The sequence below is a fragment of the Symsagittifera roscoffensis genome, chromosome 7 (genome assembly GCF_963678635.1).
Source record: "Symsagittifera roscoffensis chromosome 7, txSymRosc1.1, whole genome shotgun sequence".
Taxonomy (NCBI): Eukaryota; Metazoa; Xenacoelomorpha; order Acoela; family Convolutidae; genus Symsagittifera; species Symsagittifera roscoffensis.
Window position 1 is genome coordinate 25,382,234 of NC_087068.1, and position 72,089 is coordinate 25,454,322.

The window sequence follows — 72,089 nt, forward strand, 5'->3', positions numbered from 1 at the left end:
GACGCCAATGGAGAGTAAATTTAAAGGGGAGCGCGCGACAAAAAAACTCCATTTGGAAAATTCTCTAGTGCTTTCACAGCAACTGGATAATTTTGTTGCTTATTTAGACTTTTTTTCTTGTTTCTTTTGTTTTCCGGTCACTTAACATCATTTTTAGGGAGATGCGCAGCAAGCAACTATCCATTTGACAATTGGTCACCTACTCTCCGTAAAGTGCTTCATTTGAAATACTGATTTAGTGAGAAGCATTAACAACTACTTTTTTCAGCCAGCATAATATGCCGCTTTTCGTGTATTCGTGATTTTTTGTAAAAGATATTTAATATTTTAAAGGTCGGCTGGGTCCCAAAAACGCTTTTTTGCCGAAAGAAATATTTATAAATGCTAAAAATTATCTTTTTCTGATGCGTGTGGCTAAATTTCCTCTTTAAATATTTGTTCTAAATAACAGCGAGTTAGCTAAGACTCAGTTGGCTCAAGGAGCGATAGGATTATTTGTTCGTCAATCGATTTTTGAGGGAAAAAATTACCACATATGGAAGTGGCGCTTATCTTCTAAGTAATTGGGAATAGCTGTCAAATACAGCAGAAGAGCAAAGTCTTTCAGTTAGCGATTAGTGTGACAATTCAGCCCTCAAGTTCAATTTCAACTGTTCCTAATCTGTCTTATCTTGGATCTTGCCTTCAGGTAAATTAGTCTGAGTATCTTCATTTAAACGTTTTACCTTCTTTGAATTACAGGTAAGTAAGTTTTTTTTGACTTGTTACATTTTTTGTTTGCGATGGAAAATATGAAATTGTGATAGTAGACAGAAGACTTCATGAATAAACTAAAACCATTTTTGAAATTTTAGCTTTAAGAAAAACCTTTTTTATATGACATTGAGATCATCAAACAATGATATCAAAAATAATATAAATGAATTAATGAAAAACTGTTTCAAAAAACGTGCATTTGGAAAAAGTGGTTTTTGAGTTAATATGTTTGCGTGCGGCGGTAGTAGGTTGCCTTGAAAGGCTCCTATGCATGGAAGCCGGTATGTCATTTTGCCCTCTCCTATAATTTTATTCTGACCGCTTTTATTAATATACTCTTGGGAATTTTCCTGGATGAGGAAAAGTAAGTAAAAAAGAGCTAAATGAATCATAGTTGAACGCTCTGGTGTATTAAATGTGAAAATACAAATTTATAAATGAATATTTTCAATTGTTCTAAGAATAGTGGCAAGTTACGGTGAGAGAAAGTGGACGTCCAGTGACAGTTTGATTGGATTCCCACTCAAAGGAAAGACTATTGACGCACGAGAAAATGGGACAACGTACGAGCTCCGAGTGAGTAAGTTGCATGCACGGCTTTTAGCACGCGAATCGTGGGTTCGAATCCAACTTTGGTCCCAGTCGGAGTGTTAATGATGTTATCAATTATCATCCCTTCAAGGTAGGAGCGGTTAAATGGGTATGACACCCCTTCTCTAGGATGGCCCTGAGGGTTGCTTCTCATCTCTTTGCTGACAAGACTGTAGTGCTCCTGCTTAATAATGACATGCATTATGTGAGTTTTTTTTCTGGGCTGCTTAAAAAAAAGGGAAGAAGATTTTCTAGCTTTCAGTTATATTGGTAGGTGTTTTAACCGACCAGAATGCGATAAAATTTGAAATATTAAAAAATAGACATGAAGGAAGAAATACTGCCTTATTTAGAAGACATTTAAAACTTTTATTTAGAAGGGGTGATTTTTTGAGTAGCTACCATAGGATGAATTATTAAATAGATCCCATTTCAGGGCTGTTTGCAAAGAACAGCTTTTTCGGTTTGCTATAATGCTTTGCACATTCGTTTGCATTTCTCTTTTTAAAAAAACATAGCACCATGCAATACGCAATTAGACTTTCGCTGCTTAAACGATTCTAAAAACTAGTCTGGTTCTAAAATTCAGCAGAAATCTGAGTATGTTTATCTGGTCGTTGAGTGGTCATCTGAAATGGAAGCTTGTGGGCAAAAAGCGCGTTAGTTTAAATATACCATGCAAATAAAATAATAGTTCAAGCAATTACAAAAAAAACTTTTCGTTTCAGGGTAAACCTTGATTTTTTCTGCTTCTCTTTCATGTGCCTTGTAAGGGAATTTTTCAATTTGAAAAAATCATCCCATACGCTATTTCAAATTCAAACTGATTACCCTTGCGATAAGCAAGGCAAGACTTTGTTCACGACTCATTTCATCTCCTGGACTCCTTAATCTTCTTGCGTGCTCAATTTCTTGAAAATTCAAATAAAACTACTTAATTTAAATAGTAATTAGGTAAAGCCCTTTTTAGGTGGTTCCAATTTTTTTGGGTTCGTGGTTTTCGTCCTAGATTATGTCGGTTCATTTTCCGTTTTTTTTGCAAAGCCATTTTTTATTTGATAGGATTTAGTTTTGGCTTAATTTCTAGCGCATGTGTTTTGTTCCAATTTAAACAGTTTTCAGTCAGTTTCTGATTTTGGGTTATTATAAGTTTTTTCATTTGTTGTTTCGTTTTATTTTTTAATATTTAAAAAGTTTCAGTTTGTATTGTATCGGCTCAGTCAACTTATTTGGCTTTTTTTGAGGGCAAATATATTCGCATGCGATTATGTGTTTCAGATTGGACGGGTCGAAAATTTTTAAAAATTTTATGAAATTTTCTATGACAACACAGTTTTGTTTTCGGCTCAATTAGGGTTCGACCCAAAGTTTATTGCCGCTCGGTAATTGATTTTCAATTCTTTTAAGACTATTTATCAACTTCGTTCTAAGCAACCTTAATTTTTTTGTAGCTGTATCTTTTTCAACTTTTCAATTTATTTTTTCCAAGTAATTTTTTAACTTAATTTTTCAGAAATTTTTGCAAGTATTTTTTCAACGTCATTTTTCAGAATTGTTTTTTGCGCTCCGCCTCTGTGTAAACTATGTGTCTCTTAACCTAATGTTTGGATCCATAAGCTTGTCTCAATTCAATTTGGATTATTTTCGGATTAATTTGGAATGAAGATGGAATAATTCACTTGCCTATTTTACGCGGTAATATAAAATTGGAATTTCTAGTCGAATTACTTATTCCAATTGAGCAATTTTCAAACTCCCATATCTTCATAAAAATAGTTGCAGATGATTATCTTTTTTAGTTTTGAGCTCATGGAGCAGTATATTTCAGACTGTATAAAAAATGTCCGTCAAAAATTGTTAGTTCTAAAACATCGAAATTTGTCTGATGAAAATACTCCGATTTTTTTTGCGCCACCACTTCCAGTTTCTGTTTCTTATCACTGTCAAAAGGATTAATCACTATTATATCTCCTCCTGAAGTTAGCTAAGGAGAAACCGTTTTAACCCCAGGAGTTCCGTCAGAAAATGAAAATTACTTTAGCCTCATCCTGAAATAGTTATGCTCTAAGAGCGTCGATTTTGTGCGCATTTTGAGGCAGGTTCAGAAATTTATTCGTCTTTAAGATATACTTATAAAACAAGTAGTTGTTGCGCCCATTTGATGGGCATGCTATCTAGCCTACCACTCGCGAAGCATTTTTTTTATCGAAATAAACATAAGTAGTTTGAAGTTTTTACCCCATAATAACGTCCCAGAAATCGAACAAAAAACTCATAAGCCCCAAAATCCAGTTGATTTTTATTAAGATCTATAATTTTTTTTAATTCTCGGGTTAGGGGGCTGTTATGGGAAAGATTCGAAATAGCTATGGGCCAATCGAGTGGTATACTGAAATATCTGCCCAAAGATACAGATGGGGAAAAAGAAGGGGATTTATAGCGACATCAGCCTTATAACAGACAGTTTGAACCCAGCCCGATCTCGCTAATTTGTGCCCTCTGCCCACGCAAGATTAAAGGAAGCCATATTAAATTCTCGCACCACGGGTTTCTAATCGACTGCCTAATCCTGCTTCCCTGCGCACCATTGAGCTCTCTCTTCTTTACCTTGCCTTGTTTTCATTTCTTATTTTTCTACCAAAAATACCACCCATACCTCAAAACCACCCGTAGTTAGTTTCTTCAATCTTTAATGAGTTTTTAAAATTTTGCTATAGAAATTGTCATCGCGAACAATTTCAAGTTTCAAGTTTTTTCAATAATATTTTGTCCAATTGCGAGGATTGGACTTTCTTTCTCTTCAAATTTTTGAGTGTTTCTCTGTTTGCTAGTCTTGAAGTTTACCGCTCAAACGTACACGCTCATTCAGAGTAAAATAGATTAGAAAGTTATCATGCAATAAAGTAAATTGAATATCTTTGGATTCAAGGAAGTTTATCTTCGACTTTTTTGTTGAGAAAAATTACTAGTTTTGTGAATAGACTGGTTCAATTGCCTTCTGTTTTTTGTTTGCTAAAAAGGGCTGTATTGCTAAATATAAACTATATATATTTTTTAAAGAAATGGGAAATAAATCGTGTATAGTCCAATGAAGTGCGTCTTCTTTTTTGCATCGATACACTTGGTTGATTCAAATAAAATAGTATGAGTGTTCAAAGAAAAGTTCTAAAACAATCGACGCAATTTTGTACTTTCCTTCCTTTTGATGTTAAAAACACTCGTTTGCAAAAAAAACTTGGCCAATACTTGGTGAGAATAACTTTTTGTGTTATTTTAATTTCGGTAGTTTCTTCGAAATAAATTTGATCAAATATTTGAATGAGCACTTTTTCTTATTTCTCAAGCGAACTCTTTTGTCTATAAATCAATAAATCAGAGCGATTGATTCAATTTGGGTGGCCAGCTGACTGCGTGGTCTAATTAGATTGTCTCTCAGACACCTTCTCTGCTGGTGCTAAAGTAAGAAGGTAAGAAAAGGTAAGAATTCGACAATTTATGCAGTTGCCCCACAAGTCGCTGTTTGCCACAGGGAGGTTCAATTTAAAAAACCCTAGTCGGGTTTATTTCTGTTCATTGTGTATCGAAATTTTACAATTTCTCAACTTCTGTCCCATTATATTGAAATTTCGTTAAAATTTTTTGAAGCGTTCTAATCAATTTTGAAATAGTTTAGCAAACAACCGTTACTCACTCGAAATTTGGTGTGTGATTTCTATTTCAATAGTTAGGAAGTTATTGGGACTTTCTCTGAATTGATGAAGTACTTTTATTTAATTTGAAAGAAATTATAGAAAAAATACAAAAACAAACAAGGATAGCCGATTACTGTGCAAGAAGCACAGAATGTTCCGATCAGTCTTTAAAAAAATCAAATTAGTGTCGTTTTTTCGGAGTGGTGTGATAAAGGAATCTGAGCGAAAAAGTAGAGCTTAGGCATTTTCGTCAGTCATGGTAAAATATGCTAATTGGAAAACAATTTTTGAAGACAAATAACAAGAAATTAAAATTTTTTTTTTGTTTAATTTTTCAGTACTTTTTTCTCAAATTTTAGAAGTTTTTGATTCCTGAGATGAAACTAAAAACTCCAAAAACTAACTTCTATTGAGTAAAACTAAATTTTCAAGGCTTAAATTAAGCATAAATAAACTAATGTAAGCCTGCTCACTCGCTCGAAGTTAGACGAAAAATCAAAAATTTCAAACCGCTTTTTCTCGACACTGGGGAAATTTCTTTGAAATTTTTTAAATGTTCAAATTACAACTGAAAGGGCTTTTGTATGATGTATCAATCTTTCCAGTCCGATGATTGTTTGTGGTAGCTGATTTAGCGTGGCGAACAAAAAGAAAAAAGAAAACACATACACCCGAATAATAAGTTCCTCCGCATTTTCAATGGTCTGAACATGAAGGATAGCCCGTTGCTATTTAAGTAGCTCAGAATGTTCAAACTAAAGTCTGTAAAAAACACGCCATTTTTTTAAAAATTTTTGTCGTTTTTCTGCGTGGTGTGATAAAAGGATCTGAACAAAAATTTACAACTTAGCAATATTCGACAACCATAGTAAAATAGACAAACTGGACAACAGTTTTTGAAGAAGAATGACTAGAAAAATAAAAACAAATCATAAAAAATATTTTAAAAATTCAAATTTTTTTTCAGTTTTTTTTTCAGAAATTTTTGATCCCTAAATGGCGTTAAAAAACTCCAAAACTAATTTTGTCGAAAATCAAGTTTTGTGAGCCTTCAAATCAAGTTGTGTCTTTCAAATCACGACTGAAATTATTTTAATAAGATATACCACTCAACTCTCTCCGAGGATTAGTTGTGGTAGCTGATTAGCGTGGAAACAAAAGAAAAGAAGTAAAACACAACCAAATACAAAGTTCCTCCCCATTTTCAATGGTGGTAACCACAAAGTAAGCAGGCGCTTAAAAGTTTTTCAGGAGAAGTCTTAAAAGTTTCTAATAACTACAGATGTGCATTCATACATATTGATGCATTTATGAATGCTCTTAGGTATATCTGCATTTTTTGAGTTCGATTGAAATTCAGCTGCTGAAAGTGACGTAAATAGCACTCTGCAAATACGAACGTGGAAATGGCACGAAAAAACGAACAATTTCTAGTTTTGAAAGTGGAATTTAATTTTCAGATTTCTAGCGGAATGAAAATTTTACCAATTGATCCAATTTTCTCTTGTTGGGTTCGTATTATCAAAAAAAGCGCCAATCATACATTGTTATAGAAATTCAAAGAGCTTAAAGGAATGTTTTTTTTTTAAATTTGAAAGTTGAGATTTTTTTCAAGAAAGTCAGTGTTTTTTATGTTTACTTGGGTTCATTACTCTTTCCCAATCTTAGATTGGCTATGTTGATAGTGCCTGAATTATTTTGCAAAAGAAAATATAGACCTTAATAACTAACATACTAACATAACTAAACCCCCCCCCCCCCCCCCACACACACACACACACACACACAGATGCTTAACCGTTGAATTATTTCTTTGTTGGGGTGGCAATTCTTTTAAAATATCATAACAAGATCCGACAACATCTGTGTGCCCTTGCACTTACTTAGCAACTTGAACTTTGATGACTCCCTAACTTTTCGTGCCCTATGGGTAACTGGATATAATCGCTAATGTGGGAGTGAATGAGACGTCTCTGAACCTTTCTTATTTCTTGGCTCATTGAACCACAATTAATGTGCTAAAATGTTTCCCTTGAATTTATTTCAAACTCTTGATTTAATCTACTTTGAAATAGGTCGTGATTCATGATTTGATTCGCCTTCATTGAGGCACAAAAATAGTCCTTTTAACAATTTATTTTAATACCTGTTATATTTAAAAATTTATTTCGCGATTTAGGCAAATTGTGATAACCGATTCCCAATTTACTATCCCTTGTGTTATAATTGCTTCTCGATGGCAGGTTTTTTCTGATATCTAATTATGCTTTTACTCACTGCTTTTTTATACAGTATATCGAATTTTCCTTCAATAAAGTATAATAATTTTTGCAATTATATGCAATACTGAACTTATAATTTCGGTTTCGGCATATCGCTGGTCTTTTAGCGTGATGGGTCTTAAAAGGCTAATAATAATATATTCCAATTTTTCCTGCGTTGAATTCTAATTGCTCTTTTTTTTCTTATCATTATTCATGTGCTGCTAATACCGCATTTTGGGAGTTTTTCAAATTTTTGTGAATTGAAAAAAGTAATTATCATCCAGTTTTGTCTCGTGGTTTTTTACTGAATTTCAGAGCTGTCAAAATAGCTAATATACTTATTTAGTTCTGTTTTTGTGCAACTAAATGAAATTAGGTCAGATTTGATTTCTTATTGATCTTGAAAAGCATCAAATATTGACCCATTTCCGTCGACTATTTCAGTGCGAAAGAAAAGTTAATTAAATTTTAACAGTTTCCTCAAAATGAAGGGAAAAGAGCATCCTCGAAGTAAACAATCGTAGCTTGCGTTTTCAGATGTCATCAAACACAAATCCCCCGGTTTGATATAGGATTGCAGTTTCTCAATTGTGATAAAGTCTTCGCCAAATATGCTTGGTTAGTTGTCTTCTTGCGGATCAATTTGTCTGATAAGGGTTTAGGCTGACCGCTTTAATGTATTTTTTTTCGATTGTTTGATGCCTTTATTTGTGTGATCTAGACTTCTACTGTTAAAATTTTTGGGCTTCTACCGAAATACATGGTTCTTTATACTTTTTTACATAAATTCATTTTAGCCTTGAGGTGCTTTTTATGCGAGACACCGTTTTCGTGGCCAATTTTCCCGTAAGATGTTTTACTTCCTAACATATTTCTCAAAGTGTACTAACTGGGCAAAACTTTGTAAAGTCAAGATATTGAAAACTAGTTTTGTTGTGATGATTAGTCTTAATCAGGGGCGAATCTAGGATTTTCTCGAGGGAGCAATTTTCATAAAATGTTCGAAAATTTTGTCAATCGTCTTGAAAATTTTCTGAGCTCTCATAAATCACTAATTAGACCCTATTTTGACCAAAACTTTTGCACCGCAGGCAAGGTTTTAAAAAAAACAAGCAAATGAAGGCTTTTTTGGTATTTACTTTTTGGAATTTTTTTGACCGAAAAATTGCGTTTTTTGGCGTGCGCTATCCCCTCTTAATTCCTATATATTGGCGCCCAAGGCACCTTTTAAAAAAGTAAGGTCGGTCAGCAAAAATCGGGTATCACAAAATAGTACAAAGAGGGAACACTTTGGGTCGGCGATAGGTGGTCGAACCGCTGAGTGAGGCGTCCGCCAACCCGCCCCCTTCTTCGCTTCCTTCCTAAATCAGCTACTGGTCTAAATTAAGGCAACAGCAACAAAATCCAATTGCAACTTTTCGAAAGTTTTCTCGGGCGTTTATTAGTTCGACTTATGTAATATATCAGGTCTCACAAAATGCTATAAAGACCATATTTTGCTGTAGAGCATCGCAGTTAAAGCTGCTTCTGCCCATAGAAAAAGAACTTGAAAATAACCTTTATCATTGAAATTTACGAAAACAAAATATTCCTACATTACGACGCCAAACTGTGCATTCCGTGCATTGTATGCGGATTCCACAACAGGCCAAAATCAGATTTGTCGCGGAATCCACATCATTGCTAATTTTCTTTGATCTTCTTTGCTGTTATGGATTCCACAAACAAATACTTAAAACACTGTTCCGCTCAAAATTGCTCCAAAATTACACGAATTTGCGGAATCCGCAAATTGTAAGTGGAATCCGCATTTTGTTTGCGGAATCCGTTTATATATATGTATATATGTCGAAGCGTTTAAAATCATATCTTTTAATTGCATGATTTGATTTGGCTAGGTTAGGAATATACTAAACCAATGTTTGAGATTAATGGAATCCCAGTTACTGACCACTATTTGTGATCGATTAAATCCCAAATACTGAACTAATTCGACGATTTGCTATGGGTTGTGTTTCTAATCATTCTCAACCTAATGACTCCAAATAATGAATTTATTGCATATTTATTCCATATTATTCCAGTTTTTGGGATTCCATCAATCCCAAATACTGATCAGTAATTGGGATCGATGGAATCCCAAATGCTGACCTAATTTGGCGATATGCTGTGTGTTTTGCTTCCATACACTCTCAATTCAATGACTACAATTACTGAGTTTATTCGGCGTTATGCTTCGAAAATCAGTATTTGGGATTGAAGCAATCCCAAATACTGACCTAATTTGGTGATATGTTGTGTGTTGTTTTTCTCAGTGACTCCAAATGTTGAAATTATTCGGTGTTGTGTTTCCAAAACACTAAAAGATGACATCCACCGACTTAGGTAACCAATGTTTTGAGACTTGTTCGTGGATTCCGCTGACAATGGTTAAGTCCTTGCTTTTAAATTCCGCCTTGCTAGAGATAAGAATTCCAGCTCTCGCTTTTAATTGTTCATATGCAAGTTCAGTATTGAGCAAAATTCGAAATCCACTTACAGTTTACGAAATATGCTTACATTTGCGGATTCGGCTTACAAAATTTGCGGATTCCATCTACATTTGCGGATTTGACTTACATTTTGTGGAATCCACTTAAATTTTGCAGAATCCAAAACAACTAGCTATATTCACTGGTTGCGGAGTCCGCGGCAAAACAAATGTGCCGACAATTTTACGTTACACTCATATGTACGCGGAAGCCACGGAAGTTTTGTAAGTGGAATCCACTTACATTTTGGAACATGTTGAAAGATTAGTTTCTGGAATCCAGGAACAAACAGACACAAAATTGTACGCCTATCCAGTGCACAGTTTGGCCTCGTAATGTAAAACCAATTCCCATATGACCAAAAAAAATTCAGTATTCAGAGTTCTGAGTATGTTTTTGCAAGCTCTAATAAGCTGATTACACCTGCTAGACTTTTTCCCAGGTAAATAACCTGTCTAACAGAATCACTTGAATCATTTGATAGATTGACTTATATTCAATTTAAATTCTGGGCTGATGCTTTACATTTATAGTCTGGCACTCTGAAGGCTGAGGGTTCGAATCCAGCCCGGAACTGTTTTTTCGATAACTGAAAAATTTTTCTCATGAAAAAAATCACGGGTTATTTTTTGTCTGATTAAACTTGTCGGCCTAATTGCCACAGCGTGGATTTTGCATACTATTAGAATATAGCTCCTTAAAAATTGGAACTTTGTTTTCATATATTGGTTTAATGGTGAGATTCTGCAGATTTGAAAAAAAACCTCATATTTTTATATACGATTTTTGGACTAATTATGAACTTTTTCTACTCATGCTATTTTCATTGAAAGCATCTTTGTTTTTTTAAATGATTGTATTGATCTGATTGCAAAAACTCTGAAAAAAAATTTTCCGCTTTGACGAAAGATTTCTTTGTCCAGTTTGAGTTGATAGAAAAGTTTTTATGAACCAAAAGGGCGCCAGACAACGGCTACTCGCGGCTACTCTTCAAATATTTGATTAAAAAACACTCGGAAGATGTGTTTTTTTTTCAAAAAACTTGAGTATATTTTTTCAAAATCTGAATACTGTTTTTTTACCACTTGTTGTGCGAAGCTTCGATTCTCTCCTGTTTTCATTTCAAGCTTGCAAAATTTCGAATCACATTCAAAATGTTGCTGATAACCCACTATGATAGGAACGATTTTTGATGGAACTAAGCGAAGTTTGGTCAGATTTGATTTCTTACTGATCTTGAAAATCATCAATTATTGACCCATTTCCGTCGACTATTTCAGTGCGAAAGAAGAGTTAATTAAATTTTAACAGTTTCCTCAAAATGATGGGAAAGAGCATCCTCGAAGTAAACAATCGTAGCTTGCGTTTTCAGATGTCATCAAACACAAATCACCCGGTTTGATATAGGATTTCAGTTTCTCAATTGTGATAAAGTCTTCGCTTAATATGCTTGGTTAGTTGTCTTCTTGAGGATCGATTTGTCTAATAAGGGTTTAGGCTGACCGCTTTAATGTATTTTTTTCTTTTTTTTTTCGATTGTTTGATGCCTTTATTTGTGTGATCTAGACTTCTACTATTAAAATTTTTAAGCTTCTACCGAAATACATGCTTTTTTTCTACATAAATTCATTTTAGCCTTGAGGTGCTCTTTATGCGAGACACCGTTTTTGTGGCCAATTTTCCCGTAAGATGTTATTACTTCTTAACGCATTTCTCAAAGTGGACTAACCGGGCAAATTTTTATAAAGTTAAGATGTTGAAAATTAGTTTTGTTGTGATAAGTGGTCTGAATCATGGACGAATCTAGGATTTTCTCGAGGGGAGGATTTTCATAAAATGTTCGAAAATTTTGTCTATCCTCTTGAAAATGTTCCGAGATTTCACAAACCACTAAAAAGACCCTATTTTGAACAAACTTTTTGCACCGCAGGCAAGGTCTAAAAAACAGGCAAATACAGGCGTTTTTGGCACTTTTTGGAAAATTTTCGATCGACAAAGTTGAGTTTTTTGGCGTGCGCTCTCCCCTCTTAATTCCTATATATTGGTGCACAAGGCACCTTTTAAAAAAGTAAGGTCAGTCAGCCAAAAATGGGTATCACAAATTAGTACAAAGAGGGAACACTTTGGTCGGCGGCAGGTGGTCGAACCGCTGAGTGAAGCGTCCGCCAACCCCCCCTTCTTCGCTTCCTTCCTAAATAAGCTACTGGTCTAAATTAAGGCAACCACAACAGAATCCAATTGCAACTTTTCGAAAACTTTCTCGGTCTTTTATTAAGTCGATTTATGTAATATATCAGGTCTCACAAAACGCTATAAGGACCATATTTTGCTATAGAACATAGCAGTCAAAGCTGCTTCTGCGCATTGAAAAAAAAACTTAATAATTGATTTGGCATTGAAACTTACGAAAACAAAATATTCCTCAAACCAATTCCTATATGAACAAAAGAAAGTTTCAGTAGTTAGATTTCAGAGTATGTTTTTGCAAGCTCCAATATGCTGATAACACTTGCTAATGTGGAATTTTTCCCAGGTAAACAACTTGTCTTATAGAATCACTTGAATCGTTTGATAGATTGACTTATATTCAATTTAATTTCTGGTGTTAAGCTTTACGTTTATAGTCTGGCTTTCCGAAAGCTGAGGGTTCGAATCCAGCACGGATCTGTTTTTTCGATAACTGAAAAATTTTTCTCATGAAAAAAATCACGGGTTATCTTTTGTCTGCTTAAACTTGTGGGCCTAATTGCCACAGCGTGGAATTTGCATATGGTTAAAGTATAGCTCATTGAAAGTCGGAATTTTTTTGATATTTGATTTAATGGTGAGATTCTGCAGATTTGAAAAAAACCTCATTTTTTAATATACGATTTTTAAAATTTAAATGAAGTTTTTTCTACTCATGCCTGAATTTAAAACCTGAATACTGCCATTTTTACCGCTTGTGGTGCGAATCTTCGCTTCGCTCCTGTGTTTATTTGATCTTTTGCAAAATTTTGAATCAGATTCAAAATTTTGCTGATAATCCACTTTGATAGGAACGAGTTTAATGTTTTTAAATATCCAGGTTTGCACGAGGCAGAAGCATCCAGCTAGTAAAAAGATATCAAAAGAGACCTAAATGTTTCGATATGTTTACTCTAGCAAGCAGCGTAGTGTATTAAGATGAACCTTCTTTTTTCTAACCTAACTCGCAAATAAGTGTTCATTAAAAGTGTTCACTTGTTTGGTGGCACTTTTGCTATAATCACGATCTGTAGCATTGAAAGACTCATAGCATTTGTTGTCTGCTTAATTTTGGCTACTGTTTGTTGTTTGTTAATCGTCCGTGGCTGAGTGATTAGTGCGTGAGACTCATAATCTCTAGGTCGCTGATCGAATCCGAGACATGGCCGATTTTTTTTCACGAGGCTTATTTCTACTATATAGAGCTGCTTTTTGTAGTGTTCTCGCTAGTGTTTGAGAAGCTTCGCCTTTGTGTAGTCAATTGTATGAGGTTCCTTACAGTTTTTAGCACTACGCTACACAAGCGAATGAGGGAGCTTCGTTTTGTAAGGCACAAGCACTACGAATGAAGACGCAAGCGCTACGAATGGAGGCAGACTCTTTTCTAAGTCGAATTGAGGGTTTTATCCAAGTGATTCACTAATTGGCAGCTATACGGAATGAAACAAGGAATTGAAACCCCAAAATGTTTCGTCTTTTGATTAAAATATAATGAGCTATCGGAAAATCTATTTGTAGTTAAAATATCTCTTAGACTAGAAAGTTTCTCATATGAAAAACAAAAAAGTTCTAACCTATTGTCAGAATTTTCAAACATTTGCAAGCTTCAAGTTAAAAAGTCAGCTTTATTAAAAAATTGAAAGGGTTTTGAATATAAGTTTTTATTTTATTTTGTAATGCAATTATGCAGTAACTTCTTTTATCAGCTATATTCTACAGTTAAATTTTTTTCTACAACGAACAAAAATGGTAACAAAAACTTTAAAAGCTTTTGAAAGTTTGATTTTTTTTTCAGTGGCGAGCTTTATGTTATACGACGAGTTTACGTGTTTCCTATTCGACTCTCATAAAGTTAAGTGCATTTTATCAGCAGGATTTTGGTTTTTTATTGGTGGGTGTTGTTTGGAAGAATTTGCAGGCTTTCAGTTTCAGTTGTAGCAAAAGCTAGATTTTCGCAAACTAAGCGGAAATTTTTTTATAAACGTTCGTTCTTATCCACTTATCTAAAAACATCTGGTTTTTTTGTTTGGTTACAACCAGCTCCTTCAACTATGATTTTACAAGCGAGCTAGCGAGTGTATTCTTGTAGTGTGATCCGTCTTTTCAACCGAGCTGCCTAATTAAAGTGCTCATAATCACGGTCGGTAGTATTAGAAATTTCATAATATCCGTTGTCTGCTTTGTGGCTAGTGTTTTTGATTTGTCAAGTTTCCGTGGCTGTGGTTAGTGTGTGAGTCTCATGAATCCGACAGGTTGCCCAATTGTTATTAATTCGAGGGTTATTTCTACTTTTATATAGCACTTTCTAGAGCTGCTTTTTGCCTTGTTCTTGCTAGTGTATGCGTCTTGATAGTCTATACAACTTGTTTGGAACTGATGTAATTTTGGAAATGTTTTTATGCCATTTGAGGCGTAATCATTTTTTATTTATTCAGGTCGTTTAGTTTTTTCTCAGAATGCTTTAAATTTTGTTCACACTCAGATTTAGCATTCGCGTTGAAAGTTCGCTCGCAAACTAGTTTGCTAAATGAAATGCAAAGCACGCTCTCCAATAACAGGCGTGGAGTTGGCAGAAAAACAAGAGCTTGTAAAAAAATTTTTACCTATCGATCTAGTTTTCTCCAATAATTGAAAATGCTGATTCCAGTGTTGTTCAGAAAAGTTACTTAAAATATTTTTGTGATTTGGGAAAAAATTCAGTTTTTAGATTTTTTAAATTTCGTTAGAAAAAACTATCCGCTTTTCTTGCTGCACAGATCAATTGATCAATTCAGAGAAAAGAGTTGATAGCATCAAACAAGAGCCGAAGATCTGATTTTGAAGTACTCTTGTTCTTAACCAAAAAACTTACTCAAAAACTAAGTAATTTTTCAACTGCGAAAATTGATAACAGAGGTTTCTTTTTGCGGAACTCTTACCGCTACTTGTACAGCTACTTTTTCAATTGATCAGTTTCTTTGCAACGCTGCTAGGAATCTGAAATATGAAAGAAATAATTGCGTAATTGTGTATGCTTAGAATATAATCAAAATTTTGAGCGTCAGTGAATTAAATTGACTCTCTATTACCAGCTTTTTCTTTTATTTTTAGAACATATTTTTTTTCTATGTTGTTCTTCCATAAAAATCTTTATTTTCTTTAACGTAGTGCGAGTAGATTGTGGATTATCTCTTTAAAATTTCTGGACTAGGTTTTTGGTCTTTTCTATCAAATATGCTGCTCTCAGAACTCGAAGCATTTAGCAAACTCTCATGTCACTTGTGCGCTTTAGGCAAATCCAGTTTTCAGCATGCAAGGGTTTTTTAGTTATACGGTTTTTATTGAGCTCGAAATTAATTTTGGTTTCTGACCTCCATATATGAATAACTAAATCCTTTTAGTATACGAGACAGGCAATTTTCGAGAAAATTTTATTCTAAAATTCTCAATTTTTGAAATTACCCGTTGTTGAGTGCTTTCAGGGTACTCTCAGGGGTTTCTCTGGAGTACTCCCAGGGGTTTCTCAGGGGTACTCTCTTAGTTTACGAGACAGGCAATTTTCGAGAAAATTTAATTCTAAAAAAATTCTCAATTTTATGAAATTACTTGTTGTTGAGTGCTTTCAGGGTACTCTCAGGGGTTGCAAATCTTTTCCTAAATCTCTCTTCTCAAATCCTTGTAGTTTTCGAGATATTATGTTTCTTATGATTTTCTCAAAAGTTTTCAAAAAAACATTTTTTTTTAAAATTCCAAAATTTTGAAGATCTCAATCCTGTTGTTGGAAATTGTAAGGATACTCTCAGGGGTTGCGAATCTTGCCTCTGAATTTGACTTCTCAAATCCTTGTAGTTTTCCAGATATGGCGTTTTGTACGATTTTTTCAAAATTCGATATAAAAAGTTTCACAAAATTTTTTATCTCTATAGTGAGGCTATGTCAGGGTACTCTCAGGAATTGCGATATTTGCTTCCAAATATGAATGCTCAAAACCTTGTAGTTTTCCAGATATGACGTTTTCTGTCATTTTTTCAAAAATTTTCAGAAAACTTAAATTTATTTTTTCTTAAAAATTTGAATTTCCAACTCTGTAGTGGAGCTGTCAGAGTATTTTCAGGTTCTCAGTAATTGTGAATCTTGCCTCCAAATATGAGTGCTCTAATCTTGTTGGTTTTCCAGATATGACGTTTTTTGTGTTTTTTTTTTTCAAAAATTTTCCGAAAACTTAAATTAAAACTCTTTTTTTATAATTTGAAATCCCTAACCTGTAGTTGTGGCTGTCAGAGTAATCTCAAGAATTGCGAATTTTGCTTCCAATTAAGAATGTCCAAATGTTTTTTTTCATGAGATACGACGATTTCTGTGATATTCAGAACTTTTCAGAAAACTCAGATTACAATATAATTCACAAAATTGAAATTCCCAACTCTGTAGTTAAGTGCTGCCAAAGTAGTGTCAAGTATTGCGAATATTGCCTTCAAATAAGATTTCTCAAATTTTGGTAGTTTTCAAGATGTGACATTTTATCTGGTTTTCAAAAATAAAATTTTTATCGAAAACTTAATCTTGAAGTTTCTCAAAATTTGAGTTTCCCAACTTTGTAGATCCCAACATTTGTAAGAGTACTCTCAGGAGTTGCAAATCTTGCGTCCAACTGCGACTGCTCAATTGTTTTAGTTTCCGAGATGGGACGTTTCAAAGAGATGAGATTTTTTAAAGAACTTATATAAAACTTCACAGAATTTCATGGCTTTTCAAAACTTGCATTCCAGTATATGCGGTTTTTTATGAGTTGTTACACACCAGTTGTTCTTAAGCTTAATGTGCTCAGTGCGGTCCCTTCATACATTAAAACACATTTGATAATAACCCAAAGTTTCTTTAAAATGCAGTTATTGGAAGAAATAAGAAGGCGCTGGACTATTCGTATTTATCTAGTTATGCAATAGAACATGCTAAATTTATCCAGTCTCGGCCATTGCTTGAAAATGCTAGTTGTTTGTTTATCAGTTTGTTGAAAATAATCAGTTGAAAAAGCTTAAACATGGCGAGACAATGTGCCCACATTTCAGTCAATGATAGATTTCATCTGCGGTTCATTTAAGTCAACATATGATGAAAATTTGAATTAGTTTTTGCGAGCGTTATGTCCGCCTAGTTTCATGTCCGACCCGTATATGCTAGAGGGGGGTTGAGAAATTAGTAGATAAGCAAATTAGACGGAGGTACTTAAAAGAAAGGTACTTACCCATGCTAGAGTAATGCGGCTCAAAAATTATTAATAATTGAACGGAGGCGAGTGAATTTCACCAGCGATAATGTCTCTGGTTACTTCTGGTTAATTTTGTTACTTCTCTCGGCAAAGAAGGTTTGTGTCCCGTGTAAGCGAAGTGCCAATTCCTGTCTGCGTTCAGCTCAAAATGATCAGAAACAGAACAAGACTGCTCGTATCAGGGCGAAGCCCTGAATGTTCCGACTGCCTTTTAATGTTTATGGAGCAGTAATAACCTATAAAAAAATTAAATATAATAAAGTAAAATGAAAATTTGAATTTTTTTATGAAAACCATCCCCCCACAGCTCAAAATGACCAGAAACAGAACAAGACTGCTCGTATCAGGGCGAAGCTCTGAATGGTCCGACTGCCTTTTAATGTTTATGGAGCAGTAATAACCTATAAAAAATTAAGTAATAAAGTAAAATGAAAATTTGAAATTTTTTATGAAAACCATCCCCCCACAGCTCAAAATGACCAGAAACAGAACAAGACTGCTCGTATCAGGGCAAAGCCCTGAATGTTCCAACTGCCTTTTAATGTTTATTGAGCAGTAATAACCTATAAAAAATTAAATGTAATAAAGTAAAATGAAAATTTGAAATTTTTTATGAAAATCATCCCCCACAGCTCAAAATGACCAGAAACAGAACAAGACTGCTCGTATTAGGGCGAAGCCCTGAATGTTCCGACTGCCTTTTAATGTTTATGGAGCAGTAATAACCTATAAAAAATCAAATGTAATAAAGTAAAATGAAAATTTGAAATTTTTTATGAAAATCAATTATGGCAAATAAGATTAAATCTCCGCTTACGCGTTAATAGCGCGAAATATATCGCGCGTTAATTGTCCCAAATTGGCCAAAATGGCAATCTTTAAACCCCCATAACTTTACGAAAAATGATCACAGGTAAAATATTTTTTCAAATTTAAGCTCAGGACAACAAAACCTTTTGAATGATATCAAAAATTCCGTCAATAGTGGCTAGTTGAAAAGTCGAAATTTGTCTGAAGAAAAAAAACCACCACGAGCACAAATATTCCGTTACTTTCGTATCGAAAGTCTGAACAATAAAAGCTCGGGTCGAATTGTGATAAGACCGATTCGACCCAAAAAAAGTTTTGATTCGAAGCATTCCACCAAAACAACCTAAGACTAGTTTGGTTTAATGTAAAGAAAAAACTGCCTTGTGATTTAAAAAGCATTGTGATTTGAGATATAGAGTCTACGTTTTTACAAGTAGATTACTTTTATAAACAATTTATCCCACCGCCGTGTGGCAACTTCATTTTTTTGTTCTATACATACCCATTCATTTTTTTGAATATAAAAGTTCAAATTGTGTATTTATAGCATAGATCTATTTATACTCTTGATATGTGCTCTATCAAAAATTGTAATCGAAGATTCTCAAGTTGACTATTAAAGATGAAATCTTGTCTAATTAGTGCGCTTCATACCTCCGTCAGCGGCAGTATCAAATTAGATACTTTGTCTCGCGGGAGGAGGAATATGTTGGCGTTCCGGATGAAAGAATTTAAGGTCGTTCTTCTATTTTTTGAGATGATGACAATCATTAATTTCAACATATTTTTTTCGTGGAAAATCATTCGAAGATAACGTTTTGAGAGGGAAGCGCGCTCCAAAAAACGCTATTTTTGGTCAAACACTTCTAAAAAGTGCCCATTAACGTCACTTCTGTCCTATTTTTCTCTCCAGAAAACTACCAGAAAAAGGTATTCACAGGGAGTTGGGAAAGCTCGGAAAATAATTTTGATCGGTCTAAAAAAGTAAAAATGTTCCAACTTTTTTTGAAAATCCTCTCATAAGTCGGGGAAAATCCTAGATTGGGAGAATTCCCGGGAAAATCCAAGATCCGCGCCTGGAAGATCTTTATTTGGTCTAATTAGGGAGGAATTTTTTTAAACTTTGTCCCAGTCATTCACCCGTCGCAATGTAATTTTTTGAACTTATCGAAACCACTACATTTGGGTCGACCTGTTTGAGACAAAATAACATTGAGTGAACTGTGCTACATTTTCCCACAGAAAATCTCTTGTCGTCTGAACAAGCTCTAGTAGAAAGGAGAAGCTAAACTTTATGGTTCCAAAGTTTAAAATGGTCACAATTAGTGATATTTTTGTGGCCGCTGTTGAAAGGGAAACTTTTCTTCATAATTAAAACTTATCAAAGCTCAAACGCAGATATAGGATTTTTGCGGAGATATGCTTCTAATTTCCTGGTGGGAAATGTTCAAAAGTTTTTATCAAAACTTTGGGCATTGCACTCAAACAGCAACCTGTATGAACAGCAGTTTGTGCCTTAAGTCGCATCTGGTATTTTGTAACGTCCTATTTTTTGTTGAAAAGTTCACCTTGTTTGTCTCAAATATTGACCTCTCCTGATATTACTTTTACTCTTCTTTCTTCATTTCTTCCTTATCATCTCTTATGCAATTTCCGTTTCTGCTTGAAGTGAAGTTTATTTTGTTAGCGGTCCTACGTCATGTGTGTTATTATCAATTCAATGTAAATTTATTTTCATCAAAGATTTTTCTTTGTTGTTCGACTAAAAGATCTTTTACTAACTGACATTGCTTTTTTTATTGTAGCGGTAAGCGGTCAAAAAGTGCGTATTCTGGTCGTGAAGGGCACGTATTCTTTTTTCAAGTTAATCAGTCTGAGGCTTAACCCAGTGGCCTCAACGCCACATATTTAGAAGCGTATGGTATAATTTTAGAGCTCGTTGTTGAGTTGGTTAAGTCAATCAGTCGCTGACGATTGAAATTTTTTTAAGATAAGCATCCTATTAGGCGAAATCAGATTGCCTAATAGGATTCTTTAAAAATCTTTATTATTTGCCTTTGTCTATCAGTATTTACGCTTGCAATTACTACGCTTGCGATTAGCAAGCGTTATCTAATCGGAATGTACACTTTGTTTCCGGTTAGAAACTAGTTTAACAAAATCACTGAATTAACTGTGCAGCAACTTGAAATTTCAAATTTAATTACTGAGTAAGAAAAATAGTAAACGGTTTAGGGACTGCGCTTTAATCCGGCCAGCGCCAGTTGTTTTCTAAAGCTAAACTATTTAGTATCAAAAAATGATTGGCCTATGGGTTGTCTACTTATGGTTTGGCAGCTTCGTTGCCACATTTTTGTACTTTCTTGTTTTGTGTGATATTTTTATTGAAATTAAAAGTGTTTTTGATTCTTTGATGTAATTTGTAATTTCTGCACTTGCGATAGCGAGTGTCTTGTAATCGGTAGCTTAAATTTTTCCCCGTAAATAACTTGAAAATGATGTTGCTTTATGATCGAACCATCGCAACTTCAAGACCCCATTGCAGCTGATCTAGAGATAATGCAGTTGTCTTTGAAGCCTACTGTCAAGGGTTGAGTCCCGGCCGGGTTTTTTTTGTGTCTTTAATTGAGTTTTTTCCGGGAAAATTGATTTGTCAGATTATAGTTTGTCGGCTTATGTTTTGTCGGCTTAGTTGCCATTCCACAGTTTGTTTGCGCTGTAATCAATTCTCATTGTAATCTCAAGTTGTTGATTAACTCCTGTAGTTTTTAAAATTACTATACCTGAATGGTTTATTTCAGTTTTTCTTCGCCTAGAAATTTTATTCGGCCCAAATGAATTCAGCTCTTGCTTTGTTGGTTTGGCAAATTTATTTAGCATCGAAATTAGGTTAAAAACTTTTAATTCATGTTGTCATTAAATCAAGTCGGCTGGTAGTAAAAAAAAAATAAACATTGAAACTTTTTAAATGCTCAAAAATTTTTATAACAACCATTTACTTTTGTATTTTTGTTTTCAGATCAATTGGCGTCTAACCACGTGTTTTGACTTAGTGGACGCTCAAAAAATGTTGAAGCTTGCATAATGTTAGTTGTATTTCTCCTCTGTTTTTCTATTATTGAGTTTTTCGAATTTGCTAAAAAAAATGTTGAATTTTTGTATGACAACTATTGACTTTGGTATGTTTGTTTTCGGACCAACTGACGTCTTATACGTGTTGTGCCTTAGTGGAAGCTTGAAAAGTACTATAATCTTTCTTTTTGCTTTTGGCTGTGTTTCTCGTTGGTTTTTCTGATTTAGAATTCTTCGTACTTAACAAATTGTTGAATGTTTTTTTTTTTGCCTAATGTTAGTTGTGTTTCTCTGTTTTTCTAATATTGATTTTTTCGAATTTCCTTTGGTATGTTTGTTTTGGGATCAGGTGACGTCTGTTACGTGTTGTGGCTTAGTTGACGCTCGAAAAATACTTTAAATTTGCCTAATGCTAATTGTTGTGTTTTTCGTCTGTTTTTCTGAGATCGAATTTTTCCCATTTTCAAAAAAAATGTTGATTTTTAATGACATTTTTTTTCGGCGTTTTTGTTTCCAGATCGGTTGGCTTCTATTTACGCATTCATGGCTTATTAGGCGCTCGGAATGGCTTACTATCTTGCTTATTGCTATAGGTTGTGTTTCTCGTCTGTTTTTCTGTGATAGAATTTTTCGTAATTCCAGTTTTTCAAGTTTTTTTTTCACTTAGTTATTTCCATTTCACTGACAATGATTTATTAGCTTGCAATGGTGTTATGGCTTAGTGAACGCTCGAAAAGTACTGAAAGCTTGCATATGTTTCTCGTTAGTTTTTCTGAGATTGAATTTGTTGTATTTAAAAAAAGTTAATGATTTTTGACAATTTTCTTTGGCGTTTTTGTTTTCGGATCAATTTGCGTATAACTACGTGTTGTTGGCTTAGTGGACGCTCGGAAAATACTAAAAGGTTGCTTATTGGTAGTGGTTATGTTTCTCGTCTGTTTTTCTGTGATTGAATTTTTCATATTTCCAATATTTTGCTGGCCAAGCAGTAGCTTGCAATTGTACGCTTTCGTATCTCAAATGATGTGTAGCCCCGCTTCGTTTCTATGTCTGGATATGTATCGCCTAAATCGTTGATATTTTTGTTTGCGTTTGAAAATGTGCCTCCCATTTTGCCCGCTTTTGATGAATGAATTTCTCGATAGATTGTGGTATAAACTACAAAAGCAGTTAAATATGGCAGTATTGTAGTTTTTGATCAAACCAATGAAATCTAGTTCTGTATAAGATGTTTGTTTGTGAATTTTTAAGATAAAAGTTTGAGGTGACTTCAGAATTAACAGCGCCGACACAATGGACGAAACTTCGGATTCACATGCAAACAATAATCATTCGAATGTTCCGAACGGCAACTGTAGCTCCTCTTCGTCTTTATGTGAGTCATGCAGTCGTGATTTGGCCGGAGACAGACATGTTCAGGTAAAGTTCATGTACAATAAGTTCTAAATGTATTCAGTTCCCCCCAGGGTCCCCAATTAAGCCACTGTTGTAACGTTTCGACTATTTTACGCGCAGAAAGACAGGCTGAGTTTCTGTGTGGGCTGCTACGAGGAGAGATATGCGAACACGTGCTACAGTTGCAGCCACAAAATCAGAACAGATTCAAAGGTAACTGATGATGGTACTTCATTCTATTTTGCAGCAGTTTTTTATCTGGTTGTTTTTGGTGCGGATAAATTAATGCTTTTTGTCACACTATCTTGTACAAAGATGTATGATACATTGGGTTATTCACTTTTTTATTATTTTTTCTTCGCGAAATTTTTAGAGACGAATTTAAGTTTTCAAATTATGTGCCGAATGAAATTTTCGAATTTCAGGATGTGTCGTTTTCATGATTCGTAAGTAGAAGAAACTAATAAATCTTTCCTTAATTCTGTATGGAATTATTGTAACACTGGTTAGAACATTTTTCATGTCTATCTCTTTAACAAGCATCTTTCTAATGGAATTTTTAATTAACATCAAAATGTGCGCAAATTTTTTATTCATTGGATTTGAGTAACAAACAGGAGTTAACGTTGAGAACTTGGTTTTCTGCTTTTGAAAAAGACTTTCGAAATATCCTTCCAAAGGATCGTGTGAATTTTTACGTTTCATTGGCGTGCTTGAAGCCCTTGGAAAAACACCTTCTTTCAACTTAACTAATACAACTAGCCACTTTTGTATGTTTCCAGGATCTGGCGTACCAAAACAAACACTGGCACGAGCGTTGTTTTCTCTGTGCCCACTGCAGTGTGCCTCTCATAGACAAACTGTTCGGATCCAACGAAGACAAATTGTACTGCGAAGTGTGCTATGAAGAACTATTTGGTCTGAAGTGTGACGCTTGTGCGAAGCCGTTCAAAGCCGGTAATATCAATTGTTTCGACCACTGAAAATGGAAATTAACTTTGCATTCTGCTGTCTTATGTTCGTTGTCGAGGAAAATTGGTTTGAACGTTTTTGGGTTCATTAGACTTCAATCATTGTGACTTTGGGTAGAGTTTCCTGACTTAAATCCTTGATGAAACTATATGCAAATTCTAACTCTTCTATTATACCAGCCTTGTTCTTTTTTATCCAACCTAAGTCGCGCGTTTTCGTTTTCACTTTCTGTGATGATTTTTTTTGTTTCGACTTCCGAAGAAAGTGAGGAATTTATATGCTCGGGGTATTTTTTATACTGACCTATTTGTATAAAACTCTGGTCCCTCGACAGATCAATCTCTTTATCTGCATGGGCCCAACTGGTTGTGCACACCACTATTGTTTTCTACTTAGAGTCTGACTAAACTGCTCGTTTCATATTTTACCCTTGGCGAATTATCCGCACTAGAAAGTTCTCCAAATTGCATCTAGGCAGCTTATTGGTTTTATTAATTCCATACACGACTCAAATTTTGATATTATCTGCTTATATTCATAGCTTTGTCAATATTTAATTTAACAAAAACTATTAGAGACCGTTTGAGACTGTAATATACGGGACACATATCGCTTTGTATTAACATACTGTGTGGGGGAGCGTTTTCTTAAAAAATCAAGTTGTGAAATCAGAGGAACACTCGTTTTGCTTTAGCATTTTCTGCGATATTTTTTGCGTTTGCTTGCAAAGTGAAACCTCACTACTGTGTAATTAATAGATTTTTTTGATTGTTTTTTAACTGTGTAAACTCACATTTGCTCACCGCATCTCGGCCCCCACTATTAGAAAAAAACACAAAGAATAAGATTTTCTAATGAGTTTTTAAGTTTTTGTCTCTTTGTCTTGACACAAGCAACACTTCTGTAATAATATCAATTCAATTTTGTTCCCATGTAGCTCGCTTGTTGCATTTTTGTGTTCATTGTTTTTATCCGTGTTGAGCTCAAATACAATTAAGTAATTTATTGGCATATGTTTCATCCGTTTAAATAAGCGCATTCATTATTACCTGGTAATTATTATTCAAGTATGAACAAAGTCTGTAATTCGTTAGGTTTCGGAGTAAGTATACTTTAGTGGACTGTCTAAGTTTTCGTATGTCACCTAGAATGTTTCTCCAAGATAATTGGCTAGATTTGCCGCTGTGACTAGATCTTTTGCAAGTTTGTTATCTTTTTCGGCTGGTCCTCTGTTCTGTTGACTTTTAATGCTATTTTTTTGATTTCGTTGCTTGTTTCTGCGTTTTACATCATCATTTCTGTGTAATTACACTTGCGAAGCAAATTGTATTAGTACAAAAATTCTTTTTTTCACATTTTTTTTCAGCAAATTGTATTAGTACAAAAATTCTTTTTTTCACATTTTTTTTTGTTTTGTCGCAAATAAAAGTGCTAACTTTGGTGGCACCTTTGAATCGGTAGGCTGCGGTAGCAGTATAATATCATATGTGCTTTGACATTTGAATAGTAAAAAGTTAACACAGCTGATGCATTTTTAATTCATCAAATTTACCGAAAAAAGTTATTTGTTTCAATCAGCAGTACAATGATAAAAAGCTCGATTTCAGAAGTTTTCCAACTCAGTGTACCTTGCAATTTTTTTTTGAAATTCGTTATTTTTGCATAATTTGCCTTTATGCTTTCCAATTTATTATATGCAAAATTGTGTCTTTTTGTATTTGGTGCTACTTTTGGTGCATCGAATTGGCAATTTATTAGCAAACGTAGCTGCGTTATTGGTGGCTAGTTTTGCGGGATTTCAAGCATCCGTGACTGAGTGGTTAATGCGTGAGACTTAAGTTTGCTAGGTCGCAGATTCGAATCCGACACAAAGCCGAGTTTTTCTAATTCGAGGCTTATTTCTAGTTTCTCTTCACTTGTTAGAGCTGTTTTTTGGCCGTGTTCTGGCACGTGTTTGCAAAACCCAGCTTCGCCTCTGTGTGATTTTTGTGAAGGTAGTTGTGATCGAAATACTCTGGCTGGCTTGCGCGCTCATTAAGTGGCCGTTGTTTTTCAATTTTGGTGAAAAAAAAATCGGCAGTTTTAATTGATTCAAAAGATTTGTTTAGTGAAGGTGATTATGAACTAATGTGAATAATAAATGAGCGCTCGTGCTGATCAATTTCCGATTTAATAGATTCGGAGAATTTTTAATTAGTTCATGCAACTTTTGGCATGGAACAGTTACATCATTTAGCTCGGAAAAGTACAATGTAAGGGTAAAGATTGTGAGTTCAAACTCGATTTTAAAGTAGATTATATGCTAGAAATCTTTAAATTAATTTCTGGTATTTTAAATGCAGAGCTCAAATAGTGCGTGTACATAATCAAACTCTAAGGACGCCCATAAACCTAGTGGCTTGCAACGAGCAGTGTCGTAAAATTTTATAATTAGTTAAATTAAGTACCCGGTTCAGAGGTAAAAATGATAAGTAAAAAAGATTCATTAAAATTTTGTTATCTTTGAAATAGATTTTTTTCATTTTTTCAATCCATACTAAAATTTCATTTTAGAGAAATCTTGGCATTTTTTTGGTGAAAAAATTTTTTATTTAAAAAGAAGTTGACATCATGTTTTTGTGATAGTAAAAGACTTACTCAGTAAATTCGTCTGATGTTTCAAAAGCGGAAATAGTTTTTTGCCCTACTTTTTGTAAAGACTGTTGGGTTGGACTCGCAAGATTTCATAACAGTTCCTTTTGGTGACAGGTTGCACTGATGTAAAACAGTTTCCTTGTATATTGCAACATATAAAAGTTGTAAACAGTGTATATTTTGTTTGTATTAAATTAATTTGTGACATAATCCATTATTTTTTTGAAGAATTGTTGTAGAATGAGCTGCTGGAATATCAAGATTCTATTAAGGTTACATTTATTGACCGTCCCTATACAATTTTTCTATAGGAAGTTACTGGTTGAGCCTATGAATTATAGAACAGTAATGACTTGGTTGAGAAAAAGTTTGTTGCGCTGAAGAGTATACCGTTAAATTGTTTCAATCGTTTGCAAATTACGTCAAAATTGCAAGTAATTTGAAATTTTTCATCAATTATTATCTCCATTTATTTGAATTGCTTTGTTTGGTCTATTGTACCAGCCCCCATTGAAATTTCAAATTTTTTTATCAGTCCCAAAATTATCTGAATGAGGACTCTCAATAAGGAAAATTTGATTTTTTTTTCAAATATCAAGTTAAAACTTGCTCAAAAGTGGCAGAATGTCAAAAAATGGGAAATTTAGTTAATTGTTTTTTTTTGTTCTGTAAAGGTGGTAAGAAGTTGGAGTGGAATGGCCAGCAGTGGCATGAGGAGTGTTTCCAGTGCACCAATTGCACCACTGTGATTGGCTGCAGCTCCTTCCTCCCCAAAGACACCAGTCCCTACTGTGTGCCCTGCTTCAACAAACTATTCGCTCCCAAGTGCTCCAACTGCTCTAAGGTAGTAAACTTATTTCCTTACACAATACGCTCATTTTATCTTGTGTTAAGCTTTTCATAAGTTTTTCTTATATGCTTGGGTTTCCTGTATATAGCAAAAAATTGGTTCGAACCTGAGTAACCAAAGTAGTAGTCACAATTTGGATTTTTCGTTATCAACCGTGCTTTTGATTAATTTTTGGATTTTCATTTAAAATTCAAACTGATCCGTTTTGCGAGTTTCTTGGTACTGGCTTACGAGTTTTGCATTTTGGGCAGTCTTGCTCGAAACTTTTGGTTACCTATTATAAAATTTACCGAATTGGACAAAAGTTACTCTTACAGCTTTTAAGTTTTCAACGACGATCCGAACCAATTCCAGGCCAAACACGGCGAATCGGATCGAAAAGTGTTTCATTGCATTCTATTTTTTCTAAAAATTCTTTGAATGCGTAAGTGTGCTACTTGTACATGATTAAAGTTCAGTCTCTTTCACTTTAGGCCATAATGACTGGTGGAATCATTTATAAGAATGAGCCCTACCACAAAGAGTGCTTCCACTGCCACAACTGCAACAAGAAGCTAGACAAGGAGAAGTTCACTTCGAGAGACGACCAGCCATATTGTACTGAGTGCTTTGCTGAGTTGTTCTCCAGAAGGTGTACACATTGTAACAAACCAATCACGGGTTGGTAAAGATAGTTTCAAACCTGGAAAAGTTACAATCGCGTACCTTATAGGGGTTTTTTATTTGGTAGGATTTAAGTGCTATTTATTGATGGCGATGTTATAGAAACGACTAAATGCTTAGCTGATTTGTCTAATGTATCCAACGTCTAAAGTCCTGTATATCAGAAGCAAGATAACACATTCATATGTTAAATTGTGTTGGTTCAATAAAACGAAGCAATCGGTGGAAAATGTAAATAATTCAAAACTTGCTTAGTTTTTTTTCCGGAAATGAATCCAATCCGTCTTAGGTCCAGCAGGCACAAAGTTGATCTCTTTCGGGGGTCGGTTTTGGCACAATGAGTGCTTCAACTGCAGTTGCTCTTCTTGTGGAAACACCAATCTGGTCGGCAAGGGTTTCGTCATGGACCAACAGGACATACTATGTCCAGACTGTGGGAAACTTCCATTTCAAAAACGAAAAACAAACACCAATAATAATAACGAAAACAATGTTGACAACAAAAATAGTAACCTTGGACGAAAGAAAGCAGACAATGGAAATGCGAATACTGGAAACGGTTTACAAGAGATCTCGTCTGTGAACAAAACTCCATAATTATTTCTATGAGTTTGTATAAAAGTTTTTTGGCCATCCTATTTTTGTTACTTGTTTTATGCTTTGAATACTGTATTGGATCAGAATTTACTTAAATTTGATAAAATTTTTGAGTTAGTCACCACTTGTTATCATTGAATTAGTCACCATTAGATACCAGATATGCTTACGTTGTTATTTGAATACAACTTTCATTGGACAAAAATGAGTTTTTGTTGTCGTTTTTTGTATAATAATATTTTAAAAACTTGAATGAAGTAAGTTCTCAGCTAAGTTCCTAAAACCGCTTCCTATCAACAAATATTTATTCTCTAAGTCAGGAACAAGATTTAGAATCAGTTGCTGTTTACTGGAAAATTGATCAGAAGAAAGTAATTAGTAACAGCAAGCTTATGCTTTCGATAAGAATTCCTCCATTTTTTCAAGATAGAATGTCAATCAAGAATTGACGTCTTAACTACCTTTCACACCGTAAAATTTCTCTCACAAAATTTTTTCAGTACAACTTGCTTGGAACTAATGTTGTTTTAGAAGTGTTCTTATGCCATTTGAGGCGTAATCATTTTTCATTTATTTAGGTCGCTAAGTTTTTTCTCAGGAAGTCTTAAACTTTTCTCACTCAGATTTAGCTTCCGCATTTAAAGCTCACTCGCAAACTAGTTTGCGAAATGAAATGCAAAACACGCTCTCCAAAAACGCGTCGAAATGGCCGATAAACTGGAGATTCGAAAGAATAAAGCTTAACCTTTTGATCCAGTTTTCTCCATTAAGTAAAAATACTGATTTCAGTGTTGTTAAAAAAAGGTTTGTTGAAATATTTTTGTGAATTGGAAAAAAAAATAGGAAAATTGGAAAATTTTTGTGAATTGGGATGGAAATATTTTTGAGAATTGGATTTTTGTAAATTAGAAAAATTTACAAAAAAAATTTTTCAATCAAATCTTTTTGTGAATTTAAAATTTGATTTGAAAAAAATATCAGCATATATCGCTTTACAGATCAATTCAGAGTAAAAAGTTGATAGCGTCAAAGAAGAGCCTGAGATATGATAACGAGGTACTTATGTTCCTAACGATAAAACTTACTCAAAAACAATGTTTTTCAACGGTATTTGATTACAGAGGTTACTTTTTACGGAACTCTGAGCACTACTTGTACAGCAACAATGTTTTTGGACCTGATCAATTTTTTTTGCAACGGTGCTAGGAATTTGAAATTTAAGTTCAAAAAATTTGAAAGAAGTAGGTGTATATTGTATACTTTAAAAATAATCACATTTCTGCACGTTTGTGAATTAAATTGACTACAATAACTGCTTTTTTACTTTTAAGAATAACTTTGTTTCTTCGTAGTTTTTCCATGAGCATCATTTATGCCTTTAACGTAAGGCGGGTGGATTTTGGTTGTCTTTTTAAAATTTCCAGACTAGGTTTTTGGTATGTTCTAGCAAATATGTTGCTCTCAGAACTCGAAAGACTTAGCAAACTCTCATGTCACTTGCGCGCTTTCGGCGAAACCAGTTTTCACCAGGCAAGGGTTTTTAATTATACGGTTTTAATTGAGTACGAAATTAATCTTGGTTTCTGAATTTGAAGCATTTTTATTTGTAAATCAATTAAACTTTAAATTTATTAACCAAAACAGGAAAATTAACAAAATATAGTTTGAAATCAAATTCAATGTAGAAACCGCCGGTTTGAGCAAACAATTCCAACGTTTTCAAACTTTACTTTTATTGTATTTTCTGCATATAAAAGCAAAACTTATCAAGATTTGTGCTTTTGTTTTTAAAGTCGCTTTCAAAGTCGCAGAAAATCAGATTGCGATTATCGGACATTGAAATCGGCTGTTCCGTCGGTTCTACACTAGTGGACAAAATAAAGCGCAAATTCATGTTTTTATTCTCTAATTTGCCTGTTTTCAATGTTCATTTTGGACAACATTTACTTCAACAAATTTTTTACATAGACCATGAGCAAATCATCAGCTATAATCTATGAAAACATCAAAATTTGATTTCAAAAACTTACAATTGTAATCAGGGTCTGAAAATGGCAGATTTTTTCATCTGCACTAAGTTTTGCTTCGTTTGTGAATTCTTTTTTGAATAAGCAGAATAAAAAAAATTGTTCATGCGACGTTAAACATTCTCAGCGAGAAAATTCAAATAAACAGTGCGAAACTTTTATTGAACTCGACTGTTTCTTACTTACTCACGCTGATTAAAAACTTAGCGTTTATGAAGAAATCTGCCATTTTCAGACCCAGAATACATTGGTAAGTCTTTGAAATCAAATATTGATACTTTCATAGGGGGGTTTCTGATGATTTGCTGATGGTCTTTGTAAAAATTTTGCTGAAAAACGAAGTAAATGTTGTCCAGAACGGACATTGAAATTAGGCATTTAAGAGAGTGAAAAGGTGATTTTGTGCTTAGTTTTCCGCTAGTGTATTAAAGAATTACTTCGTAACTTGAATTATGCAATGAAGAAAGTTGTAAATCATAGAAACTGTTCTTAAGCCTAATGTGCTCAGTGCGGTCCCTTGATAGATTAAAAACAGTTAGTTTTTGCTTTCTTGAACTAAGTTTTCAGACTCAGATGGAGCCTTTTTATTTTGTCGAGATAGTACACAGCTCTCGGGTAAGGTCACGACTTTGAATTCTAGTCGTATACTCGCGAACTCATAACCGAGTGATAAAATAAACAAGAAAGTGCTAATCGTGCAGATCCATTCTGAACTCGTTGTTACGTAATACAAAGTTTCGTTGTCGTAAGGTCTATAGGTTTCGTTATAAGGCGGGTATTGATGTCCAGTGAATTCAGAGCAACCTGCAGCAACAAAAAATACACCTAGACAAATTACCCCAATTGTGATTCGAATGCCCAACATCCATTTAAAACCAAAAACTTCATTCTTTATCAACGCATAAGTCAAGTATGATTGAAGTATAATGTACAAAGAAGAAAAAATGAATGTAATAAAAGCGCCTGTGAAGTGAAGCGCAGTTGCACTTGACTCTGAAAAATTGGCGACAATTCCAAGTCCAAAACTGGCAATAACGCCAAGTACTGTAGACGCAATGTTAATATTTCTAACTTTTTTTCTCTTGTGAGTAAGATGGTGTTTTATTTCCAAGAACCGAATTAAAATTGTGATGACAAATATAAATGAAACGGTGCTGAAAAAGAAGGCGAACCAGCAGCTGGCGGGCGGGACGTCTCCGGCGTCGCTAATGAATGCCAAGTCGGTATACAACAGGTAATCTCGAACATAAGAAATAGTGTAAGCCACAAACAAGGCCATACCTGCCAGATAAAATACCAAAAATGGAAGCCACGCAAGGCCCAAACTGGCCATACATTCTGTTGTCATTTTCCAAAATGTTCTCAAATTGGTTTGAGATAATTTAAAAATGCCACTCGTAAACTCCAATAGTGTAGCTTCTCAAGTATCTGAATAGAACTGCATTTGTAGCTAAGAGAAGTTTCAGTGTAATCAACATAAGTTAAGAACTAGTTTTCTCCCATGGAAATATGTTTAAACATACTTTTCTAATTACACATAAAATATTATGGAGTATACCTCTTTCAAAGCATTGATCTTGAGATGGTAAACACTTGTGTGAAAAAACTTGACTTTCAAACTTAAGTCAAGAAACCATTTAAGCTCAGGAAAATTAAAAAGGCGTGCATTAATGAAGTTGATTTTGTAGCAAGCTTTAAAAATAGTTTTAAAACTATCATTTCGTTTTCGTTTTTTTTTTCAAATGAAATACGCATAATGTGGATAAAACATTTTCTAGCAACAAAGAACTTTTTGACGTAATAATCTACATAGGACCTATTTTTTATTTGGTCGACAAGTTAATAACCAATTAATCATGGTTAAAACTTTTGTCGGACGACTGGGTTTAGCATGGCTTTCTGTTTTGGCAGCGTGGTTCGGCGGAATGGTTTTACTTCTGTCGTACACCATTTCAAAGTCCAAAGGCAACCTCCACTATACCAAGTTAGCTTACATAAGCGATGCCGGAACCATACCTCCAGCAAGCTGTTGGTTCGCTTTATTTTTCAGTTCTTTATCTTTTTGTTTTGTCGTCACGATTTATTTCCGATTTCTTCAACTTCAAGATCTTTTAGTACATAGTAAAAAATCGAGTCGATGTGCAAATTATGCGTCGAAAGTTATTGGTTTTTTATCCAGTTTTGGTCTGTTGGTGGTTGCTAACTTCCAGGTACTCGTTCAAAAAAGTTTCTTTTCAAAAATATCAAAAAAGACCTATTTTTACCTCAAATACCCACAATTTGCGCATTTTGATTCATCGAAAAAGCACCTAATAAAAAGAACAAAAAAGAAAAATGACTTAAATCTAAATTCTTGTTTGATAAAAACAGGTATGATGAAAAAGTATGGGATTTGTTTTTTTTGAGACGCTTTGGGAAAATATTTAAAAAAGTGGTACCAATGGAAAAAAAACCGCTCGCTCCCCTGCGTGCCTGAATATTAATTTAGGTATTTTCTACCATGTCTCTTTTTCTACAGCCCTCAAAAAATTGTATGGGCAATAATATACCAAAATTTTGAATTTTTTTAGTTTCTCGAAAATGACCTTCCAAAGTCAAACTTTTTACTTTTTGTCAAACTTTTTTACTTTTTGTCAAACTTTTTTTAACTTTTTTTTTTCAAATGTTTCTCAAAAATTACCCTCCCAAATCCGTGATTTTAGTTTTAAAAAAAAACAGTTTGTGCGAAGCTCCACTGACTAAAACGCTACGCACAAATTTTTCTTCACAAAAAGTTATGGCCCTCGGAAAAGTTAAATTATGATTTTTTGACCGTTCTTTGAAATTTTTTGACTTGTTTCAAAAATTACTATCCTAAATCTAAAATTTTGATTTCACTTAAAAAAACCTGACCGAAACTACCATGTTAGGCTACGCCCTAAAGTTTGCACGAAAAACTTCATCTGTTTGGGAAAATTTTATAAGAGAAACAACTAAGCCCAATTTTTGAGTTTTTGAAACCACCTATTTCATCCCGCATCAGTACAAAAATCAAATTTTGTCAAACAAGTGTGTCCAGTTTTAGTTGGGCCCCTATTCCTGAAATGACATTTTTCGAAGAAATAGTCTACGTTCCAGTCAAAAACAATGAGGTCGTAAAATCACACGTTCGTCAAATATTTCTGCAACCCACTATTTTCAGTTGATAAAAAAGTAGCATCATTGTTTTTTTTAGACGAGTATCGTGTTTGTTTACAGGAGACGACCGTTTTTTCGATCCATTACGCCGGAGCTGGAATAGGCTTTTACATGGCCGCGATCTACCTTCAACTGCAAACCTACTTAACCTACGAGCTCATAAGGCAGAAAGTGTTCACATTCAAATGGCTGTTCGTAATTCGGTTATTCCTCACTATAATTGCTACTCTTTTTCTCATTAGTGGGACGATTGCTAGTCAGTTTTCAGGCCACGAATTACCTCCATATACTGTGAAGAATAAAGTTAAGCCTTATACTAATGCAGCTGCTTATTATTATACAACTGCTTGCGAGTGGACAACGGTGATATCAATTTTTTTGTTCATATTTTCTCTAGGGGTGGAGTTTTCAAGTATAAATGCGAGTGATGACCATTTAAAAACCGGACTGAATGAATCATTTTTTCATTAAGAGTAATGAACGTAGTGAAGACTCTTATATCGGTATTGCTGATTTTTTTTGTTTTTTTTTCAGGAAAAGTATTAAAATGTGCATAAAAGTAGCTAACAACTACAGATTCATGAATGCACTTAGGTATATATGCACTTTTTGAGTTCAATTGAGTTCATCTGCTGAAAGTAAGGTAAATAGCATTCTCCAAACACAAACGTGGAAATGGCGCGAAAAAACGTGAACGGTTTCTAGTTTCGAAATGGGAATTTTTTCTTGAAGATGTTCCAGCGGAATAAAAACTTTACCTATTGATCCAGTTTACTGAGTTAGGACTGGAGTGTATAACTCATAGAGTAATTTCGGATAGGGTACACCGTCTGCTCGTCACGCTATCTTATTTTCGGCCGGATAGATTCGTGCAACTTCTTAGTCTAATACCGATCCTAATCTTACTCTTATACTATCTAGTCTCAGGTTGTTTAACTAGTCTCTGCTAGGCTCAATAGATCTAGGGTATACTGGTTTATTGCGGCTGCTGAAGTGCTCGGGAGAGTCCAACTAATTTCTAAGTTAAATTCAAATCTCTCTGGTGCTGAAATTACAAGTAACTTCAGCACTTACAAATAAGTGGGTTGTTAGTTAGATGGATCATGATTGGTTAATATTAAATACTTTACATTGGTAAAACATTTAATTTATCCAATCATAAAATATAGTTTAGATCAGGTTCCACCCATCCGGGTTTTACAGAGTTTTTTAAAACAGTTCTTCTGTAATTCAAGGGTGGATGATGGACGTTGGTATTTGGTGAACATCATAATTTTCTTCCGCTTCTTCTTTGTTAAAGAAGTTTCAGGAAGCTGGAGTTAGGGACATAAGACGTTGTGTTCTTCTTGTGACAACGACTGAGTCTCTGCAACAAAATCAATTCTGATTTCAGAATGGTTGGCTATGTCAGGTTTTTCTGTTCTTCGGGGAGAACTTCTTTTGTGTCTGATCTAGTTTGGGAATGGCGTGGAGATTGTGCGTGGAGGGGATGCCTGGTTACTCGGATCTGTACGTATACTTGGGTCATCGAGGTGGTCATTGGTCTAGTTCAATGAAGTCCTTTTCTGCGAGGTCAAGTCGTACTCTAAATCCTTTGAGTTGTGGTTGTGAGCGGCATATCGATTGTAGTTGGTCATTCTCTCTCGAGTGTAGTGGGGTCGTCTTGTCTTTTGATGTTCGTCCTTGGTGTTGTATTCTGATCTATATATTGCATCATGTGATTTTACATTTTATAAAACTTTTATTAGTTTAATATTTTTTAATAATGATTTTAGTTAGTTGTTTTCACAAAAGCTTTTTGTTTTAGTTCGTTTATTTTGAAGAGTTACTCACCCTTGAGTAGCTCTTATTAAAAATAGAGGTGTGGTCACAAAGCGTGGATGTAGCGCGGTGGGTTAGGCCGGCTATAGAGCATGCTCAGGACGTCCTTCCTGGTGGGTTAGGCCAGGAGTGGGAGTATGATTTCATGCGGTTTTTGTGAGGGGTCCTGTTATGTGACAACGTTTTATGTTGGGTTTGTTGTGGTTTTTCTTATGTTTCGTTGGTTGTGTCCTTTTTTCAAAAAGCAAATTGTTCGTGGTATGGGTTTGTCTTTCGACTTTTTTGTGTTTTATTATTTCTTTCTTAGACTTTATAATAGTCTTCAAAAGAATAAATTATCCAGTTTTAAACTGGGTTAATCCGGTTTGGGTACCGTTGGTTTCCTTTTCTTAGTCATGCTGTTATTCTATGATTTGTGGTATTTAGTAAGCTGCGTTGGTTAGTTTTGTTTAGTATATGATTCCTTTCCAACCGGGTTAAAGGAAAGTTTGAAACATGTTATTATATGTTAGAGTTGTTGAGTGTGAAAACTTGAAACTGAAATTCATTATTTTAAACAATTCTTCGTGGGCGAGCTGTGCGAGTGTGGATAGAATTTCTGTGCGAATGAATGAAAATATCAAAAGGTTAGTACTGCAATTGCATTTTATTAATTTACTGCGTAGAATTTGGAAATTTACTGCTAGTTATGGGGGAATTTTAAGATACAAATTTTCATCATAATTAGATTTACTGCTTTGGGGGAAAATTTTATAAATTAATTTACTGCATTGGTATTATATTTATTTAATTGTTGGTGCAAAAGTTTACTAGGGTCTTAAACAGTTTTGAAGAAGTTTGCTATTTTTTATTTTTCTTTTGTGAATTTTTCAGATGATCTAGGATGAAGGCTAAAAATCTAAAGAAAACATGAATAAAGTATGGTGAGTTTTTTAATATTTTAATTAGTTAGTAATATTCATTTAATTCATACTTACCTGTTAGTCGTCGGGGAAAAAACCGTGGGGGAAGATGTCGTGAATTAGTTCTGAAGTTGTTAGTAGTTTAGCTAGAATGCGGATGATATTTTTAGTCTGAAGCAGTGGCCAAAGCAATTGAAGTGCCTTAATAGTGGTTAGTTCTTCAGTGCCAACTGCAAATTCATAAGGTGTGTTTTGGATTAGATTATATAATTTGTGGTTGAATTTAGTGTTATGGATGAATTCTAAAATGGGGATTTCTATAGGTTGTACAAACTCGTGCGGGATAAGGAAGGGTCGGGATTCTTCGGCGTTGAAGGTCTTGGTGATGGGGCAGAAAATGTACATTTGGGTTATGGGGTCATAATTACGAAGAATACCATGGAGGTTAGTGTCTTTAATACAATATGTGAAATTTAGGAAATACGGTGAAGTGTATTTTGAATTGATGAATTGAAAACGATGGTGTGGTTGTCTAGAGGGTGTGTGGAGGTCAAAGTGATTTTGGATGAAACGATAGTAACTGTATGTATGTGTTTGTTTAGTGCGCAACATAATATCGTGTGAGCAGTGTAAATCTCTTTCGTGTGGTGCAAGGAAATGAAAGGTTAGTGAAAAGATTTGGAAGCGTTCTTTAAAACTTTCGTATGCTTGTGTGTTTGTTAGTGCTTCTGAAATAATGTGATCAAACTTTCGGTCGAAGATGTTTAGTGTAAATACATATGGTGTCTTGATGAAAAATTTCTCGGTGATTTGTGGATTAGCGAAGCGATCGTCGTCTAAGAATTGATCTTGGTTAGCTCTAATGATGTTGTGATCGTAGTATTCTAGTGTATATTCATTAGCTCTAGGTGCAGTGTGTATTTTTAGTGATTTTTTATATCCAACGTAAGTAAACTGTCTAGCGGTTAGTGGTGTAGTTAGTCGATCTAGCATGTCTTTGTTTCGTTCTATATCGATGGAAGTGCTGGATAAAGGTAAGCAAAGAGGGTTAGTGAAATGATAGTATGAGGTCCAAGAGAGAGTGGGCATTAAAACGTATTCATCTACAAAGTTGCGTGTTTCGTTAGCGTCGTGAGGGGTGTTTAAGGTGTATTGTGGAAACGAGGGTAAAGTGATAGCTAAAAATTCTTTAGTGTTAGTATGCTGGGGGTGGTTGATGTATTCACGGGCTGTTCCTGGTTTTGCTGGGAAAGGATGGTTGGGGAATTTTCTTTTAAAAATGCGGTAAGCTCTATTAGTGTTTAGTGAAGATATAGTGGATGTGGATGATGGTGTTAATGATTCAGTATAATTTGAAGAGGGTGTAGGGGGATTGGATGAATTTGTAGTGGAGGAGATTTGGTTTATGGTCGGGGTGTTAAGGTGGTAGGGTTGTTGTTGGAGGGTAATAAAATTATCTAGTTCTGGGGAGATTCGGGGGGTGTCTGGAGAATGAGATGATTGGTCAGAATGGTATGAGGAGTAGGTTGGGGTAACTTGGGAAGCATAAGAGGGTGTGGGAGTGATTGGGTCAGGGTTATTGGACAATATGGGTTGAAAAGGAGGTTGAGAAAAATTAGAAGGGTTATGAAAATTATTGGATGGAGATGGTTCTGAGTCGGCAAATTCATCGGGGGTTTCAATATTCGGGTTATTTAGCTGTGAGATGGAGTATAAAACTGAAATATGTGAGTTAGTGTCGAAATTCATGCCTGATGTTACATTGCTAGATGGAAAATCGGGTGGCGGAAAAGCAAAAAGTGGTATGATTGGGATTGGAGAGGTAAGATTGGTTGGATGGGAATTTGATCGGTGTAGTGATCCAAGTTGGCGGCTCATCGTGGGCTAAAAAAATTATTATTTTGAGATTGAAAAGCGGTGGTATGGGGCTGTTCAATAATTTGTTCATAAGTATTATCATCTTGTGATTGATGTGTCATTATATGTTGGACGGGACTTTGCGATGTATTGAGTCGAAAATTTGGATTATGTGTGATTGCTAAATGTCGAAAATTTCGTGGGACTAGGGATAGTGGATGGTTATTTGGTAGGGGTGGTAATTGTGGTGCCGTTGGCTGTGTGTCGACATTGTTATGTTCTTCGTCGTATGTATTTTGTCGTGTTGCTATTTTTGTGTTATATTCTTTTATTTGTGCGTCTAAAAGAATTTTGTTTATAGATGTGGAAAAAATTCCAAAAAATCCTGCAAAGAGTATGCGTGCTACGCTTGCTTGTCTGTTTACTTGTGTGTGTATAGCACATGTATTGTAGATTCCTTTTAAGAGTGAGAAAAGAAATCCAATAAAGTTAAACATTGCGTATAAAATAGTCAATTTTTCTAAGATGTAGTAGGGCCATCCTAGAAAATCAAGGATTTCATTCTTGAGTGTAACAAAGCTAAAAATGTTGATTGGTGATATATCTTGGGGACGGTATTTTTCGCCGTTTAGATATATATAATCTTTAATGTCTTTAAAATATCCGCTATAGTCTTGTGTGTAGATATCGGCAAAACCTGCGGTTTCTGCAAGTTTGCGTAGATTTTGGTCAATTGATTGTCTTTGTATAGTGTCCATTTGTGTTAATAATTCTTGGAATTGTTGTGTTCTAATGTGATGTTGAATATCTGATTTTGAATAGATTCCTATTGATTGTAAGTCTATATTTGGGTTTCGAGCGATAGCGCGAATGCTTTCTGGTGAAAATTTTTTGAGTGATTGCATTAATGTGGGATATGGAGTGAGAAGATAATATTTATTTTCATCAGGGTTTAGTTGTACTACATTGTGGCTATTTTCTGATCCACATGGGACTGCGGTATCCCAGAAATAGGTTCTTCGTGAAAGTGTATCCACGAAATGTACTTTATTCTTATAAAAGATAGGGATTCTTTTATAACATCGTTTATCTTCAAAAACGTATAGTGGTGATACTTTTTTAGTACAAGTATAAAACCATAAGATGTTTCCTTCATAGTCTAAAAAATTTGATCTATTTCCTGATAATAAGTATCCTGCGTAGGGTATTTTTAATACTGCTAGTGCAAGTGATTGTAATATTTGTGTTCGTTCTAATTCGCATAGTTGGTGTAGTGTTTCTAATTCGGAGAGTGACATTTCTTGAAAAATTCGGCTAATTGTATAATCTAGTTTCATATCTAAATGAATATCATAGTGGATATTACCGAAATATGTAGTATTCATTAGTGATAATTCTTGTAAGCGTGTGCTTCTGGTGTCATAAGGTTTTAGATGTCCACCAGGTTGTCCGTTGCTTTTTTCAAAATTAACCGGTATATAGGATGTTCCTTCGTTTAGAGGATGACCTGTGGCATATGGGTCGATTTTTACCTTTCCAGTGGTCATGTCGAATCCTTTTTCGTATTCAACTAATATTTCAGAGTATTGTGTTCTGTGAAGTGGATTCCTGTATTTACATGCAAGTTCTGTTTCTTGATATATTTGAAAACGTGTCAATTTATTTTCTATATTGTCTATGTTTCTAAAATCAGAACTTAGTTTTCGTGATGGATGGACTTGTTCATAAGGAATTGATTGTATGAAATATTTTTCGTGAAATTTTATCATACGAGCGTGTATTTTTGCTACTTGAAATGTTGTACATGTATCTTCGGGGAACCAAACAATTGTTGCTTGTGTTCTTGTTGTAGGGTCGCAATATCCTTGATCATTTTTACAAGGTAGTCGGATTCCTTGATAGATCATTGTATTATCAGATAAATCTCGTGTGAGTTGTATTTTTTCGAGTTGTATTTTCCAATCGAAAAACATTATTTCTTGGTATCCTTTATTTTTCGTGTCTGCTTTGCAGTTTGATGGGTTATTTATACCAATGTGTGGTATCCAATGTTTATCATGTAGGTCATAGGTTAATCGTCCGTGTGCGCCGTTATACGGGTATTTTTCGTCTAGTTTTATATGTCCTTGGTGTCTTTCAAGTTGTGATTGATGTACAGAGTCTGAAAAAACTTGAAAATTAACTAATTTTCTTTGGGAGTTTTTATTTTGTGTGATGTTTAGTCTAAGTAATTCATTTTTACAATCGTCGGGATTGAGATGTAAAAGACGTTCTATATTACTTTGATAGAATGATTCATGGTCAAGTCGGTTTTTGTTGCCGTTGGAGACTTGTGAACAATGTACTGTCTTTTCGGAAAATGTCGCTGTGAATTTATAACCTGTAACTGTTGTTGCTCGGGCTTTTGAATAGAGTGTTGCTATTATATCTGTGGTTTCTATAGCTTGTGGTTCTGTTTCACATTGTGATACTTGATTTATTGCATATTTATGTAGTGTTTTTTGTTCATTTTCTTCACAATCGTAATGTGTTACTAATAAATCTTGTGGTCCTGTACGAGGGGAAGGGTTTATGTTTTGATTTGAGGTTACTAGAAAAAGGAGTTGGAGAAAAATTAATAATTTTAGAATATACATGTGTATGATAATCCTGAGTATGGGTTATAAAATGTAATGTAACCAATTGTGTTTTTGGTATATCTGTCGTATTTATATATTACTTCAGTAGTTATAAACGGTGGTGGTAGTGATTGAGCTGTTATGTTAGGTGGATTTAATGGGTAGGGATGTTGGGTAATATTATTTAACTTAACTGTGATTTCAAACTTTAATTGTAAACTGTTTTGTTGGAGTATTTGAATATTGTGATCACGGATATCGTTGTGAATATCTTGGCGATATTGTAATCTATTAAGTGCCCAGTTATGAAGGCGGTTACTTTCTTGATGTTGTCCAAATAATGGTGGAGGTGCTGTGAATGTATTCCAATCTAATCTTAAAGGGATATTTGTTAATGATTGTTCTCGGTATCTTGCGTCGAGGTTGTTTGGAAATGTCAAGTTAAAAGGTGTCGGTGAGATTTGACTAATTGATGGTGTTGATGGGAGTGATAATGTTTCGGGTAGTGATGAAGATGTTGTATCTGTAGAAATGTCTATGGGGTCATTGATTAAATTTGGTTCACCTTGTGTGAATGAATGTGTAGTCCAATATGGCAGTCGTGATGTTAGGTTTGGGGGGTTAAAAGGATTTTCTCGTGCTTGTTCAGATGTTGGTGTTGAACCTAAGTAGTCTGAGGGTAGACTTGAAGTGCTTCGTTGTGAAAAAAGTGTAGGAGTTTCTGGTGTGATACCAGTGGTGTTTTCTGGAGTGGTTTGTGATGGGGATTGAGGTATATCAAAATGAACTCGGGGAGTTTGAAAATTTCTGTTTCGTCGAGGATGTATAATTTGTCTATTTATTTCTGTTGTGTTTTGGTTTTGACTAAGGTTTCGTATTCTACTTAGTTCTTGTGGTAGTGTTGGGTAAAGATTATATGTTGGTTCACTTAGAGATGCTTGTCGTTGAACTGGTTCTAGTGGTTCAGATAAACGAGCGTGCCGTTCTTCAAAAGTGTATGGATTATCTTGAAAAGAAATTCGTGTAGATGTTTGAGGATTTTGAGTAATTGAAGGTGGTGTTTGGTTATCTTGGGATGATGTCGGTGAAGACTGATTCTGTGACTGTTGGGTAGCAATTTTTGATGGATTTTTGAATTGTTACTTTAGTGGGAAGGTTTATGTTTATTATAATATTCTTCCAAAAAAATAATTAGAAAAATTGTTGCTAGGGCAAATGTGATGATTGCTTTCTTTATACATTTGCATATTGTCAAAATGAGGGATGATAAAAATGTTATGAAAATTACAAACAATAAAAAAATATCAGTTCTACTGAAAATTGTTCGTATCATTTAGACAAGTTGTTAAAATCGTACCTGTGGATATATTCAAGGGTTTTGGAAAGTTGGAGGAATAGTTCGAGTATAGTGTAGAAAATTAAAAAAATGTTACAAAAAATGATTAGGATTATTAGAAAATATTCAAGTATATCAAAAAGAAATATTATAAAGGCTTCAAGTATTGAAAAAAAATGTTTAAAATTTATAAGTATTTGAGCAACTGTTTGAGAGAAGAGCATTTAAGAAATGATCTCTTGGTCGAATATTTTTTGCTGTTTGAGGCGATTTTCTAGTGTGGTCGAATTATTTATTAGTTTTTTGACAAGTGGGTTGAGTTTTGTAAAAAATTGTTGGGGGCAATTTTCATGGTGACTGGGAGGTCGTCTTTTTCTTTATTTTTGTTTGTCAAATGATCCGGGGTATGGTGAGATTTTTATACTTTAGGCTAATTAAAATCTTCATTTTGTTACTTTAGGCTAAGTTATCAAATTTGTTTTGGGGGTATTCGTGGTCTGAGTTGGGGAAATATTGTTGATCTTTGGGTTATTAGATAAGGGAGGGGTACGGTATTATGGTGATATTTATTTTAGCTGTCAAGTTGGAGTGGTTTGCTTATTTTTGACCTGGAGGTTGTAAAGTTATAGTTAGAGATGTGCCTGGAGTTCTAGATTATTCGTCTAATTGATCTTAGTTTGAGTTAGAGAAAGTGGCGGATTGGATGAATCCTATTGGTCTATTTTGAACTAGAATTATTGCGTACTTGTGAGCATGTTATTTTGGAAAATTGAAATGAAAAATGTTACGGAGGTTTCAAGATTGTGAAGTATAAAATCTTAAAATTACTTTTTAAATTCTACTTTCTTTAATATTTTAGATTGGGGGATGAACATTTTGTAGTTTTTACGTGGTTGATTTCGGAGTCTTGTTGTTTTTCTATGTTCTGATTTGTCTATTTCTTCTTGGGGTATTATTTGTTCTGTCATTTTTCTATTTTTTCTTGGTTTTGGAGATTCTTTATGGTTTTGTGTATTGTTTTTGGTGGCGGTTGGTTTTGTGTTTTGATTTTCGGTGGGGTTATCATTTTGTTCTGTGTTTTTCAGATGTGGTTCATTTTGAATGATTTTTAATCCTGTGAAAGAATATAATTGAGTTAATTCGCGGAGTGCGTATTCTTTTGGGTAATAAGGTAATAGGTTGTTTCGATGTTGAACGATTTCTTTTTTGTTTGAGTCGGTAATTTTATATGTGACATCAGTGGGTCTTGCAATTATTTGGTAGGGTCCTTTTCGGAGGGGTTGTAATTTTTTAGAAATTCCTTTTTGAGTATTAAAATTAGGTATTAAAACAAATGTTCCAATTTTTAAATCGGAAGCTGGTGTAAAACGTGAATTGATTTGTTCATTTATGTTTTGTCTTTGTAATAACTTTTTCGTTATTTTTTGGTAAATTTCATTGTGTTTCTTATCTCTATTTAAAATCCATTCGGTGTGTGTACCGGAGGCTAATTTAAGAATTTGTGGGTGATGAAAATCATCTTCATCGTGTGTATGTAAAGGTAGGTTATAACAAATTGAGTCTTTATTTGGTTTACAATAACCTTGTGCGTTTTTATGGGAATTTGCTGTAAACATTATTGGTTTGCGTGGCTTTTGGTTAAAAACCATTTCATATGGTGACATTCCTAGTGTTGTCGTAATTTGTGAGTTATATGCTAAGGGAAATAATTTTACATCTGCTGACCATTCGGTATATTTTGTATCATTTCCGTTGATGATACATCTAAGATATTCTTGTAGTGAACGGTTCATACCTTCGACTAAGCCGTTTGTCCAAGGTGCATGAGATGTACGTGGTTTGTGTTTAATGTTGTATAAATGACATAGTGTTATTATTTCATTATTTATGAATTCTGTACCGTTGTCTGTAACTAAAATTTCTGGTAGTCCGAATTTTGCTATCCAGTGTTCATAGAGTGTTGTGTAAGCGTAATAAGCGTTACAATGTGGTACTGGGTTAAGTGCTACATAATGTGTAAATGCGTCAACAATTACCATAATGTAGGAGTTTCCTTCTGATGAGGGTGAAATTGGGCCTTTAGTATCAAATGAGATACGGTGATTAAAGTACAAACTTTGTCCTTTAAAATCTTGTTTTTGTGCTATTTGTTTTTGATTTGGGTAAGGTTTATTTAGCTGACATATTATACAATCATTGCATAGTACTTTTATCCAGATTGGTGCATTTGGGAAGTAAAAATTTTGTATAAAATTTGAATATGTTTTTTCTGATCCAGAGTGTCCTTTAATATTTTGTGTATGTGAAATATTAAAAGCTATAAGAATCATACTTAAAGGGAGACATGGAACTGTAGATTCATTCAGGTTATACTCTAAAAGGTCTGTATTTTCGTTAATTGTTGTGTTGTTAAATTTGCGAAAGTATCGGAGGAGTGTTTTGTTTCCTAGAATGGTTGAATCTGCCTTGATAGGTTTAGTTTTATATTTGTGCCATGATTTTAGTTGTCTAATTATCGGGTCAAGATTTTGATATTGTTTCAGTGTTGAAATTGTAATCGTTTCTGTTGGAGGGAGAAAAATGTTTTCGATTTCTAATTTAGATAAGGGTATTGTATCAAGTGGGTCGTGAAGGTCAAAAACTTGATTTATTGTGTATTTTGAATCATTTGTTTGTGGTCCTGATAAATTTATTTTATCAGTTAAATCTTCTTTTTCAATTAGTGGAAAATGGTCTTTTTTAGGCGGGTGTTGTTTTGTTCGTTTTTGTTGGGTGTTATTTTTTATCCATTGAGAATATGGGATTGGTTTGAAAGTTGATGTTCCAAGTAGATCAACTTCATAATGATTATTTTGACAATCTAAATAAAGTGGGAAATGTTGTAAATTATTTATTTGTGATTGTTCAATATCAGTTTTTACTGCATATTTGCATTCTAATCGGGGTGATGTTTCGTTTTCTGCAAGGTAGAATTTTATGTTTTTGGGTATTTCAACTGTTGTTTTTCGTGTAAGTAATTCAGGTGGTGTATTTCGACTTAAGGTGTCTGGTAATGCAAGATTTTTTCCTGCAGTCCAAACTATATGTAAGTTTGGAAATTTCATTAGAATTAATTGAAATCTGTAAACTCGGTGGTTTGGGTTAGATTTCTGTGTGAAAAGAAAAATGATTGGTTTGTGGTCTGTGAATAAAACTGTGGGATGTTGTGATCCAAGTATCAGAAATTCATATTCTGTCAGTGTATATATTATGGCTGTACATTCTCTCATTAGAGTTGAGAGTCGTAGCTCTGCTTGAGTGAATAATCGGGAATTTGCTGATATCAGGTTCATTTTATTTGTACCATTATGTGATTGTAATAGTGCTGCGCCGATGCCAAAGTTCGAAGCATCGCACATTGCATAAAATGGTTGATCAGGGTCTGGAATTGTGTTTGAAATTTGTTCAGTTAAAAGTTTCTTTATTTCTTCGAATCGTGCTTGATTTTCTGTATTCCATTCAAAATTATTTTGTTGTCTAAGGATGTTGTAAAATGGTCGTAGATATAATTGCATTTTATAAACATATTTACTTAAAAAGTTTAACATTCCAAGGAATTCTTGGATTTTCTTTTTATTTGTTGGTGGTTGAAGTTTTTGAATAGCGTCAATGCGTGATTTCAGTGGAGTGATTGTTTTTCTTTCTATGTTATGTCCTAAGAATTTAACTCTTGTCAAAAAGAAGTGTGATTTATCGGGGGCGGCCTTCAGATTTTCGTTCTGAAGTATTTGGTGATATTTTTCTAAAACTTTGAACATTTCGTCTTTTGTTTGTGATTGCATAAAAACATCGTCTAGATAGGTGATTGCGTTTTTCTTGAGTATTAGTGGTCTAAAAATTTTGCTCATAAAAGCTGAAAATGCTGCTGGTCCTATGGATATTCCATAGAATAAGCGGTTAAATTCATATTGTTGGTTTCCGATAACAAATTGTGTTAAACGTCGTGATTGTTCATCTAGTGGCATTTGATTGTATGCACTATTCATGTCGGCGGTTGTGAAGTATTTGCCATTTATTTTTGTTAAAATAACTTGTATTGGTTCGATGGGCCAATTGCATTTTGATTCATCTATGAGTGAATTGAGGTATCTAGCGTCGAGAACGATTTTTAATGATTCTCCTTTAGCTAGAATGATAACGGGGTTGATGAATGTGTTGCCTTTTGGTTGTTCTTCTTTATTAACTGGTGATATAATATTGTACTGTTCTAAAATATCGAGTAATCTGTTTACTTTATCATGTAAGTGAATTGGTACTTTACTTGCTCTCTGTTTTTTGAAAACTGCGTCTGGTTTTAATGGGAGATGTAGTGATGAACTGATTTTTCCAACATCGAATTTTGATGTTGCATAGACTGATGAATATTTAATTAGCTGTTTGGCTAACTTTTCGAATTCGTCTTGTGTTATTTGGGAATGTTGGAAATTAAACATTGTTAAAAATTTCTGTTGGTCCTCTGTGTAGTTACTTATGTTGAATGTAGGTTTGAAATATGGAGTTTTTGTGAAATAATCCGTATTTCTGTTTTCGTTACTTATTATATTTTTTATAGATAATTCTTCATTAAGAATTGTAGATTGGCAAATATCTAGTAATTGGAGTATATTATTTACGCGATAGGCTTTTTCGTGTATTGGTGATATTGTAGCGTTGGTTTCACAATATCCTAAAAGTCCTAAAGGTAATGTTACTTGGTAAGGTGTGTTGTTATAAACATGTAAGGAAATAATATCTGAATTCGAATTTTTCAAATATTTTATTGAAGAGATTGTGATTTTGAAAAATTTATGAATAGGTTTGAATTCAAAATCTGACATATAAAATTTTTGTTTGTTTTGTTCTTTATCATATTGGTGAACTTGTTTGATTGAAAAATTATAGATGTTTCCTGATAGTGGTTTCAGGTGTTTTCTTTGTTGGTTAAATATCGGATAGAATTTTGAAAAGAATGGTGGTTGTTTATTTAATCTTTGAAAAAATGTTAAGGATGTTTCTTTTGTTTTTGTATATTTATCTTTGATTAATATTTTACTATTTAGGATGTTAATTGTTGGTATATACTTCGAAATAAATGGTATTCCAATGATATTATATTTAATATCAGTGATATGGAATATTTGTTTAAATGGCTTATTTAGAATTTTACTTTGCTCCATTGTTCTGGTAGGGAGGAGAAATAATTGGATTTTTCCGTAGTTTATCAATGTTGATCCTTGTGCTGTTGCTAGCTTACTGGAGGTTTCAAGAGGTGTTAGCTTTGGATGTAAAGTTTTTATTTCATTCCATGTGGGAATGTTTATTATGTTTGATTCTGCTCCTGAATCAATTAAAAAATCTATTTCAAGGTCTGGTGGTTGAAATTCTTTATTTCTTGGGCTTTCTAAGAGAAATGGTATTGTCCAAATTTTTTCTTTGGGTTGTTCTTTTTGTATATTTTGGTAGATGTGGTTTGTATTCAAGCATTTTGTTTTGACATTTTGATTGGGTTGTTCTGTAGTATTTTTTGCATTTGTTTCTTGCGTTGTTGGTGTGGAATTTATGGGTGTAGTGTAATAATTTTGAAGAAATTCTGATTGATTTTCATATATGTGTGATGGAAAAGGTTGTTCATATATGACAGATTCATAGTCATTTTCGACTTTTATCATATTGATAGAAAGAGTGTTTTCAGTATCACTTTCTGAATCTGATGATGTACAGTTTATTTGATTGAGTTGTAACGTATCAGTTACTGTGTCATCAATACCTGGGGGGTCTGATGTTGTTTCTGGGTTAGCTTGTACTTGATTGATTTGTCTTTGATGTTTAGGTGTACTGCTTCTATGACGATTATTAGAGTTATTATAGTGATTATTATTCCGATGTGGTGATTGGGAATAATTTCTATAACGGTTATTATAACTTGGGTGTCGATTTTGTGAATTATTTCGCGATCTGTTTTGGTAATTGCTGTTTGGTCTGTTATAGTTCGATCTATTATATGAGTTATTCCTTGATCGATTATTCGGGTAATTCTGGTTTCGGTTGTTTGAATAACTTCTATTTCGATTATAGGAGTAGTTTCTATTCCTATTGTATGATGAATTTCGTGATTGGTTGTTTGGATAGTAATTATTTCTTGATTGGGAATTAGATCTAGAAACAAATCGTTGTGTATTTGAATTTGATCTGGAGTAGTTATTTCTACTATTTGGTCTATTGTAGTGATTTTGCGATGAATTTTGCGTGTTTCTTCGTTCTGGTGATCTTCCTCTATAACTTGAGTTATATGGGGATTGATTTCTTGTATAACTTGTATTGTTCGGAAGTGGCTTTCCTGAACTGTTGTTGCTGTATACATTTTTGTTTGGTAGATTTTGATCTTTTTTCATGTATTGATAGAATGATTTATTTGGTTCTTTGTATTTTTGAGGTTTATTTTGACTATCTTGCTGTTTTTGTCTACATTCGGAAATACTATGTCCGTATCGTCGGCAATAATTACACCATTTTTTGAAAGATGGTTTGCCTTTAAAGTTCGGGTTCTTTTCGTAAATATTGAGTATTTCAGTGATTTTTTCAACGAGGTCTGTTTCTGATTCCTGTATATTATTAATATTAGTGGGAGTCGTTTCAATTCTGTTAACGTATTGTAATTTCAGATTTTCCGTTTCTTCTAGTTTCATCGTGATTTCTGCTTGTTCTAATTTGTCTACTAGTTTTCGAAAATCTAAATCGGGTTCTCGAATTGAAGAAGGATGAGATGCTCTCTTTTTTATTGCTATTTTCCTTAATTGTGGTGTTAAGGTCATCATTAAGATTTCTGTCATCTTTGTGTTTTTATAGTCATGTGTATCTAGTGAATATGCTTTTCGAACTAGTGTTTCGATTCGTACTGCTATTTGCTTGATGGTTTCGTTTGGTAATCTGCGAATTTCATTACATAAAACTCTTTGTTGTTGTTTGTTTCTTTCGGAGTCAAACATTTTTGAAAATTCTTGTGTAAATCTTTTCCAGTTTGATTTTATTTCTAGAGGTAGTACTGAAAACCATTTTTGGGCTGCGCCATCTAAGGTTGTTTGTATCAACGCTGTGCGTCGATGTACCCAGTTTTGATGTAGTGGCGTATTAATTGGTTCAGGTCCAATATTTAAAATCAAGTTTGCCGTTACTGCATTTAAATAATCTTCTACAGAGTATTCAGGGTCTGTTCCTGTGAAAACCATTAAAGGTTTATTTGATGTTATTGATGATCCACCCATTAGGTATGGATTCATTGTCATTTGTAATGATTCTGCTGCATTTGGCATTTGAGAAAAATTTGAAAGTTGGTTTCTTGTTATTTCATGTTGTTGGAGATAATATGGGAGTGGGATTTCATTTTGCATTTGTGATGGTTGATACGAGTGTGCAGTCATTGGATTTTGTTGTTGAATTGGTTGAAAAGATTGTGTATTAATTAGATTTTGTTGTTGAATTGGTTGTTGATGTTGTGCATCTATTGGTTGTGGAGAAAAATTTCTATGATTTGTACGTGTTCTCTGTATTCCTTGTCTACGATATTCTTGAGTATTTGGTGCAAATATATCTTGTTGTAAGAAATCATCATCTGAGGATAAATAATCCATTTGATAAGATGTTTGTTTTTTATTTTTATTTTGTTGAAAAAATGGGTAATTTTCACTGCGATCCTGTGGAGGATTTGGTTGAAAATTTTTGGAATTATATTGGGCCGTTGGGTTATCCCAGTTTCGAGGTTTTGTATATTGATTAAAATTCCTTTGTGGTTGATAATTTGTTTTTGATGGATGTGTATAATTATAATTATGGTCTGCAAAGTTGTTTCTAGTGAATGTTTTGCGTGTTTTTGATGGTATTGTCATGGGTCTGTATGTTTGGTAATCCATATGTGAATATTTAGGGGCAACCGAAGGTTTAACGGTTGATTGTAAGGTTACCTGTGTTTGTGAAGGATTTGTATTTCTTGGTGTTGTTAAATTTGGGCGTATTGGTGAAATACTTTGTTGTGTAGTTGTTGTGTGTACAATTTCTTCATTTATGAAGTGTGATGGTGTCTGGATATCTTGTTGAGTAAGATTCCTAGTTCCATTGAGGTTTTCGTTGTGTATGACTGTAGAGTTTAAACTATTATTTTGTGTATCGGGTAAAAATGTATTATAGTTTAATGGTGTTGCATCAATTGTTAATGGTATTACTCTTACATAATCTCTTATGTAAGATATTGTACCTATTGCTTGACTTGAGATTGATTGTGGAAAGCTTATAAATGCGGGATGAGACCATTCGGGGTCCCAAACATAATCTGATTGTTCTGTGATAGCGGTATCATCGTTCGAATTTTGGGGTCTAAAATTTTTTCTTGCTTGTGCAATTAAATCAATATTGTGTGTGAAATAATCTATTATGAACCATGCCAAAATTTTTTGTAAATCGTGTTTGGTATGTTGTGAAACGTCGTCTTTCGTGAAATTTTCTTTAATGATGTTTAAATAACTAGAGAGTAGTGTGATTTCATGTCGTACTCTTAAATGTTTAGATGTTTCTGTCGGTGAGACATTTGTTAATGGGAGTTCATTTTCTAATATCGAAATATAACTATATATTATTGCGAAAACTTCATTGGTGAAAATGGAGTTTGCTCTTTGTGAGTTATGGTATTGGATGCTTTTTATATATTCTGAAAAAACTTTTGAAAATTCTAAATCAAGATCGTCTGTTTGAATAGTATATGTTCTATTATTATGGTTTGGGGAAGTGAATTCTATAGAGTAGATTCCATACTGTTGTGTTATGTTGCATATATCTTTTAGATAGTGATCTATGATTTGTCTTTTGATTTTTACATCGGGGAACTCTGTTTTACATGGACTGATTCCGGGTTCAAATAAATTTACGAGTAAATTTTGACAAAATATGTGTTGTCCTCTATCAGTATCTGCATCTACTATAAAAGGAAAGATTTCATCATCATCTGGGGTTTCTTCACCTGGAGTGTGCGTTGAGCTCATTTTTTCGTTCGATGACTGTTAATATGTAATTATCAATGTGTCTAATTGGTTGATTCCAATTGTATAAATGTACTGGTTTGTGTTTATACTGCTTTTTTATTCTTCTTTTTCCTCTTTTTGATGAATTTGAAGTTGTTTCTGAGTCAGAAAAATATAATTGATCGTGAAGTGGGCAATTTTTATCTATTGATTCTTTTAGTTTGTAAAGTTCGTCTAAACTGTTGGTTTCTGATTCTGAAAATGCGTTTCGATTTTTTGAAAATCTTTTTCGTGTTATTTGTCTTTGTTTAGTTATTATTTTCCTCTTTAGTGTTTGTCGTTTTGTGCGAATGTATCCAACTGTTTGTGTATGAGGTGTGATTACAAGGTCGTATTTTTTGTTATTTATTTCACAATTGTGTAAAACGATTGTTTGTTTATTTCCTAGGTTTTTAAATGACATAAGGTTTAGAATGACGGATGCAAAGGTTGTTAAATGATTTCTATTTTCCTAAACTGTTAGTTCTTACGATTTTTTGGTTAGCTTAACCTGGGTCTATTTGTTCAGGGTTGGAGAGAAAAGTATATCGATTCCGAAGAATGATTTTTACTTTCTCGTGACTAGTATAAGCTAAGGTGTTAACTTACTTAATCTTACTTAGGGGTAGTGATTGTGTTCAAGGGTTGGAGAATAGTAAATCGATCCACAAGGTTCAGGTATAATTAGAACGCGAGTAGTTCGTTAGATACTATTTTAAACTTACTAAGTCTAAGATTTATCCTGGGTCTGGTAAGAGGGGGGGTCAAGTGAAGGATGAATAACCGAAGTTCTTCACTATTTATCCTAATTTGAATGATTAGTTTTGTTTAAAAATTTCTATTAGTCTTGGGTCTTTAGAAAGGGTTGGGTAGTGAATCGACGTTTGAGGTCGTTAGACACTAATTAAGTGGGTGGGGGAGAACAAAGTTGTTCTGTTTGATCCAAGGATAAGCCTTGATGATCAAATTTAAAATTTAATTAAGTAGAAAATGATTTAAGATCCAAGGATAAGCCTTGATGATCTGGTTTTAAAATTAAGTGAATTTAAGTTTTAATAGAATTTTAAATGTGTGTAAAGGAAAGATTTAGTGTTTCAATGATATTAGTGAGTTGATGATTGCTGTTATGTTTTAGGTGATGAAGCTGGAACAACAGGATGATTTATGATTACTAGCCAATTATTGTCATGCTACTAATTTTTATTTTTATTTTCCAATAAATATTTTTCAAACATGTTTTGTATAATACTGCAGAGTTTTAGGAAAACGATCTAAGATCTTTTTATCAATCGTTATTGTATAATATTAATTTTGTTTAGCGCCTGAAATGATTTTGAAGAGTAACTTCAAGGTTTTATGTTTGCAAATGGAAATCTAAATTCATTGCAAGTAGTATTCGAAATATAAAAGTTTGTTCTGGCTTTTGCCGAACTATCATATAACTATACGGCAAGTTTCTACTTTGTCGTATGTCGTCTTTGGTTCGAGGTCTTCTTCCAATTCCGGGTAGTTCTGTTATGGTTCGGAATATTGGCTCTGATCTATTGAGTCGGAGAGACATTTCAATTAAATTATTGTCGTATAACATTTTGTAAATGTTTTTGTCTAATTTCTAATCTATTTTTGGTTAATTCTAATCTAGTAAGGTCTTGTTCGAGACTTATGGTCGCACCAGATGAGTTAAGACTTGGGTGTATAACTCATAGAGTAATTTCGGATAGGGTACACCGTCTGCTCGTCACGCTATCTTATTTTCGGCCGGATAGATTCGTGCAACTTCTTAGTCTAATACCGATCCTAATCTTACTCTTATACTATCTAGTCTCAGGTTGTTTAACTAGTATCTGCTAGGCTCAATAGATCTAGGGTATACTGGTTTATTGCGGCTGCTGAAGTGCTCGGGAGAGTCCAACTAATTTCTAAGTTAAATTCAAATCTCTCTGGTGCTGAAATTACAAGTAACTTCAGCACTTACAAATAAGTGGGTTGTTAGTTAGATGGATCATGATTGGTTAATATTAAATACTTTACATTGGTAAAACATTTAATTTATCCAATCATAAAATGTAGTTTAGATCAGGTTCCAAGAGCTTTGTTTCTGGTTATAAGAACATTATAATCGAAGTTATTGAAAAAATTTTTCATAAAATTGGTTCAATGATATCATTTCTTTTGAGAAATAATCCTGCCTGATATTTTTTTTACAAAAATTTCATCTTGTAACAATCTTAATACCTAGTTTTAATTTTAAAAATTCATTTTTTGTCAACCGGGGCTGGAGTACTACAGCTGGATGCAGTCATTATTTTGCATTCTATATATATTTATTCAAAATAAACTCATCAACTTATTTTTAAAACCTTTTTTAGTCCGTTGAAGCCGATTAAATTGTTAATAAATTTTTTGAGTTTTTTTTAACAGTCTTAATTTGACAAAACAATATCAAGTTTTCAAAATTTGATAAAAGCTTTTAAAAGCTCTCGAACAGTTTTTGGATGACTCTCTTTTTGATAAAAATTGACCCAAACGTTTAAAAACGGATCAGTGGATCTCTTTTTTCCAGTGGAAATTTAAATTATGACAATCAATTTCAAAATTGGAAGCCGCTCAGTTTTTTGCAATAGGAGAGGGCAATTTACCTAATTTATAGCACGTGAATTCGACCAGAACTCATAAATTACGTATACTCCACGTGCAATTAAATTAATTATTATTTCGTTATGTCTTTCAGTTTTTATAATAACTGCAGAAAGAATAACTAAGAGAAACAAAGCCAACATGCAGTGGAAAAAAAACATGGGACGCAAAAAAAAACACGAAATGAATTTTTCTCATTTCTTGAAAAAAATTCCCCGAGGTCAAAAAAATTAGATTGAATTGAAGCGCTTTGAAGTTCTAGAAAAATGTATGATAGACACGCTTTCGACAAAATCAACTGAGTATGAAAAGAATGGATCAATATTTAAGTTTTTTATTATCAGCTCGGAAATCTGAATATTAAAACACACTTTCAAAACTAGAAGTTGATACTGTTTTTCGTGAATTGAACATTTTTTTATTCAAGAGTGTTTTTGCCTCCTTGAAATATGAGCTGTACTGAAAAAAGAATCAAATGTGGAACCGCAAAAAACCAAACTTGAGCGTGAACAATTTCAAAAACTTTTCCTGAAAAAAAAAAACAGAAAAAATCAAAATGACCTATGTAAGAGTCTTTTCTACGATTATCGACTGTTAAAAGATCAAAACGAGATTGTAAATGCCTCTACAAGGGAACACATATTAAGATAGCCATAGATGAAATTGGCTCCCAATTTTACATTTTGTTTTTAAACAACTGGACAATTTTAATAATCATCTTAATGCCCTTTTTGGTTGGAATTTGTTAAAAGTATCCGAGTTTAAGTTTGACTAATTATTTTAGTTAAATTGACGTTAAATTTCAAAAAACAAACCTAGCCAAAAGACAGAAGGAAACGATTCAAAAAACGCAAAGAAACAAAAAAACTACAGTCGACTTTCAAACAACAAAATATATGGATTTAAAGCTCTTTCAATTACAAAAACAATTTGAATGGCGTTTTTTCGATAAAATTAACCCAATTTGTGAAAACCTAATTACTGTGAAACTTTTTTGTTTTGATGAGAAATTATAAAACAAATAGCTGTTTCGAAACTATTTTTTTCTCGCGCTGTTTGAGAGTCATTTTGCCTACTTTCCAGCAAATGCACTTGAGTTGAACCAAAAAAACATATACACCTAAAGGCATTATTATGTGCTTATAAAAGTATGGTATTAGAGCATTTTAAGGCATTTTATAGAAAGAGCCTGAACTACATTCATCGTTTTTTTAAAATAAAATCTTGTTATTTAAATCTTCCCTCATTCCAAATGACAACTGCTTTTAGATTAATTCTAACCCGATTTAAGTTTATCGCGTTTGCAACTCGTTAAAAAAGTGAAAATTGTGCGCAAACTTATTGCACTAAATGGGCCAAATTGGTAATTTTCAAACAACAAAATATCACAAAAAGTCATCAGATTTGAAATACGCTTTTTTTAAAAGCATCAATATCTTCAGGTAGACTATATAAATTCCTTCAAAAATAGAGAACAAAAAAACGCAAATTGGTCTGATTAAAAAACAAACACGAGTGTGAATGGATATTCCATAGATTTTTGAAAGCCTGAAAAAGTCTTTTAAGCAAATAGATTTGAGAAGCTTAATAAAGTCTTAGCTAATTTGCTATTTGATAACATAATTACCTACGTTTTCTTTGTTCATCAGAATTTAGAGTTTTACATTTTGATTTCTGCAAAAAAAGGTTGTTTTAACTTAGGGAGATTGTTTAATGAGATGGGGGGTATTATTATAACTCAATTCAGCTTTGTACGAACCTTTATTTTGGTATCAACGTAACTTATGTTCAACGTCAACTGTTTGCCTTTTTTCTTATACTCTTCTTTCAAAACTTCACCTTCTTGCACCTAAAAAAAGAGAGCATTTATCTGATGACGGTATAATTTTACCTCACTTTTGGTAGCTGACTGACAAATCTACTCGTATATCAGGACAAAGTCCTTAATGTTCCGACTGCACCTTAATCGGTATCGAATAGTTGTTGGTAAAGAAAACATTGAAAAAACCATACATTTCGAACAAAACAACAAAACAGAATGAGCATTACAAAAAACTCGACCATTTAGCTTGCCTCAATTTAGTTTTGATCAAGTTAGTAGTGCGGAAAGATATGCCACGCATAAATAAATTGAGTTATGTTTTCAGCATCATATCTATAAGTTTTGGCTTTCTTGCGGCTTTCAGAAAATTAAACCCTCAAAATTTTGATATTTCAAACGCTCAGAATATTATGAAGCGGAAGGTAAAATCTGTTTCAAAGGTACAAGTTGAAGGTAAAAGTTGATACCTTCCTTCTGGTGTAATTTTTTTGAAAGTTCGATTTCAATCGCTTAAAATTGACTGAAAAATAAAAACAACCTTAGCATAAAAAAAACAAAAAATATCTCATCATTAAAGCTTAAACGAAAAAAGATCTCACCATGAAATTTTTGATTCTTAATAAATTGATTTTTTTGTGTTCAATTTTCTTTTTTTTTGGACTAAAATTTGATTTTTTTTTTTGAGAAAATTGTTTACTATTTCAATGATAGTCTTGACAATCTTTATAAAATATTGCAAGTTTTGCGCTATAAATTACTTAAATAGGATAATAGTTACATATTTGTCAATTTAACATAGCTTCGGCCGAGTTTCTGATTTTATTTCTCATTTTGGAATTAACTTTTTTGAGGTATAAAAGCCTGTTTTTACAGAAGAAAAATCTGTACCCATTTTTGGGACAAAATAAACAATTTTTTTGTCCTCCGAAATCAATTTGAAACATTATAATCAACAAGTACCCTTTTACAGCTGCATATATCTAACTTTTTTTTGTATAGTTTCGTAGTTTTTGTTATCGAATTTATTTGATTGAACAAAAACTAAATACGTCAAATTTAATAATTTATATAAATTGTTGTAGATTTTTTTTTGTTGTAGAAAGTCAACCCCTCAAATCTTTTCAAGGGTTCACTTTGATACAAGAAGTAGTCAGCGAGATTTTTGCAAGAAAAAAAAACAGTGAGATTCAATCTACCAAAAGTCGCTCTCAATTTTTTATTTACATAATTACTTTAAAAACGTTGGTATCGGAATAAAACAACCGATAATGCAAGCTATTACTTATGTAAACTATGTAACTAATTTTCCAAAGTTTCAACTCCATTTTTTAAATTTGTTCCAATTTGATTGATGCAAACTATTTGTCATAATTGCTGCGTTACGGGACGCAAAACTCATCCTTTTGTATTTTATGTGGCGCTTACATCTGTTTTCTAATGTTTTTTTTTGTTTCGAAAATTTTTTTTTAAAGCAAGCACTGCTTCAAGCGTTTTAAAAAGCAGCATTCTTATATGAGCAGCCTTGTTGTTCCGAGTTTTGAAGAAACGCGGAACAATTAAAAGTTGTTTTTTTGTTCAGTCAACTTTCGACTAACTAATAAATGTTTTGACGGAATTTTTCTGGGCTATTTGAAAGATAATGTTATCCTGAGCTTGAAATTTGAAAAAAAATTTAACTACGATTACTTTTTGTAAACTTATAGGAGTTTGAAGACTGCCAATTTGGCCGATATGCGATAAAAAACGCGCAACAAACTACGTTCTTATAACACGCGTAAGCAGCAAATTAACGCGTTGCAAGTTGAATTTAGGCCAGCAATTAGTCTTAAACACATCTTTTGACTTTTACATAGCTTGTGGGGGATAAAATGAGGAAAAATGAAAGTAAAAAACTTATCCCACTTTTGGCTTCTTTAGCCTTCTTTTCAATCATTTTAAAATGCATTGCAAAAAATTGAAATAACATCATCTGTGTTCTGACTTCAACTTTAATGAATCAATTATTTTTCATTGGTAATTAGAATTTAAAAAGTAAAATACAAAAATAACTAAGGAAATTCTGGTTCAGTCAAAACCTGCAGAAAGATCTTACTTTTTGTAGATGCCAAAAAATTGTATCTCTTTGCAATTAACTGGTTCAGTGAAAATTGCAATAGAAAAAATTGAAAAAACTCAATTGAATCAAAATCTCAAACAAGACTGCTCGTATCAGGACAAAGTCCTGAAAGCTCTGACTGCATTTTCAGAACATTCTTTGGAGTAGCATTTTCTATGAAGTAGTTTCAATTAAAAAAATTGAAAAAATTTGATACATTTTTGAGTTATTTTAAAATCATCCACCATAATCTATATAAAGAACAAGGTGATATATTAAGCATATGGCAAAGGTTTAAATAGACGAAAGAGCATTCCTCAATCCATTTTGATTTCTATGATTTCTAAGACGGATTGAGTCTGCGCTTACGCGTTAATTGCACCGAAACTTTTATGCCCTCATAACTTTACGAAAAAAGATCGCAGTTTGCCAGGAGAAAAAAAACAACCCTGATCACAAATACAAATAGTTAGAACAGTAATTGCAAATAATTTTTCATCTAATGATTTTTAAGTGCCCTAACTAAAACATAGACATAGATCTAACGGAAAAGACATGAAAACAGATTCATCTTTTGTTTTTTGTCCTAGCTAAATAAACCTAGATCATTACCTAACTAAAAGCATACAGTGCTTTGTGATGCCTCATTTTTAATTAACTGTCGGCAGTATTGTGTGTCTCGGGGAGGGGGAGGGGGATTGCTCAAATCTTATCCAGACCTCGAACTGTGGAATACTGTACCTGTCGCTGTAGATCCCTCATTGCACCTACGCTGGGCAGGGAATTCAAAGAAGGGGCGAGTAGATCAAACACAACATCTCTTCTCTGTCTCGCATGGATGTTCCCATCAGGAGAGGTGAAAAGAACCTTCTCTGCAAATACATAATTAAAACTATTATACTTAATGATGAGTCACCAAAATTCTCGTTGTGAGGTTTTTTGAAATCTGTTTTTTTTTTCTAAAAAAAAAACATTTCTCTAAATTCTGCTAACCGCGTGCCTGGTTGGTTCCTTCTGTGTCACGCTTCGTTTTCTTTGATCTTTGGACGAGAAAACATCCGGCTCTAGTTTTATTTTTTTAATTCAGTTTTACTGTTCACAAAAAACGGCCAACTTCTGAGGCGAAAAGGCCCAATTTCAAAAAAAAATGTTTTAGCCATTCGAAACTATTTTTCTAATATGGAATAATTTAATCGGTTTTGAAAAGTTCGACGTTGGCGGATAATGCGGACAATTAATTTTATTCCATCCAGCTCCAATATAGATCCATCCATCTATGGATACCTCTTCGGAAATTTAACTGTTATAAAATTATTACATCATTTACATCAGCTCCGTATTTTTGGCTTGTTTTTAGGATACGGCTATTTTGTAAATGTGCTGGTTTAAATACTACCAAAGTAAGCAGGGGTGGATTTAGGAGGGGGCGGGGGTGGGGGGCGGACGTTTCCCCCTCCCCCCCCCTCAGGGATTCGACCCCCTGCCGACCCAGAGGGTCCTACCTTTGATAATTTTTCAGAAATCAATTTTTGGCCGACCGACCCTAAAACTTTTCTAAAGGCGCCTTCGGCGCCAATATATACTAACTTTCAGGGGGAGCGCGCGCCAAAAAAACGCGATTTTTTTGTCAAAATTTTTCAAAAAGTGCCCAAAAACGGCTTTTTTGACTGTTTTTTCAAAAATTTGCCTGCGGCGCACAAAATTTTGCCAAAATAGGGGCAAAACAGTGCTTTGGGAGAGCTCGAAAAATCAATTCGGTCGACCTAAAGAAAAGTAAGCTATATGGCACATTGGTCGCAAAAGACCTTGTTTTTCAGACACTGAAAAATCAACAGTTTCTTCCAAAAACTATAAAAGATTGCATCAATATTGCGTAATAGGTAGGTTTAACAGAGCTATTTCGAATGTTTGGTCAAGCTGGACTTGTTTGGTTTTTGGAAGCATTTGTACAGACGGGTGGGCAAGTAAATTTTTCGGCAATCGTTGATCAAGTTCAGATAAGATGTGTAGAAGACCTTGTAAGCTGAAAACATACAAGAAGATGATAGCAGATACGAATTGATCTGGAAATGATTACAAAAAAATTGAGTTCTTCGTCTGACCCTTCAGAGAGGCAGTGGTTTGTGTTCTTGGTGGTTTTTGAATAGTTGCGGCGAAAACTTGATTTTTGGAACGTTGATTTTAGATCTAACCAATTTTGACTAGATTTTTGAGCAATTTTAGAGACAACTACATAGTTGATTCCGAATTTTTTACAGATATTTTTTGGTAGGCATGTTGTTTTTTGATATTTCGCTAAATTAAACATTTGAGAATCATTCATCCATCATTAAAGTTATGAGAATCATGCTGCATGATATATCTTCGAATCTTTGAGTTTTTTTTTTAATTTGCTTTGAGCTTTGCATTTTTTATCTTTTTTTTCTGGATTCTTTAAAAAGATCAGTTATCGAAAAAAAAAAAATGTGGGTTGAAAATATGTTTTTTTGAGTTTAATTACTCTGTGATTTGTTTTTCAGCGCTTATCTCTGACACAAACTTAGCAATTGCTCCTGGATAATCAAAAAATTTCATTCGGCGCCAATACACTCAATATACTGCAATATTAAAGCGAGAACCGCCCAAAAATTCCTAGAATCATTGCTCTTGTTTTTTTTAAATTAGCTTCCTTTGAATTTCATTTTTTAAATAGGATCTATGTTATTTCCGATAGAGCTAAAAATTCCTTTCTTAAAATGAGATTGATAAAAAAACATATTTGCAATTAGATCTCAGAATAGCTTTTTTGCTAGTTTTTTATACCATCCAAAACATAACGGCGTGCTGAGCTCGATTTAAAAAACAATTTCAGCTGTGTTTTTTATGCTTAAGTATGGGGGTTTAAACATTGTCAATTTAGCAAAGTAGGGATAATCAACTAACAAAATATTTCAAGCTAGTAACGCGTAGGCGGAGATTTAATCCCTTTTAGTAATAATTCGTTTTGAATTGAGGCTTGCTATTTGGTGCAATTAAAACATAGCTTCATGCAAAAATGATCACCTCATTTTTTTGCAGCGTGTAGGAAGACGATTATCAAAAAAATCTCTAAAAAACATTTGAGCAAACACTACACCATAGGCTTTAAATTGTTTTGCCCTGATACAAGCACTGCTTTTTCTGAGCTTTCCAAAACAGTTGAATTATTGAGCTGTTTTTTGGTGACATCGCAATTGAAATTTGCCCACACCAGGGCTTTTGGGATTGAAAACTGAAAAATGTAAAAGATTCTTGAATGCTTAAGAAACAGTTTATTAAGTGTGTTTCTAAAAATTACATTTAACCTGCAACCACATATTCGATAATTTTCGTAACAAAACTGAATGAGGAGGAGCTTGTTATAATTCGAAGGCAGGAAACAAACGCAGAAAGATGTGTTTTGAAAAAAAAATTCAAGGGCTGGAAAATTGTTGGCAGTAAAATTTTGAGAGTAAAGACAATTTTTTTTCTTCAGACAAATTTTGTACAGACAATGTCAAATTAGCAAAATAGGGATAATTAAGGGATAGTATTTTTTCTGATCTTAGCGCGTAAGAGTAGTTTTAATTCTTCTTAGACAACGTTCTAAACTTCAAATTGAACTGAGGCATGCTACTTGGTCTATTTAACGTTTTGCTGAATGCGAAGTATTATCACATTGTGCTTTACATAGTGTGTGGGGAACGGTGTTCAGTAAGAAAAAAAATATATTTATTTTTAAGTTTGATCTAATTTTGAATACTACTCCATAGCCGATATAATGTAGCTGAATCATTCCAGACATCGCTCTGATACAAAAAATCTTGTATTCATATAAAACAAATTAATCGCTCTTTCCAGATGAGTGCTTGACTCAAAAAAGGTCCCAGTCAGCGCTGCATTGTAAACAATCAAAAAACATCATATTCAGGACCGGATGTAGGATTTTCTTGAGGGGGGATTGAGCAATTTTTTTGAATAAAACATTGATTTCCGTATAATTCGAAAATAAAGAAAATAAACAAAACTGAGTTTTTGATTTTTTTTCGGTGAATTTGTCAATAACAGCATCCTTTGATTTCCCCATCTTTGTGGATGCAAACAAAATTTGAGATTTTATCATCCTTCAGATTAGAGCGTAGGTCACTGAGCCAAATTTATCAAGGATTAAAAAGAAAAATTATTTTAAAAAAAGGAGTGTTTATTATCAATAAGATTCATATTGATAAAAAACAGTTCCCTTTTTTAGACTTTTTTCTTTTCAATTCTCGAAAAAACTTGACACAGTGACAAGAATTAAAATCAACAAACCTGAAACACAGTACCATTCTCCTTGAAAAGTTTTCATGATCATTGACTCACCGCTGTTCTGAGCTGCCACAGTAATTGCGTAGTTTGACTCCCACTTAAACAAAACAAAGGGTGAGACTACAAAAAATGTCACCTACCTGGAGGCTATGATCGGGTCGACTTTGTCGCACTAATGCCAGCCATTTCTCAAAGTTCCTACCCCAAAAACAGAAGCGACAATAATGCTATGCAGCAAGAAAAGTTTAATATGTAACGTTGTAAAAAGTTTAAGAGTTTAAGAAATATTGTAATTCAGTTCTTCGAAGAAAAAAAAATTGCTCATAAAAGGTTTCGGAGCCGATTCATATATATATACAATTTCTAACTCAAGTTCAAAATTCAGCCTAATCATTCAGCCTTAATAATTGAGATAGCTTAATTTTGATTTTACGTTGTGTTTTCAGCCAAACTCAGAAAATCAAAAAGGAAGCCGCTAATAATCAATCTGCTGCATGAAAAAAGGGATTATTTTTTTTTGTGAAAAATTAAAAAAATTGCCTGACCTAAACAGGTGTCCTTTTTGTGATAAAATCAATTTTGACACTAATTACTAAATTTTTACCATTTTGTCCACAAGGTTATACATTTTGGAGTACTCGGTGAAGCTTTGTTTACTTATAACCCAGGCCCACAGGGTTATTACACAGTCATTCACTCCGTTCTCGTCTGCACAGGCGAGATTCTCCTCAGAGTCGAATACTCCTGACCCCCCACAGTAGCCCAAGACAAGAATGCAGAAGTCACTTAGCCGAAAAACCACTAAACAAAAACAGAGAATAAGAAACTTTATTAGAAGAACTTTATTTCTGCGATATCGAACGAAACTCAAACCAAAAGTTGAGTCACGGTAATTTTGATCTGGAGGGCTCAAACGACAAGCATTTTGTAAGCTTTCTAGGGGTCTACTCGAAACAAAGCAAGTGCAATCAATAAAACAAGCAAGATTACCATTGTAAAACATACATAACCAATAACGAAAAAATGTAAAAGACAAGAGAAGAAAAACAAAACAAAAAATGTTTGTTTTACACCATAGAAATATTACTGGTTCCATGTTGCTTATTAGAGCCGAAAATGTTCCATATTACAGCTGCCAGCAATTTATAAGCAAGCTGCTTTCCTTATTCGAGCAGAGTATCAAACAGAAAACTTAAAGAAAACTCTCAGAAACAGTAGCAGATTTAGGGGGAAGGCAAACGCCCTCCCCTCACTCCCCCCTCAGGGATTCGACCCCCTGCCGACCCAAAGGGTGCCCTCCTTGTACTATTTTGAGATATCCTATTTTGGCTGACTGACCATAACATTTTTCAAAAGGCGCCTTCGGCGCCAATCTATACTAATTTTGAGGAGGGAGCGCGCATTTTTTGGTCGAGCATTTCCAAAAAGTGCCCAAAAACGCCTTTTTTCAAAAATTTGCCTGCGGCGCACAAATTTCAGCCAAAGCAGGGGGTCTTTGTAGTGCTTTGGGAGAACTGAAAAAATCAGTTTGGTCGACCTAAAAAAAGGTCGACAAAATTTTCAAAATTTTTGAAAATCCGCCCCTCTTCGATAAATTCCTAGATCCGCGCCTGCTCAGAAATATGGCTGTTTCTTAAAACCCAGAAAAATTTGCCCTTTCATAGTTTTGCAGCAAGTAGAGAAGCTTGGAAGATTAACCATTAGCATTTAACTCCTATACATTGATAACTCTAAGCTAAATGATAAGTTTAAAAAGATTTCATCAATTGTAATCAAGATTTCGAAACTTGAGAGCACTAAAAAATAGCACCCAACAATTTTTATAATTAAAACCACGACTTGCTCAAAAACCACGAGCATCTTTTTTGCTTATACAAACAGGAGAAACATTTGTTAGATATGCTGATTTTCTTGTATTAAAGGAAACTTCTTCTGAGTATAGAAAAAAAATTTGGAAACTCATTAGTTTGCTTAGAACTATATTGTCAAAGAATGCCGGAGTGATATTTTTGAGTTTTTTTTTAATATTATCAATGGTTCCAGCATCGAGATTTTTGTACAGCCAAACACTAGCAATCCGTATTGGATTACTGGTTTAATAATTCATTGATAATTAGGCGGGTATTCCAAAGTGGATTGCTAGGTTGTGCTAGTTTGTTTGTCAATGCTAGCACCATTTTGGCTGCAGAAAGAATTTTAATAAACAGGTTCTTCAAGAAAATTTCTACCTTTACTCCAGCATATTTTGACAAAAAAATTCTAACTATACATTAGCGTGATCTTTTGACTTGCTCAAGTTTTGTTTCCGTTCAACATGCTCTGCGAACATAATAAAACCTTAAAGAACCAGTTAATTATCGCAGACTTTTTCAGTTTTGAGGAAAAGTTACGGTTGCTGTGCGATAAGAACATAAAATTTCGACCACTTTTATTTTTGAAATTAAAACTTTGATCGCAGTTTGCGTAGCTTGTATTTGAGCGTGGTTTGAGCAGGCGAATTCATGTTTTCCTTAAAAACCAGATTTTTGCTCGACTAAACTTATTCCCTCAAAACAAAAGTGAAAAATGTTTAATTTTTTTTCTTCATTTTTAGAATTTAGGCTTTTCTCATTGACTAAACAATTCTTATCCAAGCTTCAGAAACCAGTTTTGGGAACTGAAACAATTAATTGCAATTCTATAAAAATGAATGTTGCTGAAGTAAATGGCAGCTTTTTGTGTTATTCGATTGTTTCACATGACTTGCTCCGCACCCGCCTTCACATGATTTATATCTTGACCTATCTTGATAATTAAGTGTGGTATCTGATTTTGAGTGAAAAAAGGTACAAAAGACGTAATTAATTTTTTAAAATATTTTTTTTTCAACAAAATGCGAAAAAGTGCATAAATTTTTTAAAAAATGTTCACTGCACTCATTTACACTTAAAAAAACAAAAGTCAAACAAAAAAATTTGCTCCTGGAATTTTATTTTTAGTTTTTTGCTGAAAACAACGGAAAAAAGTCATTCGACTTACATTAGTGTTACACCAGGTTCATTGAAACTTAAACTGGCCTAAAGTTGCAATTAACCAGTGTTTGTCTTTTGTTTTTGGTTTTTGTATGTACTAGAAGTTAGATTTTATTTAAAAAATTTTTTTTTTTAATTTAAAACGAAAAAGTTTTGAAAAATTTCTGCAAAATTGTTTGTTTTGTCGTGTCGCTCCCTTAAAATTCAAAATGGTCTCAATGACTGGCGGAAACTTTACAGCCGACAGATCATGATTTTGATCCCCCGCTATGGCAATGATGATGTAAGGGCGGGCTCTCTTTTGACCTCTAGCTTCAGATCTACCACAGCCCTGAGAAAGTTTCAGCTACAATAGTGGTACCGTGTAAAAACCTAGCCGCAAAAAAGCGGCCCTGAGATGCAAAATCAAGGCTTCGCTGAATAAAATTAACTCAGTCTAGAACGTTACGTTGAGAAATAACAGAGCGAACTACCCGCTCTGAAGTATTGCGCGTGCTGGTGGGGTTGTATGTGTTGAACGGTGTTGAACGGTGTTGTATGTGTTTCTGAAAGGGGAGGTTGTTTGGTGAAGGTTTTTTAGCTTGAAAAAATGTAAAAAGGCTTTTTTGGCCTGAAAATGTTGTTTAAAACTGGGAGAGGAAACTGCTTGCTTTGTACAAGAGGTTATTTTGCCAAAAAATTATTATCGAGGGTAGGTTTCGAAAATGAGTAGTCGTGAGTAACCCGGGTTGACCTCCATAGACCGAAAATGCTAATCATACAATTTCATACACTTAGTCTATGGAAAAATGTTAGTCATACAAATTTCATGCATTTTTGCAAAATGAGTTTAATCGAATTTTAAAGATATTTTATAGTTGTTTTGGTATCGAAATTGGTGTACCTTCATCAATAAAAGGAAAAAAATGGTATGAAAAAAAATGCTAGCCATACAATTTCCATATATGGAAATTGTATGATTAGAATTTTTTTTGTGAAAAAAAAGCTTTGAACAATCAATTCAACTGCTGGCAAAGCATTTAAGCGTTTTTTGGGCTGCTACGACTGAAAACTTTGACTTTTTTATTTTTGTTTTCCGAAAACAACACTAGTCATACAATTTCCATACATGGAAATTGTATGACTAGCATTTTTTTGATGGCGACGACAAAAATTTTTCAAAGTATTTTTGAAATTGCCCCCAAAAATTTTTTTATGTTTTTTTTTCAACCGCAAATTGATTTTCGTATTCAAACAAACATTTTTTGAAAAAACAAATTTTGCATGCAAAATTTAATTTTTTTGCGAGTATAACGAAGTCCTGGATATACTAATATTGGATTTTTTTTCCTTTTCTCTTCATAAATTTTTTCAAAAACGCTTAAAACTCCTCGTTTTTTTTGTATGACATGTTTTTGAATGCCTTGATCAATGTTTGGTAATTTAAAAATTCAAATTTTAGAAATAATCATCTTTGAAAATTATTGCCAAAATTTAAAAGTTCATTACTTTCGTTATATTGTTTGTCTGAGACAGAAGTAATACATATCAGGCTGTTACTACAATTGAGTAATCAAGGTTTATGTCATTTGTGTTCGGTTACGAAGCTAGTCATACAATTTCCATATATGAAAAAAATACTAATCATAGACCTTTCATGCAATTTTCTGTACGTATGGAATTGCATGAAAAGTGTATGACTAGCATTTTTCCATATATGGAAATTGTATGACTAGTATTTTTGGTCATCCCGGGAAGGTAGAAAATGTTAGCTTATTAAGACTATATTGCGTTATAACCCATTCTAATGGATTTTATTGGATTATAATTGATTTAATTTCTCAGAAAAAATTTGTTTATAATGTATTAAAAGTGATTGCTTGGCCCAAAGTGGAATTAAAATCAATTGTAAGGACAACTTTTTTGACTTTGAAAATCTATTGTTTTCCGAGGATCGTCAGGTGGGCTCAGACAGGCTTGAAAGCCTTCCATTGATTCTCCGCGCATCGCAGAAACCAAAATTTGATTATTACCAACTAGCAACTGAAAATTTATTGCTCAGAATTAAAGCATACGTACTGTCTTTGTAACCATCAAAGTCGTTCTGAAACAAATTTTGAGCGAAATTAGTTTTCAAAACTAAACTTTGATATTGTTGATGATAAAGAAAATCATACTGGTCTGGATGCCATACTGTGTGTATAGCAACAAGTCAAAGCCAGTTGAAGGGCCGCATTATACGTTATTGACAAATTCAGCGTTTCTTTTGTTTCTGAAAGCAAACACTTTTTCAAATGGCAGACAGTAAAATATCAATCAAGGCAATTTAGCGGCTTTATGTGCAGATTTTAGCGACTTTCTGTCAAGGCTGATGCTACTTTCCTAACTTTCGCCGCATTATACTCAGGTTTTTGTAGCATAAAACGTGGTTGCGACATCCAATACATGTCTGGTAGTGGCAGCCACCAATTTTTTACAAAATAAAAACAAAAAAATCTGATCACGCCTCTTGTTTAAGAAAAACGAAGTAGAAAAAGAACACGAAAGTGAAAAATGTTTTAAAAAAATTTAAAATTTTCATTTTGTAAAGAGTTTTTGGCAAGAACAGGACATCGAAAAGAACTCCAGTTTTGTCAAAAAAGTTTTATAGTTGTCATTTATTCTGTTTGTTTTCAATGCTGTTCATATATTATGTTGATTTTAAATAAACAAATTTATTTAATTTAACTCCTTTAACTTGGAAATATAGCCCGAGTTATACTCTCGCTAAATTTAAATGACTGCTTTTTGTGATTGATTTTTTTGTGGAATCCAGACAAAAGCGAAAAATTTTGAACTTGACCCTCACTCGATTCAATAAGACATTCGATTTTTTTGCGAATTTCACCCTGAGTATTGCTTAGAAATTAGTACCCCCATTGTGTTGTTGAAAGTAAACTCACCCTTAATTAGAAGTTTGGAACGATCTTGGTGATGTTCTTCGCAATGTTTAACTTCTTTCACAGCTTCAGTTAGAAATTTTTTATACACTAAAAACAAGCAACCTTCTTCAATTTTCAGCAAAAATTACCAATTTTTGCAGTTAACCACTACATTAGGCACTAGGTGTTTTACAAGAGCTTAAGCTCAAAACGCAAGAACCAATAAACTGAGCCCAAGTACAAAATATACATGGAAAAACGTGTATTGATGTTGTTATCCGTCCGGATTATATTTTTGTATCCATTATGCAATACTTTATATAAATTTCATACTAAGCTACTTCTGAGCGATAATAATAATGTTTGGCTTTGAAGGCTACTCAATAGACGGTAACCTTTATGTCACACCAGTAGAGTTGTAGACCCGACTCACTGTGCGCGCTCTCTTTGTCGCCATATTATTATCTATCAATTAGTTCGGAATAAATAACAGACCTTGATTGCCTTATCTTTTTATATAAGAAGAGAATTGTGTTTAGCAGTAACACGGAGCGTGAATCAACGCAGATACGGATTCCTTGTAGTAATTACGCTCTTCGTTAGAATACCTTACAGCAGGTGTATTGCTAAATTATTCAAACGAGAACCTTGGGTGCTAACTTAGTACATTTTTTTTTGACTGACAGACTTTTAATTATTTCGAAGGCGTTTTCAGCACAAAACAAGCTTCAAAAATGATTAGAAAAACTGATTAGTCATCCTATTGCACATATATCCTATATATCCTATTTGATATTGACACTCCAAAATTTAAATTTCATCAAACATGCTTTGACGAAAACTATTCGAGACAAATTAGAGGGCAGTCGCAAAAATAGGGCTTTGCTCTGATCTACATGCATGCAGTCTTGTTTATCCTATGTACTTAAACTTTTCTGGAAAAACAAACGATAAAAAGTAGCGGATTTGTGGGGGGGGGGGGGGGCAGTTTGGCGGACGCCTCCTTCAGAGAATGGACCCCTGCCGAACCAAAGGGTCCCTTTATACTATTGTAAGATAGCAGTTTTTGCGTGACTGAACCTATTACTTCTCTAGAAGCGCGTTTGGGGCCAATAACGACTGTTTTTAAAGGGCGGATTGTGCACCAAAAAAACGCAATTTTTCGGTCAAAAACTTTCAAAAAACACCTTTTGGCAAGTTTTCTCAAAAAGAACTCCGAAAGTCATCTCGGTCGATGTAAAAAAAACGTCGACAAAATATTTGATTATTTTAAACCAGTCAGAAAATGAAACTTCAAAAAACTTTAAATCATCTTGGTCTTTTTGTTGATCATCTGAAATTTATATTCAAAATGCATATTCAGAAACTGCATATTCAGAACTTTTTGATAAGAAAAGATCATTTGCTTGATTTATGCTACATTTTTTTTGCGATCTGCGTAATGCGAATAAAAAAATTAGTAACAATTGATGTATATAGGTGGTTAAGTGGTCCTAATTTTAGGTACATGTAGTTGATCAAATTTTTTTTCGAATCGCTTGACGGGCATTTTTCAAAATTTTTGGGTTCCAAAATTCGATTACTTTAAAACTTGAACCTATTGAATTGTTTTAATGAGAAAAATTAATTTGACTTACCCAGAACCGATTATTGAAAAGATTCTTTTTATTCAATTTTAGAAATAGAAATAGTAGAGTTGCGTGTTGCGTGCGCACACGTTTTTTTCCTAATTTCACTTTCAAACTACCGCTGTGTATGAGTACTTATAGAATTCGAACGGATTGGCAAGACAACTCATAAAAACTATATATACTCATAAAAAAAACATATATATTTATATATATATATATATATATATATATATATATATATATGTGTGTGTGTGTGTATACGTGTAAATATATAGATAAATGCATATAGTGAGTTGGTGCCAATCCTTTCACCTCTTTTTAAACAAATTGAGTTTTGAGTCCCTATAGGACTGTAAGTAAGTTCAGAGTGTCTCGATGCGACATGAGTTTTAGAAACCCTGTGCGACTATTCTTGCTAGCTTTTATTTTTGCTCTCTCTCTCTCCTCTCTCTCTCTGATTTAGATTTTTCTAATTACGTCTCCTATTTCTGTTGGTTATCTTTTCCTGTTGTATTCTCCTCTTCCTGTTGTTTTTCGTGTTCTTCCGTCGTTTTGAGTTTTGTCTTCATGATCTCTCTTGTTCTTCTTGTTGTCTCTCTCTGTGATAAATTTTGTTTCTTTTCTCCTTGAGCTCTCTCTTGGTAATACTACATTGACCACGTTGATGTTGAGACTTTATTTTTTCAATTCAATTGTCTTCAGAGTGTTTACACCGGCAATGAATTCTGGGGAATTTTGGTTAAATCCCACCTCATGTATTAGGTTTTTTTTATTGTGGAATTGTTACCATGCTAGGGTGGTTGCAGTTGTTCTGGTGTAGCTATTGAAAAAAATTTCGGTGTATCTCTAGTGCTAATTGGTGTTGAGTTTCCTAGCCCTTTCGCTAGTGCGGATTGGCTCGTCCATGTGAATTTTCGTGTTGATTCCGTGTTTTTTGAGGAGGTGCCTTTTTGACATCGATACGTTTTAGGGATATTGCTGTGTTCTCTATTCTCGTTTACGACCAGCCATCGCTTGATGATGTTGTTATCTCCTTTGTGCCTTTCTTTTCTGCTTTTTCGCTCTGGTTTAAACGTCATGCACCTTACTTGTTTAGGTCTTGGCTTTTCACCAGTTCTCTTTTTAGTCTGTGCCGGTTTTGCCTTCCTTTTTTTCTATTAATTCCTTTTCTCAACCATTGCAGGTTTGTCGTTCCTTGGGGGTTAGTTTCCGTGGAAGTCCCGCCTTCTCGTCCTCCGGAAACAACGTAATCACTTAGGAGTGAGAGTCTGCATGGTCTGTAAGTTTTTTGGGTTGGGGCAAAAGCGATTCGGATGTTCCTCAGAAGTCTAGGTTGCTTACCCCGTGCTTGGTTTCATGAAGTGTGTGTAGTGTACGTTAGTACTTTTCCGTCTTGTGCCTTTGCTTGTTCCATTGTTTTTATTGATTTACTTTTTTGCCGTTTTTTTAGCTACTTGTTAAATTTGTTTATTAGTGTTTATAGTCAACCTGTGTTTGTGTTCCTAAAAAATTTAAGTTTAGATCTTCCCTTCCCTTAGCTAAAGAATATCTGGTTCTCACGCCTGTATTGCTCTGTGGCTGCGTGGTCGCCTTTTTCTTCTCTTTTTGGGTCGTGTTTGTTGGTTCGGTTAAATGCTCCATTAGTCTTCTTTTTAATTTTACTTCCTTCTCTGACCAGCATTGTAGGTTGTGCATTATCTCAGGCGGAATTGGATGGTGCATCAATTTTTCCGATCTAATTAGGCGTTTTTGGCGTTTTCCTAGTTTAAATTGTTTGGGAACTAGTCTAAGCTATGTTCGACAATGGTGTGCTGAGTTTTTGTCCCAAGGAAGCTTCGAATGAGGAAAATTTTGTGACTCTAGGTGGAGTATTTTAAAACTTCAGCGAATTCTGATGCGAGCTTAAATGGGAGTTGTTATCATCTTTTCGCATTAATTTAGCCTAGATTTTTTTGTATCATGTATTCGACTACCTCTACAGATTTGTTTTTGTCTAATGGAGCGAATAAACATTTTTGTTTTCGATGAGCAAAACTTTGGAACTTTTTAGCACCAAAACATTTTGGCTATGACGCATCATACTTTTTGTGGTGCCCCATTGTTTGATATGTCATGAATCTTAGCAAAATTGTTTGGCTATAACCGGGGTTGTATTTGTGGCGACCACTGCCGTTGGGAATGATCACCATTTGCCCACGGCAACTAAAGTGTATGCGTCCTTTTTTACTTCGCCTGGTAGGGGCCCGGCGAAATCTAATTGGGTCTCTTCGTTTGGTTTGATTACTGGTTTCATTTGGACAATTTTTGTTTGTCCTGATGCTGGTTTCAAAAAGTTACCTTGCTCTGTGCAGTGTAGACAGTTTTGTGCCCTTAAGCGTGGGAACAGGCAATTTTAAGAGAGATGGCGATTCGAGCGAAGCGTGTCCACAGGCTAACTTAGCGAGATTGTGACGCGAGAAGAGCGTGTCCACAGGCTACCTTAAGAGAGAGGATCAAGCGAGCGAAGCGTGTCAACCAGCGATCTTAACTAAAACGAGGAAGCCAGCGAAGCGGGCCATTAGGCAAACCTAAACGTGATAGTGAA

General features: G+C 33.9%; 1 protein-coding gene across 5 annotated transcripts; it reads left to right on the forward strand.

Moving 5' to 3' along the window:
* The first annotated feature begins 425 nt into the window (after positions 1–425).
* LOC134851158 (four and a half LIM domains protein 2-like) lies at positions 426–28,490 on the forward strand. Of its 5 annotated transcripts, none has more exons than XM_063867123.1 (8): positions 426–741; positions 1,223–1,336; positions 22,442–22,609; positions 22,706–22,798; positions 23,368–23,542; positions 26,866–27,035; positions 27,515–27,701; positions 27,994–28,490. In XM_063867123.1, the coding sequence occupies exons 3-8, from the start codon at positions 22,484–22,486 to the stop codon at positions 28,299–28,301; spliced, it is 1,059 nt and encodes a 352-aa protein (XP_063723193.1). In that variant the 5' UTR covers positions 426–741; positions 1,223–1,336; positions 22,442–22,483; the 3' UTR covers positions 28,302–28,490. The 5 variants fall into 5 exon arrangements, with proteins under 5 accessions (XP_063723193.1, XP_063723189.1, XP_063723192.1 ...); XM_063867119.1 differs by having other exon boundaries at positions 426–688; positions 1,218–1,336; XM_063867122.1 differs by having other exon boundaries at positions 426–688; positions 1,218–1,332.
* The last annotated feature ends 43,599 nt before the right edge of the window (positions 28,491–72,089 follow it).

What these genes read in the sequence shown, in the direction of transcription:
- LOC134851158 (XM_063867123.1), top strand. Translation starts at nt 22,484, where the DNA reads ATGGACGAAACTTCGGATTCACATGCAAACAATAATCATTCGAATGTT. An exon ending in TGCGAAGCCGTTCAAAGCCG is followed by an intron (nt 23,543 to 26,865) that starts GTAATATCAATT and finishes TGTTCTGTAAAG; the next exon opens with GTGGTAAGAAGTTGGAGTGG. An exon ending in AGTGCTCCAACTGCTCTAAG is followed by an intron (nt 27,036 to 27,514) that starts GTAGTAAACTTA and finishes CTTTCACTTTAG; the next exon opens with GCCATAATGACTGGTGGAAT.